We start from the raw sequence: 60,119 nt of genomic DNA, 5'->3' as shown, positions 1-60,119 counted from the left end.
ATTTTTGTAATTTTCTATATTTATTTCTATTTTAAAATTTGTATTACCTAACTATATATGACTTCATATATTGATCAATTTGATTCGAATGGTTGAATTAGTCACCACTTGGAGTGTTTTTTAGTCAATTTTAAAATATATGAATTTATATTGTTAAAATATTGATATAAATCTAATTAGCAACATTTATTAGTGAAAAATAACATAAATATAGGATTTAATAAGAGAAAATTGAGATCTAATACTTTAAGTATAAGACTTAATGAGAGAGGATTAAATAAGGTGAAAAGTAATGGACTAAATACACGAAATATGGGCATTCTAGTAGCTATTAAAACTATATTAAAATAACCTTTACCCTTTCTGAAACAAAAAAAAAAATAGAGGGTAATTTTATTCAAAAAAAAAATCTACACTTTTATATATAATATAGATTATTTTGCCTCATGTTTGACAACCATCTTATTAAATGACCTTTTATTTCATACATTTTGACCAAAACTAAGGATTTATTTGATTCTCCGTTGGAATTGGAATCCGAATCAGAATAGCCTATAGCCTATTCCCCTGAGAAAGATGGAGGGAGGGAGATTTGACATCGAGATAAAGAGAAATATGGTTTGGGGAGTCACTTGTCTTTTTATTATTGGCTGGAACGGTATTCTTATTCTTAGGAGGCCAGAATGGCCATTTTCAGGAATAAAAGTCAGATTTGGATTTGTCTAACTAAACAACATGGGCCATTATGATTCGATTACAGACTCTTATTCCCATGAATCAAATGGATCCTAAAATCTAATAACTCTCCTTGATATCAGTAACTTCAACATATGATACAATATACAAGCAATCTAGCCCAGCTGGGAGTATTTACCCTCAACAAACGCTCCTCAAGAGAGGCAGCTAGAAGCATAGAAGAAAGAAATGTACCATCTTGCACAACCAATTTAAATTCATCTGAGATTGATAAAAGTCTAAGTGTCGAACTATGAATATACAGATTTAAGCGCCAAAACAAAGGAAAAAAAAAAAAAAAAAAAAACTATGCATAGATTAGAGGTCTCGGTGCACAAGGAAAAAAAACTTTATAAATAAATCATACACTGAGAGAAGCTCTGACAACCGTCGGGTCTGAAATCTGAATTTAAGTGTAATTGTAATTTCCTCCAACCAAACAGTTGGCTAATTTTGCACCCCTGTTCCCGCAAATTATCATTTGAATCATAAATCTCAAACAAAATAGTTAAAATATAATTAATTACATAGGTGTTAATCAACTAGTCTAGAAATTATTGGCGAATTTACTGGCCCAATCCCTACAAGCTCTACCACTGATTGCTCACATGTTCCTTATCTAAAAAGCCAGTCTTGATTTTCTTGAATTTTCTACGAGCCATTTTGCTTTACAGCACGAAGAAACGACGTTCATCTTGGATTCTTAGTCATGAAATGATATATTGGAAAACGTTCAGAAACGGAAAGAAGTTTCTAACACGCTTTGCCAAACATCAGTCAGCATGGTCTGGAGCCTGAAGTCTATACTCAAGTCTCCAACGATATAATTGTATTTATATAGCTTCACGTTAAAGGCATCACATATGTAATTGCCACTTGGGTTGCGTTAGGGGTGAAGCCCCCTAGGCCCTAGTGCAGTGTATGTCCAAGATCACAGATTCAGGTTTTAGGTTTCAGGGTTTAAATCTAAAATGAAGAGGTGGTAGGATGCATGTCCTCCAACGGGTAAGAGCCAAATATTGCCCTATGAAAAATATGTAAATGATTCGGATTTCAACAATTTGGGCCAATTGTGTATCTGCACTAATAAAAAAATAAAATTTATATAATGCTTTTTATATAAAGATTAGTTCTAGTTTGGACATATGTGATGCATGTATTTTGTTAAAAGAAATTGAAATAAAAATAATTCTATGACATTCTTTTTCTTTCTTTTTTTTTTTTTGAATGAAACCCTATAACATTCTTAATTGAGCTGAGTCGGTACAAATAAGGGTGCAATTTGGTAGGTTAGGTCAAGTTGAAGGCCAACCTACCAACCCTAAAGATGCAATTCTCAAGCTCAACCCTAACCCAATCTAAGGTTAAGCCCCAAGATTATTGACGAAGCCCAACCTTAATCGAACAAATCTCAATTCGGACTCGGATTCGAGCTCGGTTAGGTCAGGCTTAGTCAAGCTTGGGCGGATTGGTTAGGCTTGAAAGAATTTATGAATATATTTTTGTCTGGGCATCCTTTATCATAACTTGGATTAGATGCTCATGATGACTGCGTCATGAATTGTGGGACCAGTGATAATATCACACTCCACTCACTAGGGTCCCATATATTTTATGATTGGTGTGAAGTATGTTATCATTAGTTCGACAACTTGTTGAACAATTATTGTATTCAATTAATCATATCTCCTTTTATTGGCGTAATTTAGGAGTAGAATTGATCGAAACATATACAAATTTCATTTATAAATGTACACATACATATTTTATATTTATATAAATCTATATATAATTAAAAAAAAAAAAGATATTTTATATAAAAAAAATGTATGTATATGTGGTTTTTTAGGTGGGCTCAAGTTGGGTTGGGCTTAAACTATTTGACGCCTTAACCCAAGCCCAACCTAAGATTAGGCTATGCTTGAGTTATTTAGCCTAGGCCCAACCCATAAACCCAAAAACTTACGCCCAACCAGTGCAAAAATTCATGTTTGATTGGGTTAGGCTTGAGTAATTTAGCTGAGGCCCAACTCATTACCCATGATTGATTGGGTCAGGCTCGGGTTGGGCCTGCTCAGGACCTAGGTCCAAGAGTAACTCAAAACATTATTTTATGGATTATGTCTAGTCAACCTAACTGCAATCCAACTTGCACCTTAGGCTCAGTTTGGCAGGAGTACAAATGCAAATATGTAGAGTGCAAAACCTTATTTTTTGTATTATATTTGTATGTATTTGCACCATATATATTTGTATTTGTATTCCTTCAAAACTGAACCTATGTATTTGCACAGTACATATTTGCATTTGTACTCTTTCCAAACTAAGCTTTAGGTTCAGTTTGAAAGGAGTACAAATACAAATATGTACAGTGAAAATACATATAAAATATAAGATATTGTATTCTACATATTTGTATTTATACCCCTTTAAAGCAGTATAAATACAAATATATATTTTTAAATGGAATTGGTTGTATGGGTATAAAAAAATGAGATACCCATTTATTGTATGGGTGATTTAAAACAGGTCAGATTTAACCCATTACGATTATCTTCTTTGGCCAATCGTTAATAGGGTTCAACAGAACCCAAATTTTGAAAATTTATTTTTCTGGATGGGTTGAACCTGAATATCCTCATAGGTTTTATCCTAACCTTTATGAGTATTGAGTCACCAATCTAATGGGAGGAAAAATGCAAAAAGTACAAGAATGTGAAGTTGAGCGATTTTGTAATATGAGATATACTCATATACATGAAGAAAAAAAAAATAAGAGGGAGTTTAGGCAACTTTACCTATCCATTACGATTTGTTTCATTTTCTATTTGCTAAAGGTGCAGTTGTCCACGCCAATGTCAGTTGGATATCAGAGGGGATGGGATATCATATGGAAAGGGGCCGATGGGCCAGCATAATTGAGCTTAGGGTTGAGGGCGTCCTTGTTTCAGGCTTTTCTGGGTTGGACAAGTCCCAGGTAACAATTCCAATCAGTTGGATCTCAGAACTCGGATGAGAAATTTCCATTTTTTAGGATATGTTTAATGGGCTTTTCTGGGTTGGACTTGATTTCTTGTCGAGACTGATGGGTGGGGAGTCTGCTGACGGAACTCTGGATCACTGTCATATACCCAGGAACTATAAGCCCAAGAAGCCCGAGTCGTTGCTAAAATTGTGCTCTTTTTATGGGGCAAAGGCCAATGTGTCACTGGGCCCAATCCAGGCTGTTGAATTTGATGGGGGAAATGAGCAACCACTGTGAATATTTTATATGAGACTCGTCATAATAAAATGCAAGTGGCTAAACAGAGCTGTAAATGCAAAGCTGGAGACCAGAAGCTTACATGTGATCAAGCAACACTTACAGAGTTTGCTACATAAACTTGATGGCTGCTGGCAACTGCATCCTTTAATTATTTCCTCTATCATCAACCCCCAAACTCGATGAACAGCTTTGGATTTGGAATCATTAGTGGGGTTGTTTCAGATCATTTATCAGGGAATTCAATAAGCGATGAGGATTGAAGGCGAAGCAGAAAGGTTCGACAACTACAAAAATGGGTTCAGAACACTTGGAACATGAGTCGTCTAGTTTCATACGCCTAAAAAAATGTGGAAAATGAAGATGAAGATGATGAAGAACCCGAAGCGGAAAGATTCGACCAAAACTTGTCCTGACGCGACTCGATATTGCGGATGGTGTAGTTACTATTTACTAGTCAGTAGGTTGATACAGCAACGCGCAGCATGTGTTTCACCTTCACCCGAGACCCAAGAACCCAGTATCCCAGATTAACAAGAAAACCGAATCTTACTCTGCTTCCAATGACTATTGTTCCTAGTCGAGATCCGGCTTCATCTGAATGACTGAATCCGTAAGACCAAGATCAGAAACAAGAGGAATGCTAGCGCCACTGTCTGATTTCACGGGCCCCGTGTGCATGGAGCTGAAATGGAGTAAAACAGTAGAATGGTAGTTGCTGACTTGCTGTCTCTGGTAGAGGGCTACCGAAAAAGGGCTAAGCTGAAAACAGGAAGAAAGATTTCGAAAGAAATCAGAATACAGGAATGCATTTGACCAACTGAAACTTGAACGTCATCTACCTCTACCCCGCTGGAATCCACTTCCTTCATGTCTTGTTCTCTTGTCTCTGTTTCTTCGAAAGAATAAACGATGGAAAAGAAATGCGAGATATAGAAATTGCATTAATTTCACATGCATTTATCAGGGTATGTTTATGGAGTCCGTAAGACCCACCAGGCACCAGCCATGTCTGACGATGGTACAGTGAGACTATCTTAATGGCGTAGGATTCTTTATGTATGTTTCTTAAATGAAAACTTTGCTAATTTAATGGGTTGGTGTTAGGTAACGTTCCCTGACGACTTGTCTTTGAAACGAGCTTATTGTTTTTATTTGTACGAAAATACCCCTTTAATTGAATTAAAGTTCAAATATAGAATGTTCAAGTTCTCTCGGTAGCCAGTACTGTTTAATAGGACATTCAAAACCCATGGAAAAGGGCAGTGCATACTGCATAGTTTGTTTTGAAGGACAAGCTCTCGCAGTTTCTGCATTTGTCTGCTTGCTTATGCAGTTATGCATCCCCATTGTGCAGTATACAATACACATAAAGCTATTCTTAGATGGTTTGGATTACCAAATACCAGCGACTGATAGGAAAGGGTACTCTGGTCATACTAAAGAGGCAAGGTCAAATTCGGTAGATGACTGAAGACCAAGGACAGTTCTTCAGAGACTCAGAAAAAACCCCAGCTCATCTACTCTTCAAGTATTATAAAAGTTGCAGGTGAACCAAGAAAGTGTCCCAAAAATCGAACAGCCATTAAAGGAGGCAAGAGAAGCAAATAGAAGAAAGAAGAAGAAGAAGAAGAAGAGATCGGAGGAGGGGATGGAGAAGTTTTCCTCTGCGAGAGTGGTGGCACAGAGCGCCATAGTAGCTTATTATTCTTACAGTCATCAGAGACCTTGCTGCTACCTTCAACAAGCTCTAAGGGCGATCTCTAAGTGCGTAGGTCTCGACTCTTCTTCCAAGCCTCCTCCACAACCACACAAAGAAGCAAATAAAGCTTGTCAAACAGGTTCCCAGGATCCCCCTTCAGCAACAGACCGAGGATTAGATCCTCCTTCAACAACAGAACAAGGAACCAAAGCCACTGTAAGTCTTCCCTCTCTCCCTCTCTCTCTCTCTCTCAGTTAAGCAAACCATGCATTAATTAGTTCATCTTCTTTCTTCCAGGAGGATGCAGCGGCGACACCCCAAACTATAGAAACTTCTGCGCTGACCACACGTTCGGCTAGACCACCACCGGTAAACCGTGGATCAGGCGGCCAGACAAACTAGCTATCCCCTACAAACTTCGGTGTCTTGTTGCTTTCGTAAGGGAATGTTTAGCGTGAATCTAGACTGGTTGCATACTTTTCCGTTGTTTTTATATGTCTCCCAATCTGTGTATTACATATTTACATGTACACTGCAAATGATAACACGTATAGATATGTATGAAATCATGCACCGGCTTTACAGAGAATCAATCCAAACTCCAAAGCCATGCATATATTTTGTAAAAACTAAACGATCCGATTCACGGTGAATGATAGGGCCACGCCTCCTTGTTTCTGAAAACCATTTTACTTTCCGATGATGAGGTGGCCCGCTTTTAACATCCACCGTGAATCGGGATCGGGCGGTTTCCTCTTTTGTAATACAATTGTGCTTTGATTTCTATGGGACTATGGGGGTGTGTAATTTTGAGCTTCAAATTCAAAATCTTTCGTATGGTAGCCGAAGTGGGCCGGATCGTCGTCCAAATAATAGGAATTTTGGTGCGTAATCAATCCAATCGGTGCCTAAGCATTTGAAAAACAGCTCCCATCCATGAGAGCCCGTTGCTTTCTAGCCATTTTCCCTACTGGGCTGGTGGAGGCAGGTAAGTGGGCTGGCAGGCGAGGGAATTTGAGCTATTTGGATTCTAGAATGATGAATCCACAATTCTTTTCTCCCGTTTCTTTTTTCCAGGTTTACTTATGTGGGCGTTTATGGACGGCATGTTTTTCAGATAAACGTTTAATTGAAAAACATTACTTTAAACAATGACTATTTTTGTTGTTTTTTAATATCTATTTCATAAATGTTGAAACAAAACAATGATTTCATGCGCAATAAACTCTTACATGATCTTGATGCAGTGATATTTTTTCAATAAATGCCTATAGAACCAAACATAACCTTAATGAGCCCTATCAACGGGACAGACTCCATCCCATGGATTGGTTTATGGGTCTGTTTGAATCATGGACCGGATCCGGATGGTAGGTCTAAAATGCCTCTAGGCTGGGATTTGTGATTAAAATATCTGAGCCACCTTCCTGATTTTGATCCTAGAAGCAATACTTCTGAATATCTCAGATCACATTTTATGGGACCCATACATTGTTTAGCCACTTTAGTTCAACTTTCAGAATCTACGAGGTCAAGACTAGGCATACCCCATTCCAATCTGGCCCAACCATTAAGAGGTCTAGTAAGGCATAAATTTAATGGCCCAGTTTATGAACCAGGTTAGGATTTGACTGTTGTCAAAATTTGAACAAATTAATTCAATCTAAAACCCAAGCCCGAAAAGTGTAAAGTCAGGGCTAAAGCCCGGCCCATGAACAGGTGATGATGATGTCCAATTCAACTCTTTGAACACTCGCCGGCCGGCCGGCCGGCCTTTTTAGCACCTTCCGATTTTGGGATTTATAGCTCTTTTCGTCCATTTGTCACTTGTCAGGCTTAAATTGCCCATAATTCTATGAAGAATTTGTTCGCTTTAATTTCTCCGGGTTCTTTCATTTGTCCCCGGGTTCTTGTCTTTCTCCGTGATAACAGAATCTCAGTCTTACATCCACATCCCCCATTCTCATACTTTTATTTATTATAGATTTATTATTCTTAACTACCAAGGGAGATGTGGTTGAGAAGGACACAAAAATAATAAATAAATAAATAAAATTAAAAGAACAATTTGAAAAATGGAGCAGGTAAAGTTGTTGTCAGCACTTAGCAAGTCAGCAGGTGACTAGAATTGCAAAGTTGGTAGGATGGCTAATTGGTCAAATCCAGGCCTGGTCAAGGTAAATCCAGTCCCAGCCCGAAAAGTAAACACAAAAACCTGGTCCAGAGTCCAGATCCAGAACACTACCCAGTACTAATTCTATTATTAATACAACTTATTGGGTTTGACCTGTTATATATATATATAGAGAGAGAGAGAGAGAGAGAATCTGAATAGGTAAAATCAGTGTTAAGCAAGTTTCAAAGCATTGATATCCTTAGACTGTCATAATCCAATCCAATTTATCAGGTTTGACCGGTTATATGTTGAAAAACTTTTTAGTATTATCTATCTATACATCTATACAAATTTCTGCTCATTTAAATCCTCATTTTGATCCTATTATTGAGTGGGTTTATTGGGTTTGACCCGGTTTACATAATTGGCTTGGTCTTAATTGAATCTGAATAGGTAAAATCAGTCTTGAGCAAGTTTCAAATTTGTATAGATTTCCCTAGATAAAAAGTAGTAACCAATAAATCGGAATTATAAAAGTGATAACCAATCAGGAGGCGTTTATTAAAATTCATTGGAAGTTTTGATCGGTCAAAGCCTTTTTCATCATCTGGTGTCATGTCTTTGGAGCATGATAGATTTTCTTTTTTTAATAAAATACGGAAAGTGCTACACAAAACAGGGGTAGCACACAACCCCATGAACCACAAAAACAAATAAAACTAAGATCCCAAGGGGTACACTCAAGACATATTGAACCTCCAAACAAACCAAAGCATTCCGAGCTAATCAATCTAGCGCTTGATTTGCTTCTCAATACATATGCCGAAAATTGATGCTATAGTTGAGCTGGCAGAAAACACTAAGATACTCTGCAATGATAGTCTTTAGTCTCTACGGGGACTTCATGGTCTTTCTTAGGCAGTCAATGACAAGCTTTGGATCACCTTCAATAATGATTGAGGCATCCTTGAGGTTGATAGATGTGTTGATAGCTTTCCAAACTGCTCAAGCTTCAGCTAAATTGATAGATGTGATGCCAATACAATACACTTTTTTTTTTATTTTTAGAAATACAATACACTTTGAGATTAAGAATTGAGCCAAGGTGGTTCCTGGTAATACATGCTAAAGAGCACCAGATCAGCATTGCAAGAGGCATCAAAATTGATTTTATTGACCTAGGTTTGGGATTTATCCATTTCATAGACTTCCAAATTTTCAAATTGTCATTTTCCTTATTCTCTAGTCTTAGGCTATGTTCCGTTTGAAGGAAAAGGTAGGGAAATCTATGACAGGTTTGTAAAGGTTTTCCTACTTTTCCCTTCCTTTCCCTACTTTTTCCTTCAAACCAAACACAACCTTAATGTTTCTCAAATAGTTAATAGCTCTTTCAAAAATAATCTGAGGGATAGATTTATTATTGAAACAATTATCACTCCTTTTTTTTTTTCAAATGAACCATAGAAAAATGGGAGAATGACAGTTCAGCCGAGGTCAGAATTTTTAGGCCCAAAGTACAGTTGGGGAAGATGTCAACTCAGAATTGATGTCAATTCATTGGCAGGCATTGATGAATAAAGTGGAAGTTTTTGACATTTTAAATGTTTATAAGTCTATAGTGGATATCCATACTTCTCCATAGAAAAATTGCCAAATTTTCTTTATGCAAGTGATTATAAATTGTAAAATAAAGTCCACCAATCTCTCACTATCAAATCCAAATCATCAGGGGCTGGTAGGTCATCATTCAAAGTCATCCAAATTTGATTGGAGAGATTACATCTGAAGAATAAATGGTCAATATTTTCCTCTTCTCGACAATGGCTACAACTACCATATATATTAAGACCTCTTGCCCTAAGTTTATTTTTTGTAGCTTGCCACTGATAGCTAAGAAGATAAAAACCTTAATCTTTGGGGGAACTTTCAGATTCCATACATTTTTTAACAATTTATCCATATGATCATTACCCCCAATACCTCGGCATTCCTCATTATACGTTGTTTAGACAGAGAAATTACCAACAGAGGCAAAATTCCAAACTAATTTATCATAAGATTGACCCGAAGGGATTAACCCAAACCAATTTAGCATGATAGGTTTTCCCAAATAACATTTTGGTACACTCAATCGATACCGAAAAACTCGGCTAAAAGCATTGATGCTATCTTTTCCATCATTTCATACCATCACCAATCACCACTATTTAAACTTGACAATGTCAAAAGTCCTGTGATGTTTGCATGGTTAAGGGTGCATTTGAGGAGAGCAGAAAAATGGGTTTGAATTTGAATTAAAACTAGATTTAAATTAGAGATATGAATTCAAATTTGGTTTGATTTAATAGATAGTATTGATGTCGCGCAATGTGGATGCTCTCTCGTATACTGTGATTCAGATTCTGACTGAATATTAAGCTAGCTAGGCCGAGTTGATGTCTAGATGTCCAAGTTGAAACAAACTACAAGGGAAGGAAGGTGAGAGTGCCTAGGAAGTTTTTTACCCAGTAGGGCACTCCGATGCTTAAATCATCAGTGAGTGAATAGGGGTTTCTTTGAGAGTGTGAAGAGCTTGAGTGTATGAATGCACGTACCTCCACAGGTGATTCCGGATGTCTTATATAAGCCTCTGAACTCTGGGGGCTTAGGATAACAGTCTTGAGCTTTTTGTGGAGTTGTTTTCTTATTTTCAGGCACATTAAGGTGTCAGTTGAGGGATCACCGTGGGAGTTATGATTTGTCCAAGTGAAGTCAAGGCGCGCGACATGGCAAGTCGTTCTAACAGTCGCATTGTTGGCGCCTTTGGCAGCGAACCATTGGAGATGGTTAGCGATATCTTCCTCATAAACTACCTTCAGGTCTCTTAGCTTGGCCAGTTCCCAGAACAGGTCGCCGCAATCTTACGGGGTCTGCTAGCTCGGCCTTGTCGAGGTGGTGGTTGGCCCGAGTGAGATGCTCCAAGCTAATTTATCGAGCTGTTATGCTGACTCAACAGCAACATATTATCAGGAAGCCACATGTTGCTTTTTGTATGGGAGGACCAAATTACCCTTCATCAAGTATGTTCAAGCTAGAATAAAATAAATCTATGATGCTAAAAAGACATAATACCAAAAGAGTTTATCATACATGGATGCTGGTGGTTGGACTTCACCATGGTCCAAGTTATGACCATTCCAAAATTTAGATGGCTGAAAATGTCATTTGACAAAATTTTAATTTTGGCATAAAAGTGTCTGTCATTTTACTAGAATATCCCTATAGTTTTACAGATTTACTTAGACATACATTACAATTTTCATTTTACTAAAACACCCCTCATAATTTGCAACATTCTTACTTAATGAACCTTTGGTTAAGAATTATTTCTTTTGCTATCTAAAAGTAATGACATGATCACCTAAACAAAGTGGAAAGTGTTCAAGGGCATGACCTCATTATTGTTTATTCCAAAAGTACCCCTAACATTTCTTTGTATAGAAAATAAAATTGACCAAATAGAGTGGTTGCTCATGTCATACTAGGGAGAAAAATGGCATTTTCTTTTTTATTTTCTTTTGATTAAGTTTACTCAAATGAAATTTAGGATAAAAACTATCATTTTCCACTTTCATCTAATGGAAGGTCAATTAATAAGTTAATTAATCAATTGACTAGGGTTGTCAAGAACTTTTTTTACTTTAGGCCACATCTTGAAGGAATTCAGCTCAACTTTCATTGTTCTAATTCCAAAAATTAGGAATCATTCTCAAGCCTCTCATTTTAGACCCATAAGTCTCTGCAACACCACTTACAAAATCATTGCAAAAATCCTAATCAATAGGCTTAAGCCCTTCATTCAGAAGTTCATAGGTACAAACCAAAGTGCTTTCACTCGAAGTAGAGTAATAAATGATATTAGCTTGATTGCTCATGAAATTATAGACTCTATTAAAAAGAGCAAATCTAAGAAGGCTAACATGGCCCTGAAGTTAGACATGAGTAAAGCTTATGATAGACTTGAGTGGACTTTCTTGGAAAAGGTGTTAAAAAGATTGGGCTTTGGGGATTCCTAGGTTAAGTGGGTCATCGAATGTGTCACTACGGTCTCTTACAAGCTTATTATCAATGGCTCCCCTAGTCGAAGTTTTAAGCCTAAGAGATGGATCAAGCAAGGGGATCCTCTATCCCCTTACCTCTTTCTACTTTGCTCTAAGGTTTTCTTTGCAAATATTGATCACCTGATTTTTAACTCTCACCTGTCTAGTGTTAAGCTAAACAGGGAATGCCCTACTATTTCCAACTTTTTCTTTACAGATGACAACTATATATTCTCTAGAGCAACTCTAGAGGAAAGCAATGTACTTCTGGATACCATCCATGCCTATGAGAGAGCTTCAGGACAACAGGTGAATCTTGTAAAATCGGAGGTCTTTTTTAGCCATTGCCTTCACCCAAGATTGCAAAAACAGTTAGCCAAGACTCTTCACAACAAGAGAGTGGAGCATCCCTTAATCTATTTAGGTCTCCCAACTGAAATTGGGAAATCGAAAAAGTAGTTATTCTCCCACCTGGTTGAGAGAGTAGGGGTTAGAACAAATGTTTGGAGTGATCTATTTCTAAACCAAGTAGGGAAAGAAGTCCTTATAAAATCTATAGTTTCAACTATTCCTGCCTATGCTATGTCATGCTTTCTAATCCCGAAGCAAGTGTGCAATGAATTGGCTAAATTGCAGAGAAAATTCTGGTGGGGCAGCAGTAATTCTAAGAAAAAGTTGAATTGGGTAAAGTGGGAGAGTATTAGTAAAAACAAAGGGGATGGTGGACATGGGTTCAGATATCCCCATTGCTTCAACTTTGCTCTCCTAGCAAAGCTAGGTTGGAGACTTTGTGTAGAGGAGGAGAGTCTCTGGGCTGGAGTCATCAAAGCCAAATACCTTGAAAACAAAAGCTTTTTCTTTTCAAGGCTCTCTAACAAAGTCTCTTGGGGCTGGTAGAGTCTGTTAGTTGAGAGGGAAGTCCTCCTGAAAGACATCTGTTGGAGTATCTGCTCAATTGGCTATAAAGTTAGGATCTGGGAAGATCCTTGGCTTTCGAGAGTGCGCTCAAGCGCCCATGCGAGTTTAAAATAGTAGGACTAAGGCCAGCTGATCCAAACATTGTTTGGGTCAAGGACCTCATGGCAGAAGGGGGAAAAGTGTGGAATGCTCCTCTGATCCAATCAACTTTTCCTCCAGCCACTGCAAACCTCATTCTAAAAATTAATCTTGCTAGAGGCCAGTGGGAGAACGGGCTTTACTGGACCCTAACCTCTAGTGGAAATTTTACTATTAAATCAACTTACTATGTGGCGAAACATTTAGCTGATTTAAATGAGGGCGATGAGAGAGTTGTTCACATCAACAACAAACACTGGAAGGCTTTATGGACTATTCCAGTGGACCCCAAGATTAAAGAGTTTGTGTGGAAATGTTGTTTGGAGACTATTGCAGTCAAATCATCCTTGATCAAGAGAGGTATTGGAAGCTGTAATACCTACCCTGTCTGTGGGAGTGAGCCTGAAACAGTGTTCTATGCCCTTTGCTCCTGCCAGCATGGTTTTCATCCTGGATTGATCTATGTTCTTACTGTGGCTGAAAGAAAACAAAGAACTGTTACTTTGTTTTGTTCTTATCCTCTGGAATGTTTGGAAGGCTTGTAATACTTTATTTTTGAAGATATTAATATAAATCATGTTCCTTTACTTCTGTCCATTAACAGGTAGCTGAAAGTGAGGGTGAAGACTTTCCAACTAGGATGGAAAGAGTCTGCCCATCATCCTTAGTTCAACCAATCAGAATCTTTTTTTGGTTTCCTCCAGAATCTGGTGCAGTTAAAGTCAACATTGATGGAGGTTTTTGTGCATCCAAATGGGCTAATTTTGGTGCTATAGTGCGTAACAGTGAAGGTCAAGCATTAGCAGCGTGTTTTGGTCCTTGTAATGCTACTTCCCCCTCAATGGTTGAAGCTTGGGCTATTTTGAAAGATAGTGATCCGATCAAAAGTTGTGGGTTTTATTTTGTGTGGAAGGGGACTGTCTCGCTCTCCTAAACCTTTTCATCAGGGCGAGTAGCAGTGTTCCAGCCGACATCCTTTTCTTGTTCAAGGACACGTAAGAGGAAATCCAAGGTTTAAATGTTCACTTTAATTTCATTAAAAGACAGATGAATCAGTTAGCCCATTATCTTGCTAAGAGAGGTCTGAGTGAGTTGAGTTTCTTTGTGTTTAATTGCCCTCAATGGATTGTAACTCTTGCTCCCCAGGTTGGGAAGGCATGCCGTTTTTGCAAATCCATAAAATTATAAGGAGTATTTTAATAAATGATCCAAAAATTTCCTGGCATGGGATCCACATCTTTGTCAAGAAAACGAGGTGGAGTTGAGTTGACACATCTCGTGTAGAATTTCGTCTCATCAAACACAGAAGCGCAGCTGGCGTCTTTGAGTTTTTACAACGCATGCATATATACCTACATATAATACGTTGGCTGCCGGCCTCTGAAACGAGGGAAGAGGAGGGAAAGAAGAAGAAAACTGTGAGGCAATCTGAAGACCCACCAACATGGAAGAAGAAAGGGATTCAGCTGATGAGGGAGGGACGATGATCTATAATTTACTCCGTCCATATCGCTTCCTTCAATCTGTTATAACTTCCTTATTAAACTGTCTTGGTTTTCATTCTGCCATTTCTACTGCCGAGCTTCTTCAATCTTCTTCTTCTTCACCAACGATTGAGGGTGCTCAAGAAAACAACCTTAGTTGCCCAGATTTTTTGGAACAAGTACAGAAAAGTACTGTAACCACCGTCGTCAATAGTGTAAGCCTCCCTCCTCACGCTCTCTCTCTCTTTCTCACCCGTGTTATTCTGAATGTAATTACTTACTTTCTCTTTGTTACAGAGAGATGCAACAAATTTCATGATGCTTACAGTTGCGGATAGGAGGCCACAACCTCCACCAATAGAATCTGGTCGAGGCCCCCAAACTAACCACAACACTGCCACAGTGGCCGCCTAAGTCGAGCAGGTACGATTTTAATTTGGGGCAATCAGCTCTATGCATATGGATGAAATTTAAAACATGTTAATTGTTACTCTGAAACTGCATCTGTAATATTAACTTTGTGTCTATGATAGTAACTTGTTTCTTTCTTGAATGAAATATTAAAAATGGTTGATGAACCTTTTCAGCTTAAAGACCAACCAGACAATTTTGGTAATCCATTTATTAGCTAGTAACCGTTTCTCTATTTAATATTGCCGTCTACTTTCAACCATCCAAGAAATTAAAAAGACTCAACTTGATAGACTGCATCATTTGTTAGATAGTTTTCGTTTGAATTTAACGTCCCTGTTATATAGGCTAATTAAAGTTTGTTATAATACATTCAACGGTTTGTAATAATTAGGGGGGGGGGGGGTGTTGAACCCTATATTTGTTTTCAAAGTGAAAAACAAGTTGCTTTTGTTTTGAAAAACAATAATACATGTTTTTAGAACCAATAAAATATTGGTTTTTAAAACAGAAACATGATTTTGAAACCAGATTCAAAAACATGTTTTTAGTTTCAGTTTTGAAAACAAAAAAACATGTACACATGTTTAGTGTATTTTTGTTTTAAGAAACAATATATTTCCAATTGGCATTATAGAACGACCCCCTAAAGTCTCTAAGCCCTAAATGGTTGGGATTAAAGATGAATTGAGTTCAGTACTTCCGTTTTTTGACAACTGAATATTTTAGAGTATAGAAAGAAAAGAAAATTGGCTATACGTGTCTTTTATTTCAACAATCTGTTTGTTGGGAGCACATTCGAACACCAGACAAAGAAGCTTATGCATATTCGGTAATGAATTTCGGTTACCTGCCCATGAATCATAAATTTAGTTATCATTTCACTTATTTTGACTTAACATATGTTAATGATTTCAAGGAATCATCTAACATGCCCCCTCATGCGAAAGTCTTTCAGCTTGAAGTGTGAATAAACATATGCCCACCCATAACTTGTGCTGAAATTTAATTAATCATAATGAGAGCAATGATGAGAATTCAAAGTTAATTAGACAGCCACTTGGTGATCAAGCTCTAATATCATTTTAAGGAATTATTCGACATAAAAACTTAAGCTGTGTTAAGTGAGATCTTTGGATAGGTTTTTATTCTCCAACTCACGCCTGCAAATTATATTTCTCCATTGATAAAGACAAATTACTCTGCAACAAAATATTATTTTAAATTGATATAGGATGTTTCATTTCAGTCTTACAAGTAAGAAGCAGTACCGATTCTAATTCTAAGATGTGCATTCTGATAAGACATACAATTAATAACACCAGCTTATTAATTAGAGGGATAATAGCATATAAAGGCAACTTTTGGGCCCTAATATCACTAAAAGTAATATTTAAAAAAAAATTCAAAAATAGGATAACTTTTGAAAAATAATATCAATAAAGGGCAGAATCACTGTTCATCTTCTTCCTCTTGTAGTCTATTCACCAGTGCCGTCGCCGCCACCTCTACCCACCAGTGCCGTCGCCGCCTCTATCTCCACCCACCTTCGACAACATTGCCAGAGGCGGAAGTGGGCGGAGGCATTGCTGAAGGTGGCGCCGGGCGGCGGTGCTGGTGGTTATTTCTCTGCCCAATGCTGCCACCTCTGCCCACCAGTGCCACCACCGCCTCTGTCTCCACCCACCTTTGGCAACATTGCCGGAGGCGGCGGCGGGCAGCAGTGCTAATGAATGTAAGGCCGAGTTGGGGTAGAAGTGGTTTGGAAAAGGAAGAAGATGAACAGTGTTTTTCCCTTATTTGATATATTTTTTAAACATATTTTAGAAATTATATTAAAAGTATTATTTTTATTGATATTATGGCCCAAAAATTGCCCTTATCAGATATATGATGTAGATTTAAAAACAAGGGTTCTTTACGGGCCTTTTTTGACCCAGCTAATTGTTAGTTCTATATAGTTGATCCCTATTATAATAAATAGTAGGGATGTCAATGGATCGGGTTAGGGTCAATATATTTGGCTTGCTTTAGGGTCAGGTTAAGGTTTTGATTATTCAACCCAAGTCGGGCTCTGGTTTTGGTTGATCCACTCTATCAGGGTCATGACTCATGATACCCTACATATATACAAAGTATTCCTGTAACATTTTGACTTCTAACTCTATAGCTTTAAAGTTTAACATTTATTTATATGTTCATTTTGTTTTTTTTTTTTTTGTGTTAAAAAAATACAATTGAAATGCTACTGGTCAGATTGGGTCAGTATTGGGTTAGCCCCTATAGGGTTAGGTCGGGTTCGAAATTATGTATTTCAAGGCGGATCAAGTCGAATTCGGGTTAAGGCAAACCCATGCCAAACCCGACCCATTAACATCCCTAAAAAGTGATTTAGGACCAAGAGGGGTGATCTCGGTCAATCTTCCAATAAACAGGCAAAGCTAATTACTGCTCTGCATAAGGCATAAGCACGCAAATTTGACACTCACCATGATAAGAGTTAGAATTTTTCATGTGTTTTCAAATCTTTTTTTTTTATATAAAATTTTCATGTGTTCAAATCTTCTTTAAAAGACTAATAAACATTTGTCCCAACAATATAAATACCTGGTATTATGCCCAAAAATAGAAATAACAGAAAGTCGGTGGTATTTCCTATAAAAAAGATTCAAGGTAAACGTAACTACTAATAGTTAGATAATCTCTTAATTAAAATAGGAAAGAACCCTCACTCATGATTTGAATCCAAGGTATCTTACAGATGGCTCCCGGAAGAAAATAAAAACTAACAATAAACCCCAGCCAGAAATACACAAAAAGGAGGAAAAAAAGAAAGATAAAGGAAAAGAATGTACACAACAAAGATCACAGTGACCACCATGAAGCATATTGGAACATCATATATCTTTCAACCGCTTCTGTCTTTGCACAGTGAAGAAGTTCAAGGCCAGCCTGAAAAATTGTGCAAAACTAAAGAAAGTTTGCAAGATTGCACGCCCCTTGACAATTCCTTCACGTAGGCCCCTAGCTGTTCTAGCTATCACTGGTCCCATTGTCTCTGTCCTTGGATTGGTTTGCTCCTGCATTAATGCTAATCAAGTGAAGATGAAGTAAAAACCACGACTTGATTCCACTCAAGAAGACATGATCAAACATGTAAAGACCAAACAATATTGCCAACCTCTTGGAACAATGTTTGTCAACTGACGCAACCTATCCTCCGCCAATCGAACAGCTCGTGTGGACCTTCTAACACCCTGTGTTATCTCCTGGCTGAACAAATACAGATACAAAAGATTTGGCAAGATAGGATTATGAATTGGATATAGAGAAACTGTGCAAAAAGTGCATTCAAAATCTAAATTCAAAGCACTAACCCCAGATCACTAAGCTCCATGGTTAGGTCACTGATCTCCATTCCAGATAACCGCACAGCAGCCATTGTATCTGGGAGCTCCTCTCTGGTGACATCCAGCAACTTCTCTAGTGACTCAGCAGCCCTCTTAAAAGCCTTATGTCCCCAAACCACATTGAACAACTTGAATGAGAAATCTTATTTTCATAACCAATTGCCAGTTCCTAGAGGATAAATTAAAATGGATACAAAGTTCAAGAACACAAACCAGAAGAGTCGGAATTGCAAAGAAAAAGAGCCAGGATGCTGAAATGGCTACCTGTGAATAAAACGTGTATTTATTATCTGAACTGAAACTTACGACTAGATCTATGTATGGAATCTTGTAAACAATAAAGTAGAAGGCAGATATTCTATGAAACACTTCCAGCAATTCTTGCTTTTATTTCCAAAATTTGCATATACTCATCATATATAAACTTCCATAGAGAAAGAACTTCTCTTTAGATATTAAACGTTTTCTAAGGAAATAAAGCTATAACATGGTATATCTATCTAAACCTCGTCATTACCAATGTGACATGACATATAATTCATGAATTGAATGCCCCACTATCTCAGTATTTAATCAAATAGGAGATTAAGACGAATTGCGTGGTGGAGGAGAACAAAGAAGTGAAGCTAATACAGAGCAAACTGCCACCAGAACAAATTAAGAAAAAAAAAATCTTTTTCAATACCAAAAGATCGATTTTGAAAATCCACAAGATGTCTTTTAAGTGAAGAAATTCCAGATGAGCAGAGAAAGATTATTAAATATTCACGCATCAATTCATAATTAGGAACTTTAATTCCAAGCAAAGTGAAGAAATTATTAGTTATTTAGAAATCATCCATCATATTAACTCCAAAACTAGCTACGCTGCAATAGACTTCAACCATCAAAATAAACATCTACATATATAAAACCAAATGCCAGAATTAACCACTGCTCATCCCGACAAAACTAAAGAATGAAAATTTAACACGAATTATGACTGTTAATAACAATATTAATAACCATTAACAGCAATTTAATAACAAGAAAAAGAAACCCTAGGAAGGAGGAGGTAAGGTGATACCGTGCACGCAATGGCATTCAATATTAGGATGTGCCGGTGCGTGAGGTTCCACTGCATCAGATGAGCCAAAGGAGGAGACCCGACGGACGACGTGAGACGAGAAGGTGCGGGGTCAGATGCAGAGGCATTCTCGGATTGGAGAGACAGCGATGAGAACCGAAGCACGGGCTGCCGGAGATCCGAAGGACGATGTGATGGAAGGCTCTTAGTGATATTGTGGCTACGACGTGAGAAAACCAAAGGTTTTGGAAAGTTCAGAGCCTGCAATTTGATTGCGGGTAACATCGGTCGGCCGATGAGAACGACGCCGTTCTTCCACACTCTCGCCCTCTCCGCTTCGATTTTAGTCCAACTGAAGAGAAGGCTACTTTATTCATTACATCGATCAGAAAAAAAAAAAAAAAAAAAAAAGAGTATTAAAAAAAAGAGATCACATCTCCGCCCCACAATTCCCCACAGCAGATCCCTGCCGTGTATTGGTAACATCTCCAATGATAATACCGGTTTCGATGATGTCATCATCGGGAGGCGGGGATGTTGAGCGGCTCCTGAGGAGATGTGAACTTTGAAAGGAATGGCCATTTACTAAAATATCTCTTTTCATGGATTTATTAAGATTTACTTTACAATTTCCATTTTAGTAATCAAAATCCACCCATGAATTTTGATAAATAACCCATGACTAGCTATTAGATTATCAGAAGTTTTTCAGATATCATATATTTTTATATTGTACTTGAACCCGATAATAAAACACTCTAGAAAGGCATTGTGGAGCGGCTCCTTGAGGGGTGGAGATGTGAACTCTAAAAGTAATGGTCATTTACTAAAATATCCATTTTCACGGATTTATTAAAACTTGCTCTACAATTTCCATTTTAGTAAAGGGAAAATCTATGATGTAGAAAATATATGGTATGGAAAGAGTTTTGATCGATCAAAACCCACTCACGAATTTTGATAAATAACCCTTGATTAGTTACCACATTTATGATTTCAGTTGATTGGTCAGAAGTTTTTCAGATATCATATATCTTCCATACCATGGTTGAACCCGTTAATAAAACACCCCAAAAATATTGCTGAAACGAGTCTGGATCACCTGCCAATGGAATATATGTTCCAACACCCTACTAATGTCATCTAACACCTTACATCAAATTGGGATATGCTCCTCACACCGGGCGTCTCACAAAAACCTCACTGGCACATCCCACCGTGCATTTTCAATGTATGATGGGATGTGCCTGTGAAGTTGGTGAAAGGTGCCATGTGTTAGGAGCAGATCCGGTCTCCCTTAATCTTTTATATAATGGGTTTCACTTTTATGATGGGCCCCAACATCACAGTGAGATGTGCAGTACCAGATCAAGTTGCCAGGGTGTTAGAAAGCATTTTGTTGGGAGGAGATCCCAATTCTGCTGAAACTAATGTTTTAAGAATTGGACCGGAATTAAATGGAATGCTCTCCGGGTCCTGGTTCTACCGGTTAACTAGCAATTTGTTCCTCAATCTATTATTTCTCAATCCCATGCATATATTGATTTATTATTGAGGCCCGATCTTAATGAGGCGTGTCACATGTGTACAACCACGCTCTATCACCATTACAGCACATAAACTCTGGAATAAATAGATTTGTTCTTCACAGAACGCTCCTCACACATACCTTACAGTATGGTTCAGTTACACATTTCGGGAATATCTTCCATATTTATATATTATTATTTATGAAAGATGTTTCCAATACGGTTATAAGACCGGTGTAAAGAGCGCTCTAAACCTATGACCACCATGTATGTGGTGGCCTTAAACATTAATAAGGGATAGAAGTATGCTATCTCACCTATCATCTTTCTCATGGATTTTGCTAGTCATTCAGCAAGCTGTGGCATGTCAAGCACTCTCATTGGGCAGGCTTTTGATTCCTTTGCAATATTCTCGTAATAAGATGTTTCGTGCAGTTAGTTGACACTCTAGATCTGCTACCCACTAGTTTTTCCTATATCTATACCCCGATGGTACACCACCGTCATGTATTGGGAACATCACTATGAATGAAAAGGGAGATATTCCCAATGTGCAACTGTAATGTCTAATGAATAGGGATGTGGGAACAACTAGTGGGTAGCAGATCCAAGCCCTTTAGTTGAATGAAGCTTTGCCTTTGGGTTTTTTTTTTCAAAAAATAAATAAAACAACCCCACACCCCCTATAGTTTGCAGCCAATTTATTTCATCTACCTTTAAAAGAAAATGCAAAATGATGGTTTTGACCTTAACATACGTTTGAACAAATTTAATAAGAAAAAGATGAAAATGGAAATGTCATTCTTGCCCTTAGTAAAATGCAACTAAGTCCATTTTGATAAATTTTGTTCTCCATTTGAAGAAGGAAGACATATTGTTGCAAATTAAGAATCAAAACACCATTTTTCTCTCTTCTTCAGTCTGTTGAAAGTTTGAAACCAAACATTGATTGATAGATTTAGAAACCAAACACTGTTTCCTTCTAAAAGCTTGATATGAATTGCTTGGGGTACTTTAAGAACAAACAACCATGGGCCCATGCCCTTAAATATTTTTCACTCGGTTTAGGTGGTTACATTATCATTTCCAAACCATTCTTAATGCAAGGGCAATTAAGTAAATTAGTTGCAAACTCTAATCTTTAGGAATGTTTTAATAAAATGCAAATTATAGGTTAGGTCTAAATAAATTTATGAAACTATAGGGAGTGTTCCAGTAAATGACCAAAAAGAAAACCATTTTGTGAGTTTGGATTAGCAGCTGAACCCAACAGACTGTGGGGCCAACTACGACGACCCACTTTAGTTTTATACGAAAAAATCATTACCATGTGATGTGTGAGTGAATTCAACGGAGACTGACAACAAAAAGAATTAGAACACAATAGTATAGGTGTAAAACGGGCTGGGCCGCCTATGGGCCAGAACATTCTGCTTGCTACCAGCTTACACCCCCCAAAGGCGGGTTGGCCCATGGGGGTCCATGGCCCAACCTGACACAGGCCTATGAGCAATGGTATATTTGGCCCATGCTAGACCCTTCTCCCCGCACAGTCTGTGGCATCACAAAAGTGGGTTGGTACGCAATAACTATTCAGTGGGTTGTGAAACCAATGATAACGCATCAGACCAATCATGAAATACAGAAATGAAGAGGGCCCACAAGTTATCGAGAAAGCACCACTTTTGTTGCATACAAAATAATACAAAACATAAGGTTTTGCATTCTCCATATTTGCATTTGTATTCCTTTCAAACTGAGCCTTAAGAACCAAGACTAGCTAGAGTAGTCAACTATCAACTAGCCTGTCTCGATGAGTTAAGGATTTAAATATCGATATAATACGTTTGATACAGGGCATATCGTATCAGTATCAGCCAATGGTGGTATGGGATACTCTACGAACAAAAGTGTATCCCGTGAGTCGTATGTATCGTAGCAATACAGATCAATAGCGGCCTGAATCGCATTGTATCGACCAATACACACTGATACAGGTCGCTCAGATCACCAAGAGTGGGCGGCCAGAACTTGCACCTTAAATGCAATTCTAAACCACTAATCCACATTTATACTTGCAATAATAAATAAAAGGGTAAATCTATTAAACTACCCCTACTGTTCACGAAATTGACAAATTGTATCATTACTGTTTAGATATTGTCTTGCAGTACCTTTAAGTTTTCTGACAATTGTCTAAAACCTCCATTGCTATTAATTTTCCGTCACATTCCATTCACATGTGACATCACGTGAGTGATAATTATTTTAAAATTCTTAAAATACCCTTATTGTTTATTGTTGTTGTTGAAAGTTGTAAAGATTTAAATATCGTGGTAGCGGGCAACGGCGGCCACACGATTGCCAGTGCTAGAATTGACCCTCTTTCCTTCTCGTCAACCTAGAACTGGCCTCTCTACAACGGACATTCTCAGACGGAAGCTTCTATTTTTGTCCCATAAATTACTACAAGCCAACAGGTTCTTGCGCTACCTGGTATAGGCGTTCTCTGGTTTGACAATGTCTTTAATCGACGAATAGGAGGCTGCGTCCGCCAGACTTGTGAAGGACTTTGATTTGCCGCTATAGAACTTTGAAATGCTTCTCCTGTAACCAGCAAGACAAATGCCTTACCACAAGAATTAACCAACCATTTCATGACATGAAGAGGCTAAGAGAAAAGAATTCCATTTGCCTCTGTCTGACAAATGCTATTGCCCCTGTTTCATCATCACCAATGATCCCACAACGATTCCCACAATTATTTTAGAGGAAGGGGAGGTGTGAGAATGGACAAAGAAGGAGAGGGAGACCAGAGGCGGAGGGGGAGGTCTGAGAATGGAGACAGTAGAAGCGGACGGTGAAATAGGGAATGAAATTTGAGGAATAGTGGAGGAAAATTTTGATATTTCATTTTCTTCCATTAGCACTTAATGACAATGTCAATTGTCAGAAAACTTAAGGGTACCGCAAGACAACATCTAAACAGTAATAGTACAATTTGTCAATTTCGTGAACAGTAGGGGTAGTTTAAGGGATTTACCCTAAATAAAATAAAATAAACTTTATTAACTTTATTCTTACATGTGATTTTTTCAATCTTTATTACCAAAAAAACTAACAAAATTTCAAAACGAATACAAGAAAAACTAAAATTTCAAAAGAATAATATTCAAAAATAGTATTTTATAAACTAATACAATAAATAATATATCAAATCCATGTTAATATAAAAAGATGATTTTTAATATCAAGAAAATTATACAAATAAAATATAAAAATAGAATAATTAATTTAATACTTAAAATTTGTAAATTTGCAAATGATATGCATATTAAAATTATTATATATTTTTAAAAATATTAATTAATATTTTAATTTATATTAATAAGTAATAACAGCATATTTATTATTTATGAAAAAAAAATATTGTTTATAAAATATTTAAGAATATAACATTAAATTGAATTTATCAAATCCATTAGTCTACATTTATTTCATAAAATTATTTTTCATATTAAAAATTATATAAATAAAATATTAATAAAGGAATAATTATTCTAGTAATTAAAAATTATGAATTTTTATATGATATGTATATTATAAATTTTAACAAATCTGATATACTTTAAGTTAAGATTAGATTTATATAAATTGCTAATTAATATTTTAATTTATATTTGAGATTTTAATATTTAGTTGACTTTTTGTTAATGTTAAAAAATTAAAATATAATAATAATAATTTATATAATAATTAAAATATAATAGGTGCATATTGTCTAGTACATTGGACTCTTGTTTGATGCATTATAAATAAAATTATATGGTACCCATGCATCTTGATATATTAATTATAATATATTTCTTCATATATATCACTAAAATATACATTTCCTATGTATTTATATATTATTTGTGATTTTTTTTATCTTAAATTTAATGATATTATTGTATTTATGAAATTTGTATATATTTTCCTAGTGTATCCATTCATTTTTCATATTTTTCGTCTATATCCATGCATTTTCAAAGCGTCTCCATATCCATATCCATATCAAGTTGTCCATATGAAACCCGGTATTTATACTTTAATCCTTGGTCCATATATTAGCCCAAACCAAGGAAGAAGCCCAGAATAGCCCACGTTATCAATTTACAAGCTCATTCCGTGAAGAAAATTTGCCAGGGCACCTCAGTGAGAGAGAGAGAGAAAACCCAAAAGATTTCCTTCCATTTACATCTCATATTTACAGAATAATGCCCTCAATTCTACAAAATTCTTGATGAACCCCATATCGCCAATAACTTTCCTAACAGTAACACTGATCATTGGCAAATTTTCACTCATATATATGCACATGGATATAATATATCAATTTCGGCATCTAGAAATGAGACATGAGACCACCCTAGCACTGCTAATATGCATGTGGGCCACTTCCATTAAAAAATCTAAGACGTTCCCACCAACTTCTGGCCGAGGCTTTCCCGGCCAACTTCTGGTTAAGGCTTCTGTCAGTTGGTTGATGAATAACAAGGATCCCACTGTAGCACAAGCCAGGTAAGACTGTAAGAGGTACCAAAAAGTTGAACAATACCCCCTACACGGTCTCTCTCTTCCTGTCAACCCTGATCACCTCCAGGACTGTGCCGTTGCAAAAGAAACACCTTTGGCAATTCAGAAGGTGCCTGGTTATGCACCCAAAGCATGATCTGTGCGAACAAGGCTCAAACTGAGCATCTGCCTCGGATGCATAACAAATGCAACACAGTCTATCATCATCCTCTTCAGCATCAGCACTGGATCCCAAACTCTGCTCTTCCCTTGACTTCGTCCTGCTCCCAAGGAGGCTCAGGAATTCCTCAAGCTGCCTCAGTCTTGTAAAAGAAGGATCCACTCTTAAGGATCCAACCTGCAATTAGAATTATTTTTATGAGCCTAAAACTATTCATTTTTGTTCCAAAAAAAATCAAGATTTGAAAGTGTTAATATCATTGCCCCACATCAAGGACCCAAAACAACCAGTACAAATGAACCAAGCACCATAATCAAGTCAAGACGGTGTTTAAAAGCCTTTAGCTACAACTCATCCAAAGAAGCAATTGAGAAAGCATGTGACCAGTTAAGCATGATTTCAACCATGGATTGTACTGATTCCTGCCCTAAAATCAATTTCAGATAAAGGCTCTTTCTTTGCATCAGTGTGAGAACAGGGGATGGTAGGGCTTTCAATGGGTGGAATTTGATCAGACATACCTAGATCTGAATTTGATCCTCATCAATATTCAGATATGAATTGAAACCCATCCATCAGATTCAAATTACTTGGATTGATCAGATAAACCTTATAATCTGGATATTATTGATCATTTATAAAATAAACTGAAAATCACTTCAGCAAGACTTGATCCTCTTCCTTTGAAACATGATACTCAAATCAACTTTACCATTAACTATTGTTAATTACATATTTACATTTATTAAATATATATATAGCAATATTGGTTTATCAGATCTTAAATGAATCAGCTTGGGGGGAATTCACATTTGATCTGCTTATAAGTGAGGTTTACTGTTTGAGATTGTACCTAGTGTAATCAGATCAAAATTGAATCCAATCCAGACAACGATTGGATCTATAAACAAGCATGGAGAAGGGTTTAAATTACATGGAAAGAAGGGTAACAAGCATGGTGAGGCCCATGAACTAACAATACAGCTGTAATAACACCACATGGCTTTAAAATGTTAGGCAAGTGATGAATAAAAGTAAAGAAGTCAAGAACTAACCCAATTGTACTCCAACAGGTATTGGAATCCACAGTGAACAGTAGCAGGACAATTCAAGCTTGCAAACACTGCCACAACATCATTCTTCACCCTGTCCTCTGAATGAATACTAGCATCCAACAAGTTCAATATAATTCCAACTAGTGGTGCTAAGACCATCCCTCGATTTATCTTCTCTTGAGACTGGCTCTGTCGCCTAAGTGACCTGCTAAGCAGGCACACAACATTAGTTGAAAATAAGATAGGGTGAAAAAAATTGAAAAAAAATTATTCATAAAAAAAAAAATGAAAACAAATGCATGGAAGATCACTGAAAATGATTTGATCTTAAGAAGAAAAAAGTTTCATTCCTTTATAAATCTATTTTGGGGGAGAACAGAAGATTGAAAAATGTTAATAACTAAAGACAACTCAAAAATCCTGTTACAATTTATGGTTTCTCAGAGTCAAAAGTCAAGCACAAAAATAAAGATTTGCTGAAAGCCTAAGGTTGTTCACATGAGTGCAACCAGGATACCGTTTTATCATAAAACCCAGATTTTGTCTAATATCTAGCATTCTAGCCATAAGGCTTTTAGGTATGCCCATAAATAAAGGCCTTTTGGATTTTAAGAAATCATGTGGGATGAAACAATAGATGCTAAAAAGTATAATAATTAACAACACTTACTGGTCAAAAAATTCAGCATCTGCAGCTGAAGTCACATGATTCAGAATAAAGATGATCAACTCCGTTAACCGCCGTAGGTTCATATCAGACCCTGACAAGAAGGCTTGAGGGATCTCACGGGTACAGAACTCCAATACCCTTGCAAGATTGCATGAGAGATCAAATATGACACTACACTTTCTCTGTTGTTGCAATTCCAAGACCTGCAAATATGCTTTTACATTAATTTCATAGCGAGGAATTAGGGGGAAAAAAGGGGGCAACCATTTCATTCATCAACAGAAATTACTGGACAGTCAACTATTGCTATCAAAATGACCGAGTCTGAGGTGTCCTTGAAAGGAATATCATGTACATGTACCTACCATGTGAATACATGATCCCACTCCCATCTGCATTTGTCTGTGGCTGCGTGTACACATGCATTTTCTCCATGCTTCTCAAGGGTGAAAACAATCAGGTTGGGATGAGATATTGTTCTTTGATGCTCAGATGTAAATACAGACAGACATGGATAGGGGAAACAGGAACTTGTTTCTCCACTACCTAAAATCCCAGACACAGATACAGGTACACGTATCCCAGATAATATGCTAATAGTATCATGCTCTTATATCTAGTTTTTGAAGCTAAGGCTCAGTTTGGAAGGAGTACAAATACAAATATGTAGAGTGCAAAGCCCTGTATTTTGTATTATTTTGTATCTGTTTGTACTGTACATATTTGTATTTGTACTCTTTCCAAACTGAGACTAAGGCTTAGTTTGGAAAGAGTATAAATACGAATATGTACGGTGCAAATACACACAAAATAGTTCAAAATACAAGGTTTTGCACTGTACATATTTGTATTTGTACTTCCAAACTGAGCCTAAGTGACATTTATCGGGACAATTATAAAAAAAAAAAAATGTCATTTCTAAGAACTTGTTTTTTTGCAACTTAACTTAGCTATGAATAGATTTTTTTTGTTTAATTTGTTAAAACACACCATTTAAATATTTCTTAAGTGTTAATGCTATAGGGTACATTTAGAAGTATCTAGTTTTATATCTATGTCCAACACTGGTACGCTAGGCATGTACAGAATCTCAAACTAACCAGTTTTATCCAAACCCAAACCCAAGATGGTTCAACATGAATCTTGAAAAGATGATAGTGCCAGGTTAGTTTGGTTGGATGATCAAGTTGATCCTGTTTGGTTTTGGGATTGCATGAACCTCAAACCAAGCCTAATCCAGACCCATGCTCACACTCTCTCAGATTGGGCCAGGACAGCAGAGGCCAAGGTAACTATGGGCTCAAACACCCTTTCTCCAGCTGGACCTTAAAACCTTTTTTCTTATAAAAGCTAGAGTATATTGTATTGTATTGATAGTAATAGGGAAGAATGTCACCCGCATTCTTTCCTTTTTAAGTTAAGAGGACATAAACACCCGTTACAATGGGAGGAAACCTCAAGCACAACTATTTTGTGGGGATTCAATCATATACTGATAGGAACATGTAAGTTGTCTTACTACCATATTACTCTGTAGTTATCATAAAATCCACATTCTCAAGGATATTCTCTTTAAATAAATCACCAAGTACATACAAGGGAAGAAACAAGCAACAAAATGAACATACAACTAACATATGAATTAGAAAAAGAACACTGCAATTAAAAACATGCTACAAGTGGCATTGATTACCTGGTATTTTTCTTGCATCTCTCGAACGGAAACAGAGAACTCAGTCATTGTCCAGCTGAGAGTATTGAATAATCGGTTTAGAAATGCTGAGAATAATGCATCATCATGAATGCATGCCTCCCGCAATAAGCCCTTCATGAAGAAAGGAGATAAAAGAAAACCATAAGATTAAGCTGAAAACTTTAACGAAGAAGCATGCTACAGGAACAAAGATTTTAATCTTGAATTCACATCCCCAGTGAAATCAAAATAAAATCTGGAAGCGTGGAAATCCTTATAAAGTTTCTTTAGGACCTAACTGAAATAGTCAAAAACTTGACATGTCAAAATCATTGAAACAGCTAAAATCTTTAAAAAAAAATATATCAGAATAATTGGAGATTTTATTGAAACCCACATCCAGACAAAAAAGACACAACAAAGAGCATAATTTCACCTGGAAAAGCATTGATGATGATGACTCCCCATGCTTTGAAGAACCAAATCCAGAACCTTTGCACAGTCGCAGAAGTATGTTTGTTACTGGAATCCATGATCTGTTGCCAAAAGCTGAGAGCAATGCTCTTGGCATTTTCTGAATGGCTGCTTTATTGTTCTCAAAAGCAACCAAATATTCTCTGTACTGTACCAAGACTGATATAGATTGCAAAAGAAGATCTCTCAAATCAGCACTGGATATCCGTGGGTCATTGAAGTGAGTAACAATAAAAGTGACCTAAAAGACAAGCCAAGCATTAGTTTCTTGGAACTCCATAGACAGGCAAACTAAAACTTAGAATCCTAATTACATAACATATTGTTAAAGCATCCATCATGATTAAAGAATGTGTTGAAACTTGCATGCAATCGACAGACCCACATAGTAACACCAACATCCTTGACACCTATGATTTATGGAAGCATTCTGTAAGCAGCAAAAATGTCATGTGCAAAATATAAAAAGGTTCTAAAAGTGACAGTTTTTTCCTTTTTTTTTTAATTTATTGATAGGAAAGATATGTTAATTTCCTCATAGAGTGATACTCAGTAACAATGATACTATACTCATATCATATGTAGGATGATGAAACCTTAATTTACAAAAGCTTAGCAGTGCATTCTCCCATCTATGGAAGACTTGGAAATCGATATAAATCAACAAACCCATTGATCAAAGGTGCTAAAGAAAAGGGTGAAATTAAAACAATGGTGGAAAAAGTCCAGGAAGACACAAGGAGGTATTACTAAGCCTACCAGGAAATAGTATCTAAGAGGCAAGATAGATCTGCAAAGTAAGGAAAAGAAAATAAAATAACCAAGGAATTAGCACCTTGGCTTCTCCAGGAACCAGCACCTAATAGCTTTTTGAAGGAATCAGCACCTTGAAGAAAATTAAATATGTGCACCAAAGAAAAAGAGTCGGTAATTTCTAAAAAGCTGGTCCAAATTGGTTGAACTCACAACTTTGAAATTTGACAATTCTTCAAGAAGCTTTCCCAATTGGACAGAGTTGTCCATTGATTGAGGAGATAATTATCAGAAAATCCCTAAAGTAGGAAAAACTATCAATTAATTGAACTATTGCAAATTATAAAACCATGCAATCTTACAATCTTACAATGAGCTTGGGGTTTATATTTTGCAGGAAAAAAAAATAAAATGCAAATAGAAAGTCCTTGTCTATTGAAAGGTTATGCATACCAATGATAGTTCATGTAAGGAAGTAATGGTTGGTATATAACATTGTATACAAATTTAAACTAAAAAGAATCATAATTGTCAATGTTCAATTCTTTGTCTTTCTTGATGTTTGCATTTCAGATCAGAGGAAAAGAATCAAGAGATGCATCACAGAGCATTAACATACACTTATTCCAGTAGGGCATAGTAGCTTTGTGATGGAAATTTTATTATCTTCCCAAACATGACGGGTGTAACAAGAAGATATTAGAGAGAGAATAGAACTTAAAGATGGAACATACAAATGATGAGAGTCCTTGCTTAATAAAAATTGAAGAAGGAACAAACGGAGGATCACTCCTCCGCAAGGCATGGAAGCAGTCAACCTGCAATGCAATAATAAAGCAATTAACAAGAGCAGAAAAAAGTTGATATGAAACATCTAAGAAGTATTTGTTCTTGTAGGATCACTGAAGACAAAATCAAGATATATGTATTGTGATCACTGATTCTGACAATAAGAAAATACTCAAAGAAACGAAACGAAAGGAAGAGAACAAGAGTTACATTAGAAGAGATTGAAGTTCATACTATTAGTAGCATTCGGTGAATCAATAAATAACAATAAGCTTTGAATATGCAAAGTTAGCCACATAGCTTGGGAGTGAAAACATTGTAGGCCTTGCTTTATGTGTATTCCCCCTTTATTGCTATAAATAGTAGCATTTGGATTTTTTCCTAATTGAATTATTCCATTATCAATTGGAGGCAGGAAAAGTAACGTGCCAAAAAATATACAAGATGAGACTGCAATACATCCCCAAAGAAACATAGCCATAAATGAGATTTTACTTTTTGTTTGGAACAGGTATATACAAGATTTTACATTTTATCCCTCCTCCAGAATATATCCACACGATATAGACCAAGGCTTACAAAAAAAAAAAATATCCTCGTATCCTTATCTTTCCAATTTCTAAATATCACAAATTAAGCCAAGAGTAAAAGCTTTCAAATAAGCCATACCATCAACTCAAATGGGTATAACTGTAGAGTGCCATTAAATATTATACTTTTTTAGCAAAAGGTACAGTATTATTCATTCAGAGTACGTATGATCATGCACAGCGGGGCACTATACAAAAAGTATATGCATTGTGCACCAGTCCTGCCAGAGTTACAAAAATAGAGCGGCAGGACCAAAATAACTTTGATGGGGAATATTACTAAATTGATACAATGCAGTCACCCAAGAGTGAATGGAACCCATTATCTTCTTGATTAAATCATCAACTGAACAGCTTCGATTCTGAAATATCCACTTATTCTTCTCCTTTCAAATACACCACAAAACTGCAGCAGGAATAGTGCTCCAAAACTTTCTTCCTTTTTTATTTAGTCCCTCCACTTTCCAGAAGCACACATGATTCAAAACCCTTTCCAGCAAACACCAAGAAAGATAAGTTGCAGAAAAAAGAATATATCTAATTCACCACTGTACACTGCAGGAATAGATGATTAGAAGTTTCTCTGCCTCTCCCACAGAGCACACAATTTTCTGCTTGAATGTTTACAACTCTTCTTAACAGATTGTCCCTGAACACATTTATCAAGCACCACAGACCACACTAGGAAGCCACTTTGGAGGGGACATGGGATAACCAGACTTCTTTATGAGTGAAAGCTAGCTTTTCATTGTTGGTCAACTGCCTGTACAGGGATTTGAGAATAACCCTGATTTCTCCCATTTCCAGCTTCTTCAATCCTTTTGGTCTGGTTTTAGGCACGTTCAGTTGAGCAAATTGAATAAAAGCCAGCTCCTCTGTTTCACAATCTCCAAACTCCTTCGAGTTGGGCACCCGCAAACAACCCCCTCCTGAATTTCATGAGTCAAATCACATTTGCATCTCTGTTCTCTACAAGGATGTATAGAGAAGGAAAGTGTGTCCCCTTATTAATTTCATTACTATACTATTGATCAAAAAAATTCATTACTATACATATCCAATTCATGCAAAAAAGTGTAAGGGGAAAACTGCAGGCATCCCTGACAAAAAAAACACGTGTAACTCACTCTTCTCTTTGGCACATTATACATTGATTAGCCATGTGAAAACTTGAGAACATAGATGATCAAGATAAACCATTGGCACTTCCACTAATCCAAAAAAAAAAAGGAAGCCAGTTCTCTGAATCCTCCGAATTATAGGCCCATACAACTAGTTGCTTATAGGGTTTTTCTTTGGGCCACTTATAAGGTTGATTTGACAGTTACATCTGATAAATCCAAAAAGCAAATTAAGCAATAGGACTTTCAGGCTGCAATTTGCTTAAAGGATGAGACAGCTCTGGTTTGAATAAATAAAGCATAAGAATCAAGGGATCAAACCCCCCATAGTTTAAGTCCTTAAAGGAGAACAAATATGGTTTGATGGTATATGAAGAAAAGAATAATACAAAATTCTTTTTGTCCCTTTTCTCATAAATTACAAAGAAAGAAATGCAAATACTATTGACTGAAAAAGCATAAATACAAAGAAGGGATAGTCCCAAAAATGTAGGGATCCCCATCTAGTAGCACATAAAGACCTAAATCACAAGAGAATCCCAGGGATGCATAAATAAATCATGATAGGATTATCCTAGAAATGCATAAATCAAGATGGATTTTTCTCCACCAGAACAAATAGATAAGAGAAGGTTTGACTAAGAGTTAACTCCCCACAAGAGATCCACCTAAAGCTTAATTTTATAACACACTGCCCACTTCAAATCCAAAAAGAACTAAAAGGGTGTGTGTGTGTGGGGTGGGGTGGGGGTGGGGGGGGGGGGGGGGGGGGAGAGAGAGAGAGAGAGAATTGTGAATGGCCTATAGATTTCAAAAGACAGGAAAGAGTGGGTTCCTGGTATATGAATCTTTCTAACAAATCAGGCATATCCTGAAGGTTAGTAAAATTGAAACCAACTCTTAGAGAAATAATATTTACTTCCAAGATACCGCTTGTTCCAATTTTTTTCCATAGTCAACTCCTCAAACTCTAGAGCATATTACCTTGTGTATGTACCACCATGTGTTTGAGAAGCAAACAAAAATGACATAACTGATTTTTTTTCTGATAAGTAACTGAATCATTCTACCCAACCAATATCAGAATCAACCATTCTGAACTTGCTCAATTTGACCATAAAGACCCAATTTGATTTTAAGAATCGGTGGATACCCTTAAGATTGGGGATGATGTAATACCATGTAAAAGTGGTATCATTAGCAAACTCGTGGCATAAAATATCCACTCCTTAAATCTTCAAGTACTCAAGCAAAAAAACATGAATTAATGCAGAATTCATTTAAAGCATCATTTGGCTAAGACCCACCATGGAATATGCCATTGTAACAAATGCTGCAAAAAATGAGGATAGACAAGATGAAGCCTTGAATACTCATAATTCTGGAAATAAAAAGCATGAAGAAGCACTTCACAGAATTTGGAGCATTGTCACAGAATTTTTTCTTTAAACAAGATGTTTATACTAGATGTATCAGTACCCAAACAAGGCAATCAGAAGCACAAGGCCACCATTAACTCATAATGGAACAAAACCATATACAAAAGTGTGGTTGTGCATGTCTGTGCACACACAGTTTGGAATGTTCTACATTTTAAATTAAATATTAATCCATCTTTATATTTTCCTTTCTTTTTCTTTTCTTATTGAAAACAAGGGGGACTTTAACAGAATGTAAATTAATGATGTATAACAAAGCAAAATAAAGGGAAGAAGCATCCATTAAATCAAAAAGGAAAAGCATATGCACGAAACCACAATGTATGATAAAATAAGCATCTTTTAGCCTTTCTCAAAATCCTCTCATTTGAGAAGATAGCATCTGGTGATATATAAGGTATGATGTGAAGCAAGATGGCTTTCTCTACCTCAGTAACAATTAAGAAAAAATCAGTAACCTCTGTATGAAGTTCAGTATTACCCAACCAGGCAGCTACATTACAGAAAAAACATTTAAACCATCAAGAAGTGTTTGATTTGATTTATGTATATATGCAGACATTGACCACAACCAAGATGAGCTTATAACTAAAGGTCGTTAGTTCTTAGTTGGATCTATAACACTAAGTGAGAGGAGACTTCAGGAGCTCCAAAATGAAAATAAGTGCAAGGAACAAAGTGAACTCACAGTAATTTGTCTACTAAATTATCATGAAGTTTACTCATGGAACAAAGACATGTACCATTGACAGTGGTAAAAGTAGTAGTAAATTTTTAAATGCAAGACAAATACCAGCAAACAGTCATGAAAAATAATTTTTTAATAGCGGAAGCTTTGACATTAATTGGAAAAAAGAATGTCATACATAAAATAAAGCTTTAGCCTACCAGTGCTTCTAGATAAAACTCTGGGACGTAAATGAATATTGAATCCACTTTGCTAAGAACCAAGAGCAATTGAACAACCCACATGCATGTTGCATACATTCCTCTTAGCTTCCAACGAGAAAACAGAGAGATCCGGTACCTGAAAAGCAGAAGAAAGAGTTATAAGAGAAACATGGACAGAAAAAAGGAAAAGAATCTTATCAACATCTAAAGTAGGATCTCCTACAAGTATTACTTCATAAATATATCATTCCTATAATCTATAGAGGACCTCTGCTCTCTGTTTCATGCTATTAAGGAGGCTAGACCTTTGGCATTGTTGAAGATTAATTAGTTTTATGATGTTTTTCTGAGTAGATGTTTTATGTTAGTTGTTAGATAGGAGGTAGGGACCATAGTAGTTATGTGAGTCCAAATTTTATTATGTTTTTTGAGTGTTATATATGCTGTTTTATGTTTTGCCGCCCTATAAGGGCATAGTTGTCTTTGTACTGTTCTATTGTTTTAGTATAAATAATAAGTGAAGGGGGCGGCCAGATTATTGCTCTCTTTTCTTTCAACTTCTATTCTTCTCTTCTTCTCCTTCTCTCTTCCTTCTCTCTTCAAGAAACTACTTTCTTTCATATTTTTTTAATTCAGCATATTTCTACTTGGTATCAGAGCATCGGCTAGGGTTTCTTGAAGCATTCTCATGCAGCCCTAGATCAGCCGACTGCATGAAGTAAAGGGCTAATCGATCTACTATAGATTGCCCAGTTCTTGGAGTTTTTGGTGGGATCTAGACATCAGGAAGGTGATCTACTGTTCGGCATCAAAATCAGGAAGAACTAGAGTACGGGGAAGAGTCCCAGAAAAGTTGAACTCTTTGTTTTTTATCTGATCTTGGGCGTCCAGGTATTGTTAGTTTTCTTTTGATTTTCTGAAGAGGGTGGTTTGGTTTCTGAAATTTTCTAAGCCTCCCGGAGTGACCGATTCACTTTTCTCTCTGTTGAGAGGCTTGGGGAGAAAAGAGATTTCCCTCCAGCTAGGGTTTTCTTCTTTTGAAAGGGTTGGTTTCTGTGTGTGTGGTATTAAATTATTTTTTGAAGGTCTCCGATCTATTTTTTTTCTTACTGTTGAACTGTTTGAAGTAAAATGGAGAGTTGGAATACTGAGATGAAATCTATCGGTACTGTGGGACTAGGTGTTGGAGGTAGTAGTGATATATCTTACTGGGGAGGAGAAGAAACCTGATACAAACTCTTCCCGATGGGTGCAAGAGAATTACATGGTAATGTCTTGGCTGTGTAATTCTATGTTACCTCATATTGCAAAAAAAAAAATTCCTATGGGCTAATACTGCTAAGGAGATTTGGGATGGAGTGACTGAAACCTACTCTCAAAAGCAAAATGAAGCCAGAGCCTATCAGTTAAGAAATCAGGTGATAAGTATGAAACAAGGAGAAAAACCTCTTGTTGTGTATTTCTCCATGTTAAAAACCCTATGGCAGGAAATAGATCACTTAGAAACTATGGTATGGGAAAGTGTAAATGATGCAGCAACTTATCACAAACTGGTAAAGAGGAATAGGGTTTTTGAGTTCATGGTAGGGATGAACCCTGAATTTGACATTGTTAGGCAGCAGATTCTTTCTAAGGAGGGTGTGACACTCTCTCGGGCCTATGCTTTTGTCTCTGGAGAGGAGAGTAGGAAGAATGCAATGCTGAGACTGCCTGGGACTGACCAGTCGGCTATGGTTGGTACAACAAAACCTAAGCCGAATGGAGACAGGGGGAGTAGTGAGACTAGAAGGGAAGATAAGAAGGACTTGGTGTGTGATTATTGCAAGAAGTCTAAGCATACCAGGGACACTTGTTGGAAGCTTCATCCAAATCTTATGCCTGCTCGGATAAGAAACAAGAAGGGAAATGCAAATGTAGCCACTACAGAAGACTCTTCAGCCCCTCTCTCCCAAACTGATTGAAAATCCATTGCAATAGTAGCATGAGAACAGAATTGGAGAGGTTTGGACAGCTTATGAGTAAGAAAGGTTCACTCAGCTCTAGCCTTCCAAATGGACAGCAGAATGCAGGAGCCAACTACACCACTTCCTTTGCACATACAGGTAGTTCATATGCAACTGCGAATCTTGCATCCACTTCAAGTAAGGAGGGACCTCCCTGGATTATAGACTCAGGAGCATCTGAGCATATGACTAATGCCCCTACCATTTTCTGTTCCTCTTCCTGTTTCTGTGATACCTCCATTAGTTCAGCCAGCATCTACATCAGTTCAGCCACCACCTGCACCATCAGTTCAGCTAGCACCTGCACCCACAGTTTCATTACCTGAGCCACTACGGGCAACGTCACAGCAATATCAGCGCCGACAGATGATGGTTGACTCCACACATCCTCGACCCACACCACTCTCTGTCAGTCCTTCTGAAACTCCAGATTCGGCAGATATAGTTCCAGGTATTCCTCTTGAGCCTGTTATGTTTTCTAATTATAATGCTTTTGTCCCTAACACCATTGTTGCAGTTGATCCCACTGACCTTGATCTTCCCATTGCACTTCGTAAGGGGAAGAGAAAATGTACAGCCCACTGCATTTCACACCATCTTTCCTACAGTGCCTTATCACCCTCCTACCGTGATTTTCTTTCTTCCCTGGATTCTGTGTCTATACCCAGGAATGTTATTGAGGCTCTCTCCAAACCTGACTGGAAAACAGCCATGCAAGATGAGATGGACGCTTTGGTCAAAAACCAAACTTAGGAAATAGTTGATCTCCCCCCAGACAAGGAAACAATCGGATGTTGATGGGTATTCACAGTGAAGTATAAGGCCGATGGCAAGATAGAGAGATAGAAGGCAAGGTTGGTAGCAAAAGGGTATACTCAGACCTATGATGTTGATTATCTGGAAACCTTTGCAATAGTAGCTAAGATGAGTTCAGTTCGTATTCTTTTATCTCTAGTAGCCACCTATTCATGGCCCTTGTTCCAACTTGATGTCAAAAATGCTTTCCTCAATGGTGACTTACAGGAGGAGGTATATATGGACATTCCAGTAGGCTTTTATGAAAATGATGGTAAAGGAAAGGTGTGCAGACTCAGAAAATCTCTATATGGACTGAAACAGTCACCTAGGGCTTGGTTTGACGGGTCCAGAGGGGCACTCATCCGTTTTGGATACACACAAACACAGTTTGATCACACCCTCTTTGTAAAGAGGAGAGATGCTTTGGTGTCAATTCTAATTGTGTATGTGGATGATATAGTGATGGCAGGAAATGATCTGGAGGAGATTGATGATCTCAAAAAATCATGCAGAAAGAATTTGAGATCAAAGATCTTGGTGAGCTCAAATACTTCTTAGGGATTGAAGTTGCAAGATCCAAGCATGGGATCTTCTTTTCACATAGAAAGTATGTACTTGACCTACTGCGAGAGACTGGGAAGCTGGGGACCAAACCAGCAGACACTCCTAATGATCCAAATCACAGAATTAATGGTGTGGATGGTGAATTGGTAAAGGATGTGGGGAGATATCAAAGAATGGTGGGCTGACTGTTGTATTTGTGTATGGCACGACCAGATATTTCTTATGCTGTCAGTGTTGTGAGTCAATACATGCATGCACCTCGAGTTCAGCACTGGGAAAGCTATTGAGAGAATACTTGAATATCTGAAAAAGCACCCTGGCAAAGGCATTCTTTTCTCAAATCATGAGAATCTGAAGCTAGAATCCTATACGGATGCAGACTGGGCAGGATCCCTAGATGACAAGAGGTCTACATCAGGATTGTGTACATCTGTAGGTGGAAACTTGATTTCCTGGAAGAGTAAGAAGCAAGTGGTTGTGGCAAGGTCAAGTGTAGAGGCTGAGTATATAGATCCATGGCTCATGGTGGCTCAGAACTTCTTTGGGTTAGATCTCTTTTGAGTGAAATTGGGGTGGAAGCAGAGGAACCTATGATGTTATACTGTGACAATCAGGTTGCAATCAATATTTCCCACGATCCAATTTAGCATGATAGGACAAAACACATTGAAGTTAATAGATACTTTACAAGAGAAAGGGTAACAACCGGAGAAGTGTGTTTGCCCTGTGTCTCTTCATAGTTGCAACTGGCTGATGTTCTCACTAAAGGGGTGACAAGGAACAAGCTTGAACCTGATCTACGCAAGTTGGGAATGTGTGACATTTACTCACAACTTGAAGGGGAGTGTTGAAAATTAATTAGTTTTATGATGTTTTTCTGAGTAGATGTTTTATGTTAGTTGTTAGATAGTTGGGGACCACAGTAGTTATGTGATCCAAATTTTATTATGTTTTTTGAGTGTTATATATGTTGTTTTATGTTTTGCTGCCCTATAAGGGATAGTTGTCTTTGTACTGTTCTATTATTTTAGTATAAATAATAAGTGAAGGGGGTGGCCAGATTATTGCTCTCTTTTCTTTCAACTTCTTTTCTTCTCTTCTTCTCCTTCTCTCTTCAAGAAACTACTTTCTTTCATATTTTTTTAATTCAGCAGATTTCTACCGGCATCAAGTATGAAAGTCTCATTCAAATGGGGTTTGAAAATCAGTTAATGCTCTATAGACACTTTAGCCAAAGAAGGGATTGCTGCACATGGAGAACTGTATTAGTGGGACAGACCTTCTGGGTTAGCCAAGAAAGATTTTATTTTGGCTACAACACATGAGAAGCTGCCCTCTTGGGAGGGGATCAATAGAGGGAAATGACTGCAAATACTCATAGGCTGAGCAAAACGATGAAATCCACTCATGGAGAGGCTTGCATCGGATTAGCTAGTTGGTGATGCAATAGTTTACAGAAGCAACAACCAGTAGCTGGTCTAAGAGAACGATCAGCCACACTGGGACTAAGAAACAGCCCTTATTTTCCATTTCAATAAAATTTTCCTGATCTTGTTATCAAACCAACAAAAAAAAAAAAAACTAATACAATTTTGAAGAACCAATTATGTTCCACAGTTCATCGCTAATATTCACTAACTTCTAAAATGGGCCATAACTCAACAATGGTCCTGGCTATCCAAAGTCCTAAGAGGGGTAAACTTATACGAACCTAACATTTCACATTTTTTGGCACAAAGTGTCTGCTCTTATATTTGAACCCACATTCTCACATTTGACAGCCCAAGACTTTACCATTACACCAAGCAATGACCCTTTTAACATCTACTAGTTAATAAACTAGAGGAACTCCCCGTTATCTTATATCATTATTAGATATTAGAAAGTACTTTTTGCAAACAAGTACCATTATTAAAATTAGAGCAACTAATACCACCACTAGTAATGTAACTTACAGATGTATATTAGGGTATGATGGGATAATGAAGCAAAGCCAATGAGTTGAGGGGGGAGGGAGAAGGAAATAAAAGAAGAGAAACAACCACAAAGCATATTTAATCAAATTGATAAAAACAATATAACTGATTTAAACCAACTGGAGAAAACCCACAAGTATAGCATAGCATGTGCTTTGTTGAGGAATAAACACCAAACAAGAAAGGAATGAAAAGTTGTAACAAATAAGTTTACATGATGGTCATTTTACCATGCACATTGTCTGGTACAATCAATTAATTCTTCTCGGTAAATATTTCGAGCTTCCTTCAGACGCTTCAGTTGCTCACTGCAAACTCTTTCCTTCATTTGTTTGTCAGTTTCCTCCAAGAGAGAAATTAATTGTGACTGGTGAGACATAAAATATGATGCCTGCATCCAAGATAATTTATTAATGTTTCAACATGCACGTTGAAAGCAAATAAGAGCACAAATTTCGGTACTACATCCAAAGGAAAAAGTATGTCCCATGTGAAGAGAAAAGAGAACAAAAATTAATCAGATGAATGCAATCATTCAGGACCCAACATACCACTAGCCTATAGAGGAAACAAAAACATAAAGAACCATAGAAACATCTACATATAATGATATAATCCTTTTAGTAGTATTGTTATCTCACCTGCTTAAAGTTAGGAGTAAGGCCTAAATGATACAATAATAGCATAGCATCTAAAAGTTCCACTTCTCCAAGAATTGCTGAAGGTGGATTGCTCATCCTTGGTACAATTCTCAAATGCTGCACTGTTTGATAACCAAATTCAGATTCTGGTTGATCACTTGAACTGGGTTTATCCACTATTTCATCAGTCAAACTTCCTGCACTGCACTCTGCAGCAACATGAGCAGATCTCTCTGGAATTGGGCTGCAATGGCCCCGGAAACATTTGGCTGTATACCTAATTGGATCCTTCATGACTCTTGTAAAATCAACATCGCAGCTTGAACAACAACATGGCTTCTGAGTAGTAGAGTGTGTTACTATTGTTTCTTCATCATCCACACAGCCTTCCTCCCACTGGATTTCCTCTGCTTCCTCATCATTTACAGGGTGAGATCTCAATAGATGATTGAATGATCCTCCAAGCCTAGAAATGTCAGCACGATGAGGATCATTCTTCACAAACAAACCTACAGGAAAGCATTGTTGTCCACCTCTATGAAGAAACCCTACATCATCTCCAACTTTTGCCTCAGAGCCCTTCATCCATCCAGAGATGCCTCCCTCAGCAAACCCCTCAGATAGAAAATGGAGGATCACTGTGTAGATAGAAACAAGAACAGAATTGCTTGAAACACCAGGAGGCAGAAGATTGTGATCAGCAGCCCTGTTCTTCAACAATAAATTCTGCAAAAATGTCCTGAACACTGACCCAGGTAACTGGAAAGGTGTTGTGGGAGGTATGAACTGTATGACCAGGTGACAAAGCAACCGATGCATCTCCTCAATCTGCAAATAAATAATTCTAGTGGCAGTTATCAATAAGCTCAAGTCTAAAAGCTTAATCAAATATTAGCTAACTCACACAATAATGCACTTGAAACATTCCATCCAAGATCAGCATTTATTCCTTGGCTGGAGACCAAAAGAAGAGGTTGCTGAACCATTAATTCAACAAGATTTCATGACAAAATTGCATAAACTAGGTTCCATGTACTGTTCATGAACATTTTGGATCACCATATCCAAGGTTAGTCCTCACTATAAGGCTAAACTAAGTTTACCCAGATTCCAAATGATGAAATGAGAAGGGGTCAGTGATAGACCAATCAAGTTTTCGTTATAATCTCAAGCAACTCACAGCTCAGCCAAATGCAAAGTTATAGGACTAGTCCATATTCAAAAATTTCTGCTGAGGCATGGCATGTGAAACCTCTAATGCAGTCAAATGGGAAACCGCGAAATGAAAGAATGAAAGATAACCAGGACTAAGAAGGTGCAGTCGTTTATAAAATCGAAGGCAGATCAGGCATAAAATCTTTTTTTATTAATAACAGGAAATTTCATTAAAATTTTAGTATAACAGTACACACCAGACTAGCATAGTCTGGCCCTAAAGAGTTTATCACAATGCAGCCCAGAACATCTGATTTCTAGTTAAGGCATAAAAGTCTATCTTCTCATGCTAGTAGGTATAGACTCCATACTCAAATGTTCAATTCTCAGCCAAATCAAATCTAGTTTCATGCAATGAACCACACAAATAGTTCCTTTCTGGTACAAGTACATTTTGGATCCACAATTTCTCCAAGATTAAGGCTTCTGGTGGAAGGTTCCTCATAAAAATACTAGCACAGCACATTTGACATACTTCAACAGAGATGCAAGAGGAAACATCATAAAATTGATCATTTGTTGACTCACCAGTCAGTTGAGTGGTGGGCCACACATTTCCCTTGAGATACATGTATTTAAAGGAGGTTGATATTGTATTTCTTTATTCAGAAGGGACAAGTTGATATGGCAATAATTTTTGTCACCAGTTTATGGAGGATTTAAGAAGAAAGAAATTGGAAGGTTGTCCAATGAGTGCATCTAATACATCATATCAACGAGATTGATGCTGGACCCCCCCCCCCAAATAACTAATATTTGATCCTCAGACTAATTGTAACAACTAATAGGAGTTTGCAGAAACAAAGGTGTTTAAAATTGAAACTATAACAACCAGTAAGGTATTATCATCATCATCTAAGCCCTGTCCCAAATCTCAACTATATGGGATCAGCTACATGAATCCTGTTTCTCAATCTAAAACCAATGTATCAATTATCAATATTATTAAGATATCTCCAATGGTTCAGTTTTTAGGGTCTGATCAATTTAAAGCAGCATTCTCTTCATTTTTTTTATAGGAAACAGTAACTTTCATTAGATAATTGAAAAGATTACAGGCTTACCACCCACAAAATGGATGGAAAAAGAAAATCAAAAACTTACAAACAGGCCCAAAACAAAGCCTCCCTAGTAACTCCTTGCTTAGCTAAAGTGTCAGCCATTCCATTTGCTGACCTTACCCAATATTCTCTTAATTCGTATTAGAATACCAAGCCCTTAATATCCACTCAAGTGAAATATAACTAGATTGAATTTCAATGTTTGCAGAGTTGGAAATCCAAATTCTTCATGAAATTTGGTATTTTGAGGTATAGTCAGAATTAATGGGATTATTGGTTTATGTAACAGCAACTGAAAGTTCACATAGAATTAATGGCTATATGGAAATGTGAACTTATTCACATTTTTTATCTGGTTTTAAGTTGCCTTATCCTTGGAAGGCCTTTCATATAGTTATCAAGATTGCCTAGGCAACTAGGCACAAATAGTATTTTGTATTTTATATTTTATATGTTTTTTATGTTTTTTTATCTTGTAGTATGTTGACAATTGAATTGAATGGTGAATGCAGGTATGCCTCTTTCTTGGACTGAAAGAGGAGCTCTGCACCCCTCTTATTCTTCTGTTCTTAATTTTTTCTGAGTTTTCTTCATTTTCTTGGACTGAAACAGGGATTCCACCCCTCTCCTTTTCTTAATTTTTTTCTGAGTTTTTTCCCATCTTGTTCTTGACTAAAACAAGGGCTCTGACAACTTTTTCTTATTTACTTTGTTCTTTTTTCCTGAGATTTTTTCTTCTTTCTCTTGGCCTGAAACAGGGGCTCCACCCCCTTCTTACTATTCTTCTTTTATTAGGTTTTTTAGCTTGATCCTTCTTTTGTAGGAAAAGAAAGTACTTATTTAATGTTTATAGCTGAAAGGTCTAACATGGATGGTAGCATAATATGTAGAAAAAAGGGGGAAGGGATAAACTCTCTTAACCCCACCCCAAATAAAAATTACAACACAGCTCAAAATAAGCTATTTGTCACCACCCATCATTTAGCAAGTGTATCCACAAAGGCATTTACATCTCTTCCGACCCAATTACAAGTCACATCTATCCTTTGTAACAGTTTCATGGCTTTCCTCTTCTCATAAATATAGCACCACCACCCAGCCTCCTCTTCTTCTGGAGCCAGCTTATTACAAGCTTTGAGTCACCTTCAATTAACAGCTTCCTAATGTTCAGCTCCTTTGCCTTTTGAATCCCTCCCATAACTACCATAATTTCAGCCCTTAGTGAGTCCCCAACTCCTATTGGACCCAAGAAGAAAGCAATGACACTTCCCTCCTCACTCCTGAACACTCCTCCAATGCCAGACGGGCTCGGGTTGCCTTCACTACTACCATCAAAGTTGAGCTTAACAGCACCTCTAGGGGTTGAGGATCATATTGGCCCAACCACCACCCTAAAAGGAGAAGAACTAATAATCTCTCTCCAATTTCTCAGCATCTCAGCCCTAAGAACATCCTTGAATAGCTCCAACGATTTCACCCAGTGGACCACCTTGACGAAAATTGCTTTAGTAACACCTTATTTGGTTCGTTCTTTTATCGAGAAATATTTTCTGGTTCCTTTCTTCCCAAATCGGCCAACAGACCGCTGCCCTTGTGCACCACTAAAGCAATGATCCTCTCTTCTTTGGCCAACTTACGACAGTAGGAGTGAATAAGCTTTGTACATTAGGCAAAGAGTTCCACCCACACCCAAACAAAGAAAAAAAAAAAACCATTCCTAAATTGAAAAAGAATAAGGGCAGGAGATTAGTAAGTGATAGTAATTCTTAGCATTAACTTTGCAAAGAGGGCACCAATGGGAGGAGAGGCACCAATTAGGCCTTTTACTTCGCAATTTCTCACAAGTATTATTTCTTTCCAGATAGATTTCCCAACACAAACCACCCACCCTAGGAAGGATAGGTGAACTCCAAATCTCCTTAAAGGGAAAGGAAGGCCCCTCATTTTTCACTTGATTGGATAAGGAATGAGAAAAGGACCTACAAGTGAAAGAACTGGATGGTGACAAGGCCCAGATTCAAATATCTCTTCTACCCACATCTAAACATACCCCTTCCAAGCTTTGTAACAAACTAATGACACTATTCATTTCATGATCATGAAGCCCTCTTCTAAGATCCAAATCCCAATTATGCTCAGCAGTTGCACTAGATAGATCCAGGAAACAAGAGATAAGTTCCTCCCTAGGGTAGAAAGGGCATAAAGAGAGGGGATTTTTTTTTTGAAAGGTAAGATAAGGCTTTATTAAAAAACAAATAAAAATTTATCAGAAACGATAACTTTCATTAGAGATAAATTAAACTGAAATACAAAATTCAACCCTTGTCAGAAAAAGTTGATTCAATAAACATCAAACATTACAGCACAGCCCAATAAAGACTCTCCCTTACAGTCCCTTGTTTTGCTAGGGCGTCAGCAAAACCATTTGCTGATCTCCTTACCAACTTGAACCAAACACCTACCTCCCTTGTTATGCTAAGAATTTCCCTTATCAGCTGTCTATATTGCTAAATTCCCAGCTGCCCTGATTGCATCCACCCAATTACCAACTTGGAGTCTCCCTCTATCTCAATCTGCTGTAGCCCCAATTGTTTGGCCAGTTTTACACCTTGATGTAGTGCCAAGTTGTCCACTCTTAAGGAATCTCCAACTCCTATTGGACCTGAAAACAAAGCCATTATCTTTCCTTCATTATCTCTGAAAACACCTCCTATACCAAATGGGCCTGGATTACCTATAGAGCTTCCATCAAAGTTCAATTTCACCCTTTGTTGTGCCGGTGGGACCAAACTTCCTGTATCATAGCTTTGGTAGTAGTAGATGCCACAATACCCCAACTTCTATAAATGTCTTCAACTGAGAAATCCTTAAAAAGATCACAGGATCTCAACCAATGGATAACCTTAGTAGTTATTCCTTCCAAGCCACACTAAGCTTGGCCGGAAAAGCTGAACAGATAACATACTCCAAATGGAATGGGATCTTAACAACTCAGTTACATTCAGATTTTTGAAATCAACCTTCACAGAGACCCAAGAAATCAGTTTGCAAACAACAAAGTGAACAAGGTCCTCTGAGTTCTTCACTTTGTTACAGAAAATTCTATTGTTTCTTTCAGTCTGGATAGACCAAAGAACAGCAGCAGGAACAGACTTCCACACAAGCTTTCCTTTCTTCTTCAGACCTTGATCCTTCCAGCAGCACATAAACACCTTAACTGATTTTGGCATTACCCAACTTAGCCCAGCAGCATTGAGAAAATGATCTCACACCTTGAAGTGATAGTACAGTGAAGACTCAGGTGGTCTGTAGTTTCAGGTACTAGGCCACAGAGACCACAAGACTGATCCAGAATCTGCAGGCCCCTTCTCTCCAGATTTGATCTTGTAAGACACTTATCTAAAGTCATTGCCCAAAACCAGAAAGTTCACTTTTGAGGGGGGATAGGATTCCAAATCTGCTTCCAAGGGAAACCTGAAAAACCAGACCCGCTTAACTTAACTTTGAGGCCAAGGATCTGACCGAGAAGCATCCATCTCCATTCCATTTCCAACACCACTCATCCTCCTTGCTGTAGTCAATTTCCTGTCTCTGTAACAGGTTCAGCAACTCGAACAATTCACCTAACTCCCAATCAAACATATTTCTTCTGAAAAGAGGAGCCCAAACCATTGAATCTTCAGTAGAAATGTAGGACTCAGCCACTGAGGCCTCTTGGTTGGTTGCACAATGAAAGAGGAGAGGGAAGACCTCAGCCAAGGAGCTGTCCAAACACCAAGGGTCTTTCCAAAACTTTAACCCGTCCCCTTTCCCTATCTTAAAGCTCACACCTTCCATAAAAATAGGGAAGGCATTTCATGATTCCTTTCCAAACAGAGCAACCCCAGTTTGGAAGGAGATCTTGAGAGAGGGGAATTTTGCCTTTAGTGGAAGATTGCCTACCCAAACATGATCCCAGAATTTGACAAAATTCCCAGAACCAGGACCATATCTGAAAAGTGGTAAAAAAAAGAGGTAGAATATCATAAATGGATTTCCAAGGAGAAATTCTTGTAGCCCTAGCTGAAGTTCCAGAGTCCCAACCAACTATGGCAAGCCCATGGATACTAACTATCACCTTTGCCCACAACTTATCCCTTTGCAATGATAATCTCCACAACCATTTTCCCAACAAAGCCATGTTCCTCTCTTGGATATTCCCAAGGCCTAATCCTCCATGTTTCTTGCTTCTACTCACCACCTCCCAGCTTACCCTATGATCCTTCTTCTCCTCCTCTGGCTCCCACAATAAATCCCTCATCAACTTCTCTAAGCTTCTACTTACCCCAACCAGAATCTTAAATACTGACAAGTAGTAGACAAGTAGATCAGCCAGAGTAGATTTGATTAAAGCAATTCTTCCTCCAAAAGGCAAATAACTGCTCTTCTATGAGGCCAACCTCTTTGTGAACTGTTCTACCACAAGGTCCCAGAAACTGCTCCTTCTCGGATTATTCCCTAAAAGTAAACTCAAATAAGTCAAAGGCCAATGGGACACAGTACAACCCAAAATACCTGCACTCTCCATGATTTCCCTTTCCTCTAGATTCACCCCACCAAGAACTCTCAATGAATCCACCCTTTCAATAAGTCTTCCAAAAACATCAGCAATTAATGTCAAGAGAAAGGGAGAAAGTGGGTCCCCTTGCCTAATCCCTCTTAAGGCTGCAAAATGATCTACCACTATCCCATTGACCACAATTGAATAATGACATGTCTTAATACATCCCAAAATCCATCTACACCATCTGTCACAAAATCCAAAACCCTTCATGACATCCTTTAGAAATCCCCAATCCACTAAATCATGAGCCTTTTCCAGATCCAACTTACAAACAAACCCTTTCTTCTCATTTCTCTTTATATCCTCCACACTTTCTTTCACAATTAGAATCTACTCAATTATTTGCCTATCCCTAACAAAACCATCTTGATATTGTGAAATTATGGATGGGAGAACAACCTTAGTTCTTCAAGAAAGTAACTTAGCAATTATTTTATAAAGGTTGTTAACCAAACTGATTGGTCTGAAATCTTTTGGATGCAAAGCATCATCCTTTTTACGGATCAAAGCAATGAAGGTTGCATTCAAACCCAGATTAATCACACACCTTCCAAAAATACTCCTCAAATACCTTCAACATGTCACCTTTTAATATCTCCCAACAATCTTGGTAGAATGCCATAGTAAAACCATCAAGGCTGGGTGTTTTAGCCCTGTCCATAGAAAAGATTGCATCCATTATCTCTTCACTGCCAAACCTTCTCTCCAACCATCTCTGGGACTCCTCAGAAAGTTTAGGCCACTCCACTCCATCAATCCAAATACGGTCTTTCAAGGGCTTCCTAAAGATTGATTTGAAATGACCCACGAAGGCTTTAGCAATCTCCCTCTAGTGGCAAACACTAACTCCATCCACCTCCAACTTTGAGATGAAATTCTTGTTTCTCCTCCCATTTGCTAATGTGTGAAAATTTTTTGTGTTCTTATCCCCCTCCTTGATCCACTTGCTCCTAGATTTCTACCTCCAACTTATTTCCTCTTTCATTAAAAGATCCTCCAACTCCATTTATCAAAAAAAGAAAAAAAAAAAAAAAGATCCTCCAACTCCTTCCTCAAGGACCACCTTTTGTTCCTGCCACTTTCTTCCAAGGTACCAAACACTTCCTTTCCATCCAGCTACTCAGTTTTAGTAATCAGAGTTTGCTTTTAATCCTCAATCCTTCCAAACCGTTGTAAATTCCATTCTTTGATCTTGCCTTTAAGCTCTTTTTACTTCCAAATAGGACCTCATTCCTTCCTATTTTGTTGTCGAATTGCTCTCCTCCCACCAGCCTTTAACTCTATCTTTAAATCCATTAGCACATAACCACCTATTCTCGAATATGAACGGATCTGGACCTCCATCACCCAAGTTTTCCTCAGAAATAGAAATTGGCCAATGATCTGAATTCACTTTTGACAAGGATTTAGAGACTAGACCCCTCCAATGATCTCCCCAATCAATTGTGAATAGAAATCTATCTAATTTTGAGCAAATTGATTAGGCCTGTAAATTGGACCAAGAAAAAATGTTATAAGAGAGAGGTAGTTCCTTCAGCCCAAAAGCATCAATGACTTGATTAAATCTCCTCATACTCAAATGTATTCTCCTTCTCAGATTATTAGTTTCTTCCACGAATCTTATCACATTAAAATCCCCTCCCATACACCATGGCCCATCCCACAATCCCCTAATGTCTTCCAATTCTTCCCAAAACTTTTTCTCTTCCTTTATTCATTAGGCCCATAGACATTTCACAACACCCACTCAAATTCATTTGTAACTTGTTTAAACTTAACAGAGACTGAAATTTTTCCCACCAGTTCCTCCATTTCAAGTGCAACCTCATTGTTCCACATTGTCACAATACCACTTGAAGCCCCCCACAAAGGACACACAATCCAACTCCAACCCCTGGATTTCCAAAAACTCCTAGCCCATTTTCTATCAAATTCCATCGCCTTAGATTCTTGAATTAAAACAATATCCGGTTTCTCCTTTCTTAGCAACTCTTTAATAGTGACTCTTTTCCTTGCCCTCCCTAACCCTCTAACATTCTAACCTACAATCTTCATTTCTCTTCTCAAACAATTAACCTTTTTCCAAACTTCTTCTACTTGTGACCCCTCACCCTTCCCTTTCTTCCACTAAACTCCTTATCTCCCCCTACATCTTTTTTTAGTCTTTCCACTTCACTCAACTTCCTTCTTCTCAGCTTACCTCCCTCCTTGTTCTTCTCAAATACGCTTTCATATCATTTGTCTCTTGTAATTTACACCCTAATTTCGCCACAAATTCAGCCATTTGATTTGTATGACCCAACCCATCATCCTCCCCCCATTTGAGAATCACCTCCAAAGATTGTAACATGTTCATTAGGCTCACTCCCATCATCCCTTTGACATTATTCATTTGCTTCTTTGAAATAGTTAATTTGATAGGCCAAAAAAAATGAAGTCATTGATCTGCATTATATTTGAAGTATTGAAACTAATATATTTAAGTGTTTATCTTCTCATGAATATACTGATTTTCTATGTTTTGATATGAATTCTGTAGTTATTTGATGAATATTATTGTTAATTATTAGTAGAGATACTTACTGGTTAATATGCAGAATAGGAACTCAGTTTATGATTTAGGGTTTTTTTCAAAACTTACCATCCTGGTGTGCAGGCACTTCCTGGTCACCTAGCTTTGCCTTGGCACCTTGGCAATAATGGGCATTGAGTCTAATCCCCCCTCCTAATAGGGTATTAAGACAATTCTAATTTAATCTCAGATTTTGTGTTCAAAAAGTTCTGTTGATCTGGCTATTGATTAAAAAGAATGTGCAAAACTGCAACCAACTACTAAACAGTAAACTAGGACAGGTAATGAGCTTATAGCCACCAATCACCTGAACCTTAACACAGCCAATAGAGGGTCCTAGGCAGAAATGTTGATCACTTAAGCTTCACCTAAGAAATGTATTACCGAAATTGTTTATAGATTGTTTCCATATCATTTTTTTATTGGAATCGTATCTTTTCAAATTTCATATATACACACATGCATACATAAATATACATAGACATGCACATGTGGTATGGTATCAGAGAAATGACACAGTAAATGCCATCAGCCATGTTACATTTCTCCAAATTAACTTGGGATTTGGATCAAGTTTCATGCTTGGCTGTAAATATCAGTCTCTCACATATAAGGACATACCTTATTGATTGCTCCAGATAAAGCTGTAGTTATCAGCATCATACTACTTTCATAGGACACATCCTCACATGAGCCAGGCCACCAAACATACGGAATCAAGCATTGCAAATCATGCTTGTTCAGACCCTTCCTTGATAGAAAACCTTCCAACAAGAACTCAAAATCAGATGAATTCCACCAAAGTGTCATTAGTTCTTCCCGCCTTAGAATATGACATGCTAATGCAAGATAAGAGTATGAGCCTGAATATGGACACTCCATTAGAACCAATGGAGCTGTTTTACAACTACACGAAAGGGAATTGATAACATGTAGGAACATCAAACGAGATCCTCCAAATTCTAGAAAAAGGTCAACAACTCCATCCAAGTTTGTATAGTTGTGAGGTGCCTGTTTTCCAAATGTTTCCAGTAAGAATGACACAAGAGGTCCCCAGCTAACATATTCCACACTCCCCAATTCTTGATCAACTGCGGAGAAGAACTCCTCGCAGATCCCACGTGCAATTGGGTGGTAAAGTTCTTCAAGTGGTACAAACCTCTTCAATCTTCTTAGTTTGTCAACAGAAGTGGAGTCCGTATTTTCCATGAATTTAAGTTCCAATAGCCTTGACAAACAACGTAGCAAGTGTGTGGCAAGGGGGTTTACACTGGGAGAATTTTGAAGTGGTTGAAACCCTTTGATTGGGTATCTAAAGGGAAGGGCCCCAAAATTCAAATTACAACGCTCACCTCGAGAAAGAGAAATTGCAGGATAATAGCCAAGTCCAGGTCCCATCTTGCTAACCCCATAGAATGCCACCCCAAGCGAGACACCATTCCTATAGAATGAGATCTGATTATGATCCAAATCTATGCAGCAGCCAATTACATCACCAACAACCCATGATTGACCATATGGTTCAGGTTCCTTATTCCACTTCTTCACCCTGTGTCCATCAAAAGCATATGAATCTTCTGCATCCCCTACACCTTTATTCTCAGTGAAGGGACATGAAATTGTGGCCCATCCAAGCTGCTGTATCCCTGACGTTTCTAGAATCACTTCATACATCCATTTTCCTTTCCAAACACATGCATTGGCCCTAGCACTACTGAACATAGCTAGGCTCTCTACCAGAAAAGGTTGCTTGAAAATCCGAATATCACCACAGATGCTAGTTTCATCCACTGCCACAGTATTGGGTCCACAACCACTGTCCGCAATAGATACTCCGTCTCTGTTACTAAGGATGACATCCCGATTAACCCTATGTTTGAAAATGTCACTCTTCAAAGTACAGCGAATAAAATCAGTGTCAACTGGACCGCTCAATGAAGAAATTGACTTGTAAGGGAGATCAAATATATGTTCAAGAGCCCGCTCCACAGACTGGTGTCCAATGTCATCGTAGTAAGAAATAAGATGGCTTTTCTGAGGATTATCTTTCCGATCTCCAGAGGCTAATATCACAGCCAAACCCGAAGAAAGCCCGCCAATCCTTAGGCTGTCTTCTGCCATTGGTGGGGAGGATAAACGTCCTCCCCCAATAATCAATTATGTAAAATGAATAAAAGTTAGCACCCAAAACTTCTTGAATGAATTATGTACCCCCAAATGAAACTGATCAATTCCTAATAACCCGCGATTCCTGCAAAGGAGTTCTCCTGCTGACCACAAAATTACAATTTTTCGATACAATTTGTATACATTCCCATGATTCCATAGAGAACCTTCACTGCACAGAGCCATAAAAAAAAAAAAAAAAAAAAAAAAAAAAAAAAAAAACTCAATTTTACCATAAAAATAATAAAAAGGAATAATCGTGATAACCTTATAGAAGAACCACCACGGATTCGCAACTTAACAAAAATTCTCGAGAAAGAAATTTGATTTTTTTCATAATTTCCATAAAATCAACAAACGAAAAACAGATAAAGAGAAGAAAATTGGATAAAGAAAGATAAGCCACCAGAAACTACTTCTGATTAAGCTATTAAGTCGAAAAGTTCGTGACAAAGAGACGTGAAAGCGAAGAGGTTATAAAAAATTAGAAACTCGAAAAGCTTACGGGCCACGGAGCTCTGGGAATTTCAGCGCCGACAAGAACGCTTATGTATTCACCTTCCGCCCCTTCAAAGCTAAAGAGAAAGCAGACGAATATCAGGATTTTCAGACGCCATTAACGGGGGCAGAGAGAGAGAGAGAGAGAGAGAGGCAAAATGAAATGCCGAAAATGAAGTTTGTTTTTTTGCCAAAACTCAAGGAATTCAACGAACCACACAGACAAAGCAGCTCCCGCACGCTGACTGGAACCCTAAAAGAGGTCAGCTTACACGTGCCGGTATCGTGTGGAAGCAAACCCCGATGACGTGGCTCGCGTGGATATCTTACGTCCCCCAATACATCACCTCTTCAAGGTCTACGTCCAACGTCAAAACTCGATCACCTAGGTGGTCCTCCATCAGATGGTCACCAACCTACTTATCTTATTTTTGTTCGTGCTCCCTCTTCTCTGCGTATACTTCTCTTTCTCGGCCGTCGCTATATTTTTTGCTTTTTCTTTCTCGCGAATATTGTGGGCTGCGCAACGCTACAGTGCGGCAAAGATTCGATCTTTGTCCCCTGAAGATGCTCTTCTTGTGATTGGGATGCATACACGTGGCCAAGCCAAGATAGACTCATAATTACTCTTCTGGCCTCTCGGGCGAATGGAATTTCAGGTGCCACCTCATGCCAGATTTGTCGGGATTGAGAGAGAAAATATGGCGTCGATAATGTCACATCCAACGGCTGACATATGAAGGGGCCCCATCATTATTTGCCCTAAAAAATGAAGAAGCCGCGTTCCCACTGAGGTAGAATTGGGGGAATAGACATAAGAGGAAGTGATTATTAGTTAAATACTAATAATAATAATAATAAGAAGAAGAAATATTATAATTAGTTAAATAATAATAATTTTAACATGTTTAGTGTGGAGTCAGATTTTAATTGACGTGATTACCTGATTGGTCCCCCGGGGCTTTCCACGAGCCACGACCATGAAAGGAACTACAGACAGAAGGCAACGGCTTGAGAATTGAGAGGTGTGAATCGTGTGACCCACCACACAGAAGATGAAGCCTGCATGGCCCGCATATACGGAATCAATCCCGTCCATTGTCATTCATTTTCTTCCTTGTTACTCAATCCGAAAAGGAGAGAGGAAATGAGCGATGAATGGGGAGATAGCATGAAGAAATACAATTCCATTGTAAATAGCTGATATTTATGTTCAGAGAAATTTAATAGAATAGACTCCGAAATCCGAATAACAATCGCATTTATGGCATCTAGAACACAAGGATCAATTTTCCAGATTTTTACTAAATACAACTTCTGTAAATCCTATGTAACGCTCAGTTGGCCCTCCCAAACGGACTCCAAGCTGTTCGTTACAAATACAAAAACTGTTCCCCCAGCGGGGCCTTGGAATCAAATATCAAATCCGAGTGTAACAAGGGTTGGGGTTCGATCTTAAAGTTGGAAAAAGTACAAATGACATTCTGTATAACCAAATGCACGTGCACTACCAGAATAGCAATTTGCGCAATCAGTGACACATTGTGGGTCCAAAGCAGTGGAAGATATTTTCAGATCGAAGCACATGTGATTGATACTGAGGAATATATTAGTAGTAAGCTTGTATATATATATATATATATATGGACCTCGTTGGCCGGGGGAAGGGGATGTTTCAATATGATTTTAATTGCTCAACACTTCGATTCATTTGGCCTTCTTTAATAATACCTAGAAAGGGACACCAAGAGTCACGATACTCTTCACATAGTTAAGGGGTCTTTACGGACTATAGTGTTTTTAGCATATTTCAATCTTTTCTGTCGTTTGCAAAAAGTTTCTGAGATTTTTCTATTGGTGCTCAGTGGTTTGTCTCTGTTTCACCATTGTTCGGTTTTCTACGCATTTGTAAATGAAATTTGCCTTTTCAGGCTTTAAAAAAATAAATGCCTATATACATACTTTGCTTTAGGACAAAACTATCATGTTCTGAGTGGTTCGGGCCCAATCACAACTGCATCAAGATTAACTTTGATATCTCTTGTTTGAAGGGTGGCAAATGTGCAATTGGTTGTATAGTTAGGAACCATCAAGGCAAAATCCTAGAGTTTAAAGCTATTGGAATTGGAATTACGACTGTCAATCTCCCAGAAGCTTGAGAAGTCATTAATATGGCTATCAACTATAGGGATCAGAAAATCATCATAGAAGGTGACTCTAAACTAGTAATCGGCTACCTCAATGGTAGACTTGCGCCTAGGGGTGACAACGAGCAGAGCTTTTTACAAATTGCTCGAGCTCGGCTCGGCTTAGTTTCAACCGAGCTCGAGTTCAATTTAGTGGCTCGGTTAATAAACGAGCCGAGCTCGAGCCTACTAGAGCTCAGCTCATGAGACTTGCGGTATATTTGATATTTAATATATATAATAAAATTGCATAAAATAATATATATAATAAAAATATTATACTTTTTAATTTTTTAAATATAAAAAAATTATATATAATTTTTATTTTTATAAAATATATAATCAAATATTTTTATAAAATATAAAGTGAGCCAAGCCAAGCTGAGCTCGAGCTTATAAACTTTTGACTCGAACCAAGCTCGAGCTCAAGGTTCTAGCTCGAACTGAGCTCGAGCTCGAGCCAAGTTCAATTTGACTCAGCTCGGCTCGAATCCACCCCTACTTGCTCCTCTGTGGAGATTGGAAAGTGTTATCAAAGAATGTTGGAACCTAGTGGACTTCTTCAACTTAAATGTCAAATTAAAGCATGCGTACTGGGAAGCAAATCAAGCGGTTGACTGGTTAACTCGTAAAGCTCTTAACAGCAAGGGGTGATAGTGAATTCAGGTTTAGTGATTTTCTTTTTATTTGTGATTTGGATGTAAGGGGAAGAGCTACCCCCAAGTTTGTGTAGCTCATCTTTTCCTATCAAAAAAAAAAAAAACTACCATATTAGAAATCTAATTCATTTATTTTCTATCACAATCATCTAATAGAAAATTGATTAAATCCATTGCAAATTATAAGTGGTGTTTTAGTAAAATGCTAACTATATGGTAGATTTTAATCAATTTATGAAACTATAAAGGGTATTTTAATAAATAACCATTTCTATTATTTAGCTTTCGCTTAACAAATCTCGTGCATCGCACGGGTCCCCGTTAGTATATAATAATATCTGAACCTTTAAATTTATACTTGTATCTACATAAAGTTGCTATATAATTATTAGTAAAGTTGGTTTTTATGTTGTGTTCACTAGAACCATAACTTCAAGTCATCAAGTGTCGTTATTCATAATATTTAATACAAAATTGATCATTTTAATTATTTTATTACTAATATGTAAATATTTTTATTATTTTAAGTTTAATTTGTTGACAACAAGTCAAAATGTGCTAGAATAGATTTTATTGACGACTCTGGATCTCCTACCCACAAGGACTCTACCCACTACTACCCACAAAATACCACCTCCATGTATTGCAAACATCTCCCCATGCATAATAAATGTAAGAGAATGTTCCACTTGTGTGACTACAATGTTATGTGGATAAGTGTGGGTAGAGTTTTCATGAATAAGAAATCTGGACTCTTGATTGATAGGAGATCAACCTGGACTTTCTGATAACATATGCAATATCTCATTTCAATTCTAACAAAAATGAGATGAGATTTTAAATAGCATCAAATCAAATTTGGATTAAGCAAATCCTATTCGAGCCGACTCCTAGGGTGGGTTGGTATGACCATATGAGATTAAATATTATCCCAACAATTCATTGCAGTTCTACATTAGGAACATCTCCTCTAGTTAGGAAAATATTTTGGCTCCATATTGGCAAGGCTGGTTGTCAATATCAAATTGGACCTAGTTAGAATATGTCCTGCCCCACCAAGCCAAGTTGGTCCCGAATCCAACATTTAAAACTCAAGTCTTCTCCTCATAAAGAAGCATCAGGATATTATTCACGTGAATCGTCAATTATTATTATTATTTTTATTATAATTTATTATTATTATTATGTCCATAAGATTAACAACGGAGAATAGCCCATCCCTCAAATCCATATAACCTTCAACCTTAATACAAATTTCTACTACAACCAGCCGGGGCTTACCAATCAAACAGTTGGCACACTGTTACTACAATTCAATTATGAAAACCAATAAAACATTACTTGGTATAAGTTGTAACATCTTGGGCTGGCAATTATGAAAATGAAAATTAAGAGAAATCAGCCTATGCAAAGAAAAAGTTGATATCCAGTCTATTCCTTCCAAGAGTCCGGATAGATCCGGATAGATGGGGCCGACATTGGAAAATGGCCTTTTTTCTCTATTATGAGGATTAGTCGGTGTATGATATCATATGGTTTCAAAAGGGATCATGGAAAGCGTTGCGTCTTTTCTATCATTTTTTTCTCCATAAGCATGAATAGGTTTATTTGACCGGGATTGATGATTCGATGAAATGCTTTCATGTGAGGAAGCCATGTTATATGTTAATCATACTGTGTTCAATATCCACTTGCTCAAATTCAAACAAAAGAAAGAGGGGTGGCTAAGGCAAATCGTATTTTGTAAACAGTATATATTTGTGCGTCAGTGTGTACGTAAGAGAGAGAGAGACTATTATGGGTTCAAGGTTGCTCACAATTTTAGCCCAGTTAGTGGGCTCCTCAATGAAAGCATTCTCGTGCTATTCCAATAGGTGAGATGGTCACTCAACATCCCTTCAAATATAAAGGGGATGTTTGACTGATGCGTGTCTTATGTGGTGATTGTTCACTGCCTACGTGGCAGAAGCGTTTTTCTTTGTAAAAAAATAGGTCTTGGAAGTATAAACATTTATTCTTGAAAATCGGTCCAAAAGTGTAAGACCAAACCCACTAATTGCTTATTGCATTTCACCATGGTAAGGTCAATGGACTTCATGTGCACCCTGCCCTATTCCTTAACTCTTGGGTTGTGTCTGATTTGAAAGAGCAAAGGAGGACAAGGAAGGGATTCTTAACAAATGTGTGTGTGTGTGTGATTTTATTAGAACGTAAAAAGTTAAAAAAGCCCTTTATGAAAGTGTTATCCGAACATGATTTTAACTAATTAGATATTAAAAGCTTTTTTTTTTTATGAGAATGGTGAATTGAAACCCAAGTACCCAACCCTTCAAACAAATTAGGGGTGTTCTAACATGAATGTTTTTGTTTCCACTTATTTTTGAAATTGCTACATCAGCAAAACATATATATATATATATATATATATTCATGGGCTCTGTTTTTGTTTTGAAAGGCAAAAACATGTTGGTTCTGTTTTAAAAAATAATACACAATTTTTTAAACCATCAAAATATTGGTTTTTTAAACAAAAAAAAAAACATTTTTTTAGTGCAAGAACTAATTTAATTTATGGAACATGTAATTAAATAAACAAATAAAACACATGTTTTTTAAATCAAGAATTAAGGCTGCAATTGGTTGCAGTGCAACTTCATTTGTACTATTACAAATATATGGGTGTGCAAATGAAAAAAAAATGCAAACTTTAGTTTAATTTTGTTTTACCATAATTTACATTGCAACCAAAGACAACCTAAAGAACTTTTTTTTTTTCAGTTTGGAAAACCAAAAAAAAAAAAATACACACAACCAATAGCATTTTTCTTGTGTTTTTGTTTTGAGAAACAATCTATTATCAATATAGATTTGTTTTTGAAACTGGCAACAAGAAAAACAATTCGTGTTGTAGAATGCCCCTTATAGGGATGTTAGTGGGTCGGCTTAGGTGGTACCTGGTAAAACAGCAATGACCTTACCCTATCAGGTTAGAGTCGGGTTAGTTTTATTGGGTTTTGGGTCAGATTCATGTTGGGTGATCCGACCCAACCCGTTCACATCCCTACCCCTTAGTTTGCTTATTCCAATTCGTTTTTTTTTTTTAACTACTACTCATTAAACAAATGCTAGTGGGTTAAAAAAAAAAAACTTCCAACCAATTCATTAAAAGGGGAAAAAATTGTCACTCTGTCCCACAGCAGAGGCATGCCAACAATGCCATGCCTACAAAATGCAAATCATGCCTAGTAATCATAGGAATTAGTGAGGACCCGTGTGATGCTTGGGATTTGTTAAGTGAAAGCTAAACAATAGATAAAAACAACAAGAGTATACAATTGTTTTATATTTTTTACTTTTTAAATAACTAATAAGTATTTATATTTTAAATATTACTTTTGATCAAATTTTTTTACTACACAATAATAACAATAATTAATTTCAACTATGGTTGTTCATCAAACTGATGAAACTAACCAACCCAACCAAGTTAGATCAATTTTGCTTTGGCCATTTGTAAACCAATTGAATTTTTATAATTTTTAAATTTATTTATTTGATAATGGCACTATAATTTTTTAATTTAAATTTAATTTTTTAAGTTTAAATATTTTGAACAAACCGGCCAAACCAAAAATTGACCCAAACCGATACCACCCAAGTTGGTCATTTTTCACTAATGGTCAATTGATTTCGGCTGACCAGGTCGATTTGATTGACCAAACAACCTACAACTGAACCAAACCAACCCATGAACACTCCTAATTTCAGCTAAACTAATAGTTTAGTCTCTAATAAATAATAATAGTTTAATCTTCAATAGTTATTGAAAATTTATAGCAAAAATACACAATTCTTGAAAATACAATAGATAACTAATAAAAATACAATAATTACAATAATACAATAAATACTAAAAATATATTAAATTTGTCAATAAATAGTGTAATCTCAAACAATAGTTTAATCTCTAATAAATATTAATCAATAAATTATAACAAAAATAAAATAAATACAATAAGTACAAAAAATTAAATTTAAAAAGTTAAATAACAGTAATTTAATCTCCAATAATTAATGAAAAGTTTTTGTTAAACAATGAAACAAAAGTAGACTT

The 60,119-nt window shown here is 37.2% G+C and overlaps 2 protein-coding genes and 1 long non-coding RNA gene across 6 annotated transcripts; 1 reads left to right on the top strand and 2 right to left on the bottom strand.

The window, feature by feature from the left end:
• The first annotated feature begins 14,328 nt into the window (after positions 1-14,328).
• LOC148851429 (uncharacterized) lies at positions 14,329-15,016 on the top strand. Its single transcript, XR_016099976.1, has 2 exons — positions 14,329-14,649; positions 14,732-15,016. It is a non-coding gene; the product is annotated as an uncharacterized LOC148851429 (long non-coding RNA).
• A 2,509-nt stretch (positions 15,017-17,525) lies between these two features.
• On the bottom strand, positions 17,526-19,860 carry LOC148851428 (uncharacterized). 3 transcript variants are annotated; one of them, XM_088944383.1, is made up of 6 exons: positions 19,823-19,860; positions 19,322-19,673; positions 18,469-18,519; positions 18,223-18,356; positions 18,027-18,118; positions 17,526-17,936 (listed from the first exon to the last, which is right to left on the bottom strand). In XM_088944383.1, exons 2-6 carry the CDS (start codon positions 19,604-19,606, stop codon positions 17,743-17,745), a joined length of 756 nt encoding a protein of 251 aa, XP_088800509.1. In that variant the 5' UTR covers positions 19,607-19,673; positions 19,823-19,860; the 3' UTR covers positions 17,526-17,742. The 3 variants fall into 3 exon arrangements, with proteins under 3 accessions (XP_088800509.1, XP_088800508.1, XP_088800510.1); XM_088944382.1 differs by lacking the exon at positions 19,823-19,860 and having other exon boundaries at positions 19,322-19,684; XM_088944384.1 differs by lacking the exon at positions 19,823-19,860 and having other exon boundaries at positions 17,526-17,925; positions 19,322-19,684.
• Positions 19,861-25,061: 5,201 nt separating this feature from the next.
• On the bottom strand, positions 25,062-53,384 carry LOC148851427 (E3 ubiquitin-protein ligase RKP). Of its 2 annotated transcripts, none has more exons than XM_088944380.1 (11): positions 53,168-53,384; positions 51,118-52,834; positions 41,046-41,873; positions 40,635-40,795; positions 35,061-35,199; positions 30,968-31,051; positions 29,443-29,721; positions 29,007-29,138; positions 27,314-27,516; positions 26,644-26,851; positions 25,062-25,765 (listed from the first exon to the last, which is right to left on the bottom strand). In XM_088944380.1, the coding sequence occupies exons 2-11, from the start codon at positions 52,615-52,617 to the stop codon at positions 25,454-25,456; spliced, it is 3,846 nt and encodes a 1,281-aa protein (XP_088800506.1). In that variant the 5' UTR covers positions 52,618-52,834; positions 53,168-53,384; the 3' UTR covers positions 25,062-25,453. The 2 variants fall into 2 exon arrangements, with proteins under 2 accessions (XP_088800506.1, XP_088800507.1); XM_088944381.1 differs by having other exon boundaries at positions 26,644-26,848.
• Positions 53,385-60,119: the final 6,735 nt, after the last annotated feature.

Source organism: Nelumbo lutea, chromosome 5, assembly GCF_056320005.1.
Source record: "Nelumbo lutea isolate HS-2025 chromosome 5, American lotus-T2T, whole genome shotgun sequence".
NCBI classification, from domain to species: Eukaryota; Viridiplantae; Streptophyta; class Magnoliopsida; order Proteales; family Nelumbonaceae; genus Nelumbo; species Nelumbo lutea.
This window is presented reverse-complemented; position numbering and strand designations above follow the sequence as displayed.

Excerpts from the sequence above, each read along its gene's own strand:
- LOC148851428 (XM_088944383.1), bottom strand. The coding sequence starts at position 19,606 with ATGTTACCCGCAATCAAATTGCAGGCTCTGAACTTTCCAAAACCTTTG. Across the intron at positions 18,520-19,321 it reads TGAATGCCATTGCGTGCACG|GTAGCCATTTCAGCATCCTG; the intron begins GTATCACCTTAC and ends TTTTATTCACAG. Across the intron at positions 18,357-18,468 it reads TTGCAATTCCGACTCTTCTG|GCTTTTAAGAGGGCTGCTGA; the intron begins GTTTGTGTTCTT and ends TGGGGACATAAG.
- LOC148851427 (XM_088944380.1), bottom strand. The coding sequence starts at position 52,617 with ATGGCAGAAGACAGCCTAAGGATTGGCGGGCTTTCTTCGGGTTTGGCT. Across the intron at positions 41,874-51,117 it reads TATCTGGAGCAATCAATAAG|ATTGAGGAGATGCATCGGTT; the intron begins GTATGTCCTTAT and ends ATTTATTTGCAG. Across the intron at positions 26,852-27,313 it reads GATGCTGAATTTTTTGACCA|CAGGTCACTTAGGCGACAGA; the intron begins GTAAGTGTTGTT and ends GTGCCTGCTTAG.